The sequence below is a fragment of the Neomonachus schauinslandi genome, chromosome 16 (genome assembly GCF_002201575.2).
Source record: "Neomonachus schauinslandi chromosome 16, ASM220157v2, whole genome shotgun sequence".
Lineage (NCBI taxonomy): Eukaryota > Metazoa > Chordata > Mammalia > Carnivora > Phocidae > Neomonachus > Neomonachus schauinslandi.
In genome coordinates this window covers 11786693-11850849 of record NC_058418.1, presented here as the reverse complement: position 1 = coordinate 11850849, position 64157 = coordinate 11786693, and the positions used below count along the sequence as shown (strand labels likewise).

At 59.3% G+C, this 64157-nt stretch overlaps 5 protein-coding genes across 10 annotated transcripts in view; 1 reads left to right on the top strand and 4 right to left on the bottom strand.

Annotated features, from left to right (window-relative positions):
• Positions 1 to 3648: 3648 nt before the first annotated feature.
• MEGF8 (multiple EGF like domains 8) lies at positions 3649 to 41151 on the bottom strand. The gene is given in 44 exon segments (XM_044921983.1): positions 3649 to 5311; positions 6157 to 6289; positions 6806 to 6936; positions 7029 to 7199; positions 7620 to 7812; positions 8141 to 8300; positions 8432 to 8489; positions 8491 to 8640; positions 12138 to 12352; positions 12454 to 12667; positions 12796 to 12919; positions 14092 to 14323; positions 15383 to 15546; positions 15675 to 15738; positions 15741 to 15815; positions 16275 to 16451; positions 16945 to 17125; positions 17660 to 17867; positions 18448 to 18566; positions 18707 to 18817; positions 18898 to 19145; positions 20573 to 20705; positions 21197 to 21446; positions 21548 to 21758; positions 22046 to 22245; positions 22748 to 22996; positions 23416 to 23529; positions 23606 to 23737; positions 23827 to 23945; positions 24798 to 25034; positions 25477 to 25677; positions 26079 to 26279; positions 29035 to 29198; positions 29282 to 29426; positions 29774 to 29893; positions 30191 to 30345; positions 32795 to 32917; positions 33054 to 33199; positions 33616 to 34031; positions 34576 to 34664; positions 34745 to 34925; positions 35931 to 36137; positions 36467 to 36630; positions 40925 to 41151. Coding segments are annotated over 44 exon segments (8541 nt in total). The 5' UTR covers positions 41112 to 41151; the 3' UTR covers positions 3649 to 4042.
• A 1189-nt stretch (positions 41152 to 42340) lies between these two features.
• On the bottom strand, positions 42341 to 50842 carry TMEM145 (transmembrane protein 145). 2 transcript variants are annotated; one of them, XM_044922248.1, is made up of 15 exons: positions 50660 to 50842; positions 49817 to 49891; positions 49623 to 49700; positions 49450 to 49536; positions 49253 to 49354; positions 49063 to 49147; positions 48879 to 48950; positions 48694 to 48762; positions 48075 to 48155; positions 47913 to 47991; positions 47674 to 47767; positions 46765 to 46937; positions 45834 to 45954; positions 43588 to 43794; positions 42341 to 43099 (listed from the first exon to the last, which is right to left on the bottom strand). In XM_044922248.1, exons 1-15 carry the CDS (start codon positions 50780 to 50782, stop codon positions 42851 to 42853), a joined length of 1695 nt encoding a protein of 564 aa, XP_044778183.1. In that variant the 5' UTR covers positions 50783 to 50842; the 3' UTR covers positions 42341 to 42850. The 2 variants fall into 2 exon arrangements, with proteins under 2 accessions (XP_044778183.1, XP_044778184.1); XM_044922249.1 differs by having other exon boundaries at positions 42341 to 42629; positions 49295 to 49354.
• Positions 50843 to 52493: 1651 nt separating this feature from the next.
• PRR19 (proline rich 19) lies at positions 52494 to 53714 on the bottom strand. Its single transcript, XM_021696655.1, has 2 exons — positions 53112 to 53714; positions 52494 to 53025 (listed from the first exon to the last, which is right to left on the bottom strand). Exons 1-2 carry the CDS (start codon positions 53710 to 53712, stop codon positions 52553 to 52555), a joined length of 1074 nt encoding a protein of 357 aa, XP_021552330.1. The 5' UTR covers positions 53713 to 53714; the 3' UTR covers positions 52494 to 52552.
• A 3373-nt stretch (positions 53715 to 57087) lies between these two features.
• PAFAH1B3 (platelet activating factor acetylhydrolase 1b catalytic subunit 3) lies at positions 57088 to 59411 on the top strand. Its single transcript, XM_021696652.1, has 5 exons — positions 57088 to 57316; positions 57499 to 57588; positions 58195 to 58311; positions 58390 to 58512; positions 59085 to 59411. Exons 1-5 carry the CDS (start codon positions 57239 to 57241, stop codon positions 59370 to 59372), a joined length of 696 nt encoding a protein of 231 aa, XP_021552327.1. The 5' UTR covers positions 57088 to 57238; the 3' UTR covers positions 59373 to 59411.
• Positions 59412 to 60315: 904 nt separating this feature from the next.
• CIC (capicua transcriptional repressor) overlaps positions 60316 to 64157 on the bottom strand; it is a 26560-nt gene continuing 22718 nt past the window's right edge. For 2 of the 5 annotated variants that reach the window (XM_021696644.1, XM_021696643.1), the window contains exons 13-21: positions 63898 to 64019; positions 63625 to 63791; positions 63228 to 63518; positions 62806 to 63128; positions 62270 to 62520; positions 62015 to 62169; positions 61800 to 61931; positions 61393 to 61524; positions 60316 to 61307 (exon numbers count right to left, since the gene is read on the bottom strand). In XM_021696644.1, coding sequence (XP_021552319.1) covers positions 60940 to 61307; positions 61393 to 61524; positions 61800 to 61931; positions 62015 to 62169; positions 62270 to 62520; positions 62806 to 63128; positions 63228 to 63518; positions 63625 to 63791; positions 63898 to 64019 — 1941 coding nt within the window. In that variant the 3' untranslated portion in view covers positions 60316 to 60939. Of the gene's footprint in view, positions 61308 to 61392; positions 61525 to 61799; positions 61932 to 62014; positions 62170 to 62269; positions 62521 to 62805; positions 63129 to 63221; positions 63519 to 63624; positions 63792 to 63897; positions 64020 to 64157 lie in introns of all 5 variants that reach the window. The other 3 variants (XM_044922120.1, XM_044922121.1, XM_044922122.1) reach the window with 3 other exon arrangements.

Sequence of the window (64157 nt, the reverse complement as noted above, 5' to 3'; positions counted from 1 at the left end):
AAATAAATAAATAAATAAATAAATAAATAAATAAATAAATAAATAAAACCTAACTCTAGATTCCCCACCCAAAACCTGCTACTCCCAGGCTCCCCCTCTCAGGAAATAGCAAACCCCATCTTTCCAGCTGCTCAGTCACTTTATTACCCAATGTCCCAACCTATCAACTAGTTTCGTTAGTTCTACTTTCAGAATATATCCAAAACCTCACTTCTCCCTACTCCGCTGCCCCCACCTTGTTCCAGCCACCCTCCTCTTCAGCCTAGACTAATGCAGTGGCTCCTCACTGGGCTCCGTGCCCTAACTCCACATCTTTAGTTTCCTCCCACAGAGAAGCCCTGTGAACACCTGAGTTAGGTCACATCCCTCCTGCCCTCAGAAACTTCTCATGGCTCTTCCTGCATAGAGTTCAAGCCAGAGCCCTCACTGTGGCCCAACAACCTGCACCATCTGCTTCCTGCTTCCTCTGTGCCCTTCTCTCCTCCTTATTCCCTCTGACGAGTCTCGTGGTTGTTTCTCCAATGCTAGCCATGCTCCCACCGCAGGGCCTTTGCACTAGCCGTTCCCCCGACTTGGAATTCTCTTCCCTCACATGTCCCTATGGCTCATTCCTGCACTTCTGCTCACACGCCATCTGAAGAGAAAGGCCTTCCCTTCTACCTTATCTTCCATAGCGAGTACCGACCCCCCCCCTTCCCCTCCTTCATCACCTTGTTTTTCTGGCCATATATCAACATACCACATCATTTGCTTATTTATTATCTGGCTCCCCGCTGGTTTGTCAGCTCCATGAGGGCAGGGACCTCATTCACAGCTGTGTTCCCAGCACCTAGAACAGTGTGGAGCCCATTGCAGGTGGAGAGGAGTGATCACAGGTGGGAGCCATGGACGCAGAAAAGGGACATGATTTTAGAGGTAATTGGGGGAGGGGGCAATGGACAGACAGGCTTGCATCAGAATCTGGGCTGTTAATCTGCCCTGAGTCCTTAGGCAAGGGGCTTAGTTTCCAAATCTGCAAAATGGGGGCACAAACCTGTACCTCTCAGCATTGATGTGGGGGAGAGTAAAAGACACACCAAGCACCCAGCACTCACTACCTGGAATGCTGTAGGCCCTTGGTGAAATCCCCCCCACCCCTTTTCCCGAAATCCTTACGGCATTGATGGCCATACACAGACCCCTGAATCCAGACCTTCAGGCTCCCATGCTCAGGCTTTCTCTCACGCTCCTGGAGCCTCTTGCATTCAGGTATGTGGATAGCAGAGCAAGGTGCCCGCTGAGGGGCTAAGTGGAGGGACAGTGCTATAGGGCATTCGTACAGGAGCATCCGCATGCTATGGACAGCAGCTGGAGAGGGCGGCTCTGCGTCCCAGGGACAGGGTCCAGTCACAGTGCAAATGCTCTGCCCTGGAAGGCAGTCACAGGCTGGTGGCGGGAAAGAGACCTTACCAAAGGTCTGATCAGAACGCAGACGAGTCTTGAAGAACCACCTTAGCTCCTTCCTGGTGGTGCAGGATGACCGCTCCACTGGGACTAGAGACTGGCCTGGGACTCCCCAAGGCAGCACACCCTGCTTCTGGTGAGCTTCCTGGGTGGGAAATTGTGCCTGACCCCTGGCAGAAACTGGGTATTTCAAACACCTGCCCCTAGCGCCGCTCTGTGCTGGGACAGCGCTCAGCTAGGTGGGCTAAGGAAGAACGTGCACGATGCCCCTTTTGCTCTCTCTCTGGCCTCGTCTCCTCCTTATTCCCTTATTCCCGGGGCCTCCCTCCTCAGGGGGTGAGAGGGCCTGGTGGTCAGGCATGTGGATTTGAGTCATGGGGCAGCTGTCCCTGAACAGCTGAATGAGGTCTGTGAACTTCGGTCTTCTCATCTGCACACCGGGATTAGTTACCCCCTCATACGATTGCTGGGCAGGAACGTGGCCAGGAGAGCCGTCTAACATGGGTGCTCAGCACATACAAGTTCACGGTCACGTCGTGGAAGGCAGGTACTACCAACAGCTCATCAAGGCAGAACTCCTGTGTGGGCAGAGTCATCCCTGAAAATCCTGGACGTTGCCCATAAATCTGAAAATACTGATTTTTGTGGACCACACTGCAGACGCAACCACCCCCCCAGTGCACCTCACTTTGGCTAACCACTGGATGAAGCCACCAGCCTTGCCCCTGGGCTGCCTGAACCAGAAGGCATGGTGCTTACCTCTCAGCTGGACTCCCACGCTGCGCAAGGCCAACTGAGGGCGCATTTCCACTGCCCGGGCCATGCTCTTGCTTGCCCTGCGGGCCTGGCAGGTGAAGGCCCCCGAGATGCTCCCCGTTTGGGCCGTGAGAGCCTTCTCGGATTCGAGGAAACTCATCATGTTGGGGCATCTTGGTCTCTCTGCCGCCTCAACTCTTCTGAGGCCAGAATAAAACCCAAGCCTGGGACCAAGGGAGTCTGTTTTACCTCCTGAGACAAACGGGTCTCCCTGAGACAGGGATCTGAGGAAGGGCCAGAGGCCTCTGCGCCCCCACCTCCCCTAGGTCCGTCCTTTCTAGGGACAAACAAGCAGCACCATCCCACCCCTGCATAGGAGAGGCAGGGTGGAGCCAGGCCCAGCCACGCAGCTCCGACGGGCCACCAAGGTAAGCACACCGGTTAGATTTCTCTACACTCGGGTGCTGTTCCGAGAAACAAGCACCCCATCTCCTGCATGCACACGGCGCTCAGACACCGGCCTTCCCCACACTCTTTATTTGCTGCTTCAAGCACTGTCCCTCTTTCAGCCTCATAAACTGAGGGCCCCAGGGAGAAGAGGCGGGGCTCAGCTCCTCAAGGTCCAAACCCGCAGCTGGGGGATGGAGTCTTGCAAAAAGGAGTCCCAAGTTCAAGATGGCTAGGATGGGAGCTGTCCTCAAGGGGGACAGGAGCTCAGAAGTCCAAGGTGGTGGCTGCTACCTCACCGTCCCACCTCTGATGCATAGACCAGAACAGCCAATCCCCTGCACTCGGTTCCTTCCACTGAAATACGCAGAGCGGTCTGTCTCCCTGGTTGGGCCTGACTGAAGAGATGCCTACAGGGCATCTCAGACTGGACTTCTGATCGTCCCCACAAGCCCCAGGCTGCCCCACTGTAATAGACGACCCCGCTGTCCGCCCATAGTTTGAGCTACAAAGTCGAGGTCGTCCTGGATTCCCCTCCCCCGCCCCAACATCCACACACATCCTGCACCTGTCCCTGACCCACCCACTCCCCACCACCACCCTAGTCCAGCCCACTGTCATCTCTTGTCCCCTCCGACCCATTCTCCACACCACAGCTGAGGGACTTCTTGAATAGGTACGTCGGATCCTGTCATTCACCCTCATACAACTATCCCACGGCTTCCCATTGCCCTGAGAATAAAACTCAAAACCCTATCTGGGGCCTGCACGTCCCTGGGTGATGCCACCCCTGCCTGGTCCCCAACCTCACCTCCTCTTTGCACTCGGTCTGGGTCACAATGGCCACCTCTCCGATCCCTCCAATAAAGCACGCTGGTCCCCACCTCTGGGACTTGTCCTTGCAGCTCCCTCCACCTGCGACCCACTTCCCAGCGTTCTCCCCGCGGCCGGTTCTCTCAATCTTTAGGCCCAGCTTCTCCGAGTGCCCAACTTACCCTACCCCGCGGTCCCTCATGGCCACATCCTGTGATCCCTCCTGGCACCTCTCCTTCACAGAAATGATCTCACGTGTGTGTGTGTGTGTGTGCGTGTGTGCGTGCGCATGCGTGCACGCACTGATTGTCTCCCTCCACTTGAACTGAAGCCCCACAAGATCAGGGAACTGGTCTGTCTCGCTTTCTGCTCTGCCCAGTGCCTTCAACAGCGTAGAGTAAGTATTCAATAAATAATTGTTGGCTGCAGAACGGCGAGTGCCCTGGCTGGGGAGCCCCAGGGAAAGGGAGTCGGAGGTCTCTGAGGACACACTGTCTGGGGGGGCCCCCAGGCAGAGGAGCCCCGAGTCCAGGGCGGCATCATCAGGGCACTGTGCTGCTGTGGCTGAGGACCCCACCGTGGGTCAGAGGGACATGCTGGTGAGATTGTCCTGGCTCAACAGTCCCTTCCGGCCTGCGCCAGCCCCGTGCCCACTGCCCCCGGCGCCCCCGCCGCCCCCACAGTACTCGTGCAGTCTGTGTCTCAGCGTGACAAGCGCCGAGCCCAGGCAGGCACCGTTGGGCGCTTGGGGTCCCCCAGGCAGCTGGAGCAGCAGCGTGGCCACCCCAGCCATACCATCTTCGGTGGGCTCGAGGGTGATAGGCCCGGCTCGCAGGCCGGCAGTCGTGGTGGGGATGGCTGGTGGGCAGCAGCCTCCTCCCACGGGTCCCCAGGGCCCGCCGGCCCCGGTCAGCAGCAGGGGTGCCAGGAAGGGTTCGGAACGGCGGAAGGTGGGCGGCGGGAGCCCGGCCGGCTTCCAGGCAGGGGCCGGGGCAGCGGGGTCGGGCGGGAAGCAGACAGTGACCTTGGCAAAAGGGCGGCTGGCCATCTTGGTCATCTCCTGCAGGTGCCGCCGCTGTTCCTGCCGCTGGTCCAGGGCCTGTTTGGCCTTCCAGAGGAGCACACAGAGCGAGAGGAAGAGAAAGAAGCAGGAGAAGAAGACGGAGAAGAAGACAAACAGGTCAATGTGGGCCTGGTCCTGCCGGAAGAAGAGCAGGCCCTGCGAGTCGGCCGAGCCGTTGGCGCCAGGCCCGCTCGGGTCCCCCACGCCCAGCAGGAGCAGGTAGAAGCGGCTGGACTTGAGAGCATGGTGCTCGTGCGGGTAGGTGATGACCAGCCGGTCCCGCACGCCACGAACCACGAGCACTGCCGACGGCTCCGTCACCGTCACGTAAGTGATCAGGCCGCGTGGCCACACTTCCCGCACCCGTGGCTCGGCTGGGGCGCCTGGCCCACTCCCGGACCCCGGTCCCCCTGGGTCCCCGGCCCCCCGGAGTCCGCCGTCAGCAGGGGGTGGGGGAGGCGGCGGGGGTGGAGGGGGCTGGATATGCACAGTGTGGACGCCTGTGTCGGGGGCCACGCGGACCACGAACGTGTCGTAGGAGGTGGAGACATAGAGGTCCACGGCACCGAAGGTCACATCCAGCGTCAGGCGGATGTCCACATTGGTAAACTTGGGCTGCACGCCGAAGAGGACCGTGCGGCCAGGGCCCAGAGCCCGGCGCTTGGGTTCGTGGAAGCAGTTGGTCTGGGACGTGGGGTCGAGGCAGCATTCCTGCTCCACGGAGATGAGGCGGTAGCACTGCTGGCCACCCAGCGGGCTCCCGTGGAATGACTCCCGGCACTTGGCGCACTGCGGGGGGCGGGGGGCGGGGGTGGTCAGGGCTGAGCTCAGTGCCCGGCCACCCTCCAAGTCCTGACATTCTGGATCGACTGGTGAGCAGCCACTGCCCCAGGCTCCCTCAGTCCCCAGCAGCTTCCTGGGGACTGTCCCTCACCCCGACGCAGTGTGGAGGCCCCCAGGACCCCACGCTCCAGCGTTGCTGTCCCACCCTGATGTGGAGGCCTCTGGAACTCTCAGGCGCAGCGATGAAGGGCTCTGTCGAACCTGCCTCTACTCCTCACTACTTGTGTGGCTAAGCTCGCTGAACTTGAGATCCCTCCTCTGTACCCAGGCGGCAAACAGGGCTCGCGCATGGGACTGCCGAAGCTCCAGGCACAGCACAGGGTGGGCCGGCCTCACCTGCCAGCCTTGCTGTTTCTGGACTGCATGAGGTACGTCCCACCTCAGGGCCTTTGCACTGGCTGATCCTCTTGCCTGGATCACTCTCTACTCGCCCACAACCCCCGTGGCTGCTTGTCTGGTATCCCGACTTCTATCAGATCGTTTCTCAAGTGTCACCTTCTCACCGAGGCCCTCCTTGGTCGTCATATCTACCATTCCCACTCCTTTCTCCTCACTGCTCATCATTAACATGCTCTGCATCTAACTTACTCGTTCGTTTGTTGCTGGGCTCCTCCACGGGAATGTAATTTTCCCGAGGACAGAACACCCTGCCCATTTTGGTGCCCACTGCATCCCAGTGCCTCCCATGCAGCCCAGCACACAGTAGGGGCTCAGTAAATATGTGCTGGATGAATGAGTGGCCCTCTCGGGGTGCAGGGCCCTTGGCCTGGAACTCACTTCTCCAGCCGTACCTGGTACCTGTAGCAGTCCCGACGGTCGCTAGGGGAGCTGCCCTGGCACGTGCCCGTCTCCGTATTGTTCTGACACGGGCAGCCTGTCCCGTCCTGCTCGTTACATGTATCTGCATGGCCATTACACTGGCATCTGAGGAAGCGGGGGGAAGACAGGGGTCACAGAGCTCCCCTGGCCCACAGGGGTCCAGGCTCGATGCTGCAGAGGTGAGCTTGAGTCCGAGCTCCAGGCCAGAAGAGGAAACTGAAGCTCACAGGGGGTCAAGCCATTTGCCCAAAGCCAGGGAGCCAGTCAGCGGCAAGGTTAGGACTTGAAGCCAGGTCGGAATGACTCAAGTCTACTGAGCATTCGGGAAGGAAGGGCTGGGGTGGGAGGCCGCCCGAAGGCCTCGCCCCTTGGCAGCTCCCTCTCTGCCCCCCCCCCGTCTCCATGGCGGATGCTCTGTGGTCTGCGTGTCAGCACCGGCCTCTGAGGGAGGGGGTCTCCCACCTGAGCCTGGCTCATGGCCCCCAGCTCGGCCTCAGCCCGGGGCCTCCCTGGGGATGCTGTCCGCTCCTGCCTGAGGGCAGAGAACTGGGGAGAGGGGTGTGGCTCCCAGAGCTATTCGCCGTGGGCAGGGCTAGGGTCCCCGGCCCCCCTGCTTCTCACTTGGTGCACTTCCCGTCCAGGAGGAAGTAGCCGTGCAGACAGCTCTCGCATTTGTCCCCATAGCTGTTATTCTGGCAGTTCACACACACGGCCTCATCTTCACTGGGCCCCTCGGTCACCCAGTTGTCAATCTGGCCAAGGAAAGACGGGGTGATCGCAAAGAGGCGTGGGCCAGCCCCCTCCTCCCCGAGACCCAGGAGTCCTGGCCCGTGGCCTCTCCTACCTCCTCCGGATCCAGTGAGTACTTCTCGGGCTCCTTCCTGGCCATTTCGAGCTCTTTCCTGGAGACGCAGACGTGGCTGTTGCCACGACAGAAGGCGTGGCACGGCCGGCAGGTCCCGCCCCCCACAGCTGAACCCACGAACAGGGGGAGGCACTGCTCACAGTGGCTGCCCTGGAAACCGGGGACGGGGTGGTCAGAGCAGGTAGGGTGGGAGAAGGGGCCCTCTGGGAGCGCTGCGGGAGGGCAGCAGGGGCTCAGGCTCTTGGTTCGGGCCGTCCCAGCCTTGGGGCAGTTTAGCCTCTGCCTTCGCTTGCGCACCTCCGGTGACTCGGGCCGAGGGGGGTGGCGTTCGTGCCCGTCCAGCCCCAAGTGTTGAGCTCAGAAAGCCCTTCCCTGTGCCACCCGGAGTCCTCCTCCACGGGCCCCGCCTCCCTAGTTCAGCACTGACTCTGTCCGCTATTCCGGGGCGGCCCCTCTCTGACACGAATCCAGGCAGTGTCCCCAAAGCCTCCCCCCACCCTGGGGCCTGGCTCCTCCAGGCTTGGAGTGAGGCTCAAGACGCGGGTGCGTCGGAGGCCCCGGGCAGCCCACCTTGGTGTGGTTACGGCATAGCAAGCAGTGGTCGCGGGCCCCCACGCCCGCACACTCGCTGTGGCGGTTGCAGCGACACTCGGTGGAGCAGTTGCGGCCCACGAAGCCGAAGTGGCAGCGGCAGTGGTCGGGTTCCACACACGAGCCGTTCACGCAGCCCTGGGCGCACACGGGGCGGCACAGCCCGGTCACACTGCAGGGGCAGGGGGCGGGGGGCGGTGGAGGGGCAGGGCAGGGCCGGGGTCCTCAGGACTCCGGCCAGCCCACCACCCACTAGACCGCCCTCAACTCGTGGCTCAGCCCTGGTCTGTCCCACGCTCCCCCTCCGGGGTCTAGCCTCCATCTCCCTCAGGGGTAGCCTGCCATCCTCCCTCTTCCCAGCGAGCCCTGCCCCTCCACGCGCTGGCCCTTCACCCCTTCCTGCATGAACGCCACGCCTCACATCTGCGCCGGCCCACGCCTCACCCGTTCCTGCTCCCACAGCCCCCCCCCCCCCAGTCGCCTGGGCCCTGTGTCCTCACTTGTCCATGGTGTAGCCCGCCTTGCAGCTGCACTCGTAACCGTGCGGCCGGTCGTGGCAGTTCTGCGTCTCGTTGCAGTCGTGGTGCCCGTTTGCACACTCGTCCTCAGGGGGGCAGGACAGGAAGGCCCAGGAGGCCCCAGGCCGCCCGCACGTCAGCCCTGGCACAGGGACACGCAGGGCTGCACCGGGTGCCTCTGCAGCAGCCGCCCAGCCACCCGGGCCCCCCTCCGAGACGGCCCCCAGCGTCCCCAGGTTCTCTGTGCCAGACCCACCCCCGAGCGCGGCTCACCGTCCTGGGGACCGCTGAGTCCACCCTCCAGGCAGCGGCCACCCCCATCCTGGCCCCCCCCAGGCACACCAGCCACAGTGGGGGCGCCACAGGCACAGGGCACACTGGGAAGCCTGAGCACAGCCCAGGGAGCAGCTCTCGGGTCCTCGCAGCAGGCGGCCACAGCCTCCAGCCATACATCGCAGGGGCAGGTAGGAGGGGCTCAGACACTGTACAGGGGAGGGGAGATGAGAAATGAGGGGGGGGTGGGCAAGAGAGAGGCAGAGAAAGAGGATCAAACACATTCTGGGTGTCTTCCCAGACCGCACCCCCTCCTCGGAGCTCTCGCCCCTCTCTGGCCACAGCCCATGGGTCAAAGTGGACACCAGCAGGGGTTAATCACATTCTCCCTGTCAAGCATTTGTAACCTGGGAGTTCACAATGGGAGTCAGGCTAGGGGCATCCTTGAAACTGGAAGATTCTGGAGGTGAGGGCTTTGGGGGCTGTTAGGATGAGCAAAACAGAGCAAATGAAGAGAATAGAGGGACAGGGAAAGAGCAGATGCAGAAGGAAGCATCGATGAGGACCACACACCCCAAGCCCACGGTGGGCGGGGTGGTGGGGGAGGAGGGCAGCTTTTCCAGGCCCTGTCGCCAGGCCTGGCTGCACTTTGCACCCTGGGCTCCAAGAGGTACCACTGTGTTGGTGTGACTGGCGGTGTCAGTCTCCCCACCTGGCTTAGCGCGCATGGCTGTTTCTCACAACCAAAGGGGGGCAACAATCCCAGGTTGGGACAGAAACTAGCGACAGGTGCAGGGTTGCAAGCCATTGTCACTTAGGAAAAACGTGCAGCTGGCTGCTGGGGCCGCAGAGTCCTCCCGTGCTGGGCTGGGAAGCGGAGTCTGCGGTCAGGGGCTGCCCAGTAGCTCACACGCCATCACTCAGCACGTCCTGGGACCCAGACAAGGTGCGCAGTCAGGGTCAGACTCTTGGGAACTTTCCGCAGGGTGTCAGAGTATTTTATTTACTGTTCGGGCCTTGAGAAGACAGGGATTAGTCTGGGCTGTCTGACAGCACTCAGCAACCACGCGATCCTGAAACAGACACCCTCCCTGCTGTGGCCGGAGCTCTGGGCCCACAGACGCTTACAGCCAGCAGTGAGCTGAGCCTTGCTGAACTGCTGGAGCTAGGCTCCCAGATGTAAATTTAGTGCGCCCCTTGGCAGATGGTGGGGCAATCTGGGGCAGGGGGAGACCAAGTCCCCAGTCTGCACAGCGTTTGTTTTGCTGTGACCTCTCTAGTGGCCACAGGTGATGCTGCCCAACACCATCAACTGCATCCCCTGCGCTCTTGGAAGAGATATGGGAATGTTAAGTTCCGAGAGCAGGGTTCTAGCTCATCTTGACAGGTACACCTACAACCTAGCGAAGTGCCTGGCACGGGGAAGGGGCTCGACAAAGAACCTGGTGAAGAGAAGCCAGGGAAGGGAGCACTCTGTGCCCGTCCCAGGCTCTGAAGCCAAAGTCATTCAAAAGAACAATGCCCGGGTGTTAAAATAACAGCGGCCCTCAAGCCAACTCCTAACAGGGCTGGTCTGCACATCTGTTCGGTCCAATCTGTGCAGTGGTGGTTGTTAGAAGCCCAAGCCAACGCTCCAGAGCTAGGAGACCGCACAGAAATCCGAAGCTCTGGCAGAAGTGCCCTCCCACCCACACTGTGGCACCGACCCGGCGCTGGAGTCTCCTGCCCCACAGAACAGCACAGAGGGGCTGGGTGAATAGCAAGTGCCTGCCAGGAGGCTCCCTACCATTGCCTTCCAGGCCCGGGAGTGTCCACAGAGACGGACAATGGGCATCTCAATGTTATTTGAGGAGAACCTGTATCACCACAAGGACCCCAGGCTTGGGGATGAGGCCTCAGTGTGCTGGAGACCCACACTGTGGGGGTCACAGAGAACCCCCACGGGGAACACTGCCCACCCTCTGGGTGTGTCCCACAGAGTGGAGGCTGGGAATCCCCCCACTGGGCAGAACTTGGGGCATGACTGAGATTTTACTCAGGAGCAAGCATGGCCCCAGGCTGCAAAGACACTCACCCATTTAATTTCTACCACCTGCCTACGGGATGGTGTGGTGTAACCCAAGAATATATCCTACAGGTGTCCTGGTCTTTCCTGAGTGCTGGAAGGCCTTTTGTTGTTCATAAGAAGCTGATTTCACACCTGAGTTTATGCTAAAGAGGGCATGTAGAGAGAGTGTCACCAGAAAGACCAAGTGGCTAGAGGGTTGGCGCTTGCAGCCCCCCCACGGACTGCGATGGGGATGGAGCTGGGGTCTATAAAAACTCATGAACAAGGAGATTCAGAAAGCTCCCCTGCGGCAAGCATGGCGTGCCCAGAGGGGGCGCGGGAGCTCTGCGCGTTCACCCCATTCCCTGCCCTAATCTTCTCTGCCACCTGGCTCTGTCCGAGTTGTAGCCCCTATAGTAAACTGGTATTCGTGAGTAGTTGTTTCTCCGAGTTCTGTGAGCCATTCTAGCAAATGATCAAACCTGCTTAGGGGGTAGTAGAACCCCTGATTTACAGTTCGTTGGTCAGAAGCACAGGTGGTCTGAGGGCGTGACTGGCCTCGAAATGGGGGCAGGCCTGTGGACTTGAACTTTGTAGGATCTGGCTCTGGTGCTACGTGGGCGGTGTCAGGGGCGACCGGAGTTGTTAGACACTCAGTCGGGGTCCAGAGAACTGGAGAACGGGTTGTTGTTATCGGTCCTATTTTACCAAAGATTCACGTAGGCGCACGCGTTGCGAGATGGCAAGTGGTCACTCGTGGACTGGGTGTTCCACAAGGATGAATGAGAAATGGACATCACTGGGACTCAGAGACCCAGAACTCCGGCCCAATGAACGACACTGCTTCTGGATGTGACGGCAAGAGGTGAATCTTTGTCTCCCCCTGGGGTGGGGTTGGGGGTCGAAGGGCTTATGTCTGCCACTGGGGGCGGCCAAATCATGCTAAGCAGAGGCATCTTTGGACCGGACTCTACGGGGTAAGCAGGAGCCGGACAGTCAAGGGGCGGACTGTCCCTGGTACCCACGTTGCCTGCCCAGACCACACCCACAGAGAGCCATCTCTCCAGCCGGCAGCTGAACCCTGGGCTCCTACCCCTCCCTGGCCATGTCTCACTGGGCCAAGGCTGGACATCTAACCGGTCAGCTGAGTCGAAGTCTGCCCTTGAAAATGTGAGCTAACCCCGGATGATCAAGGCAAGAGAAAGCGGCCGATGGAGACGTGCAGAGAACAGCTGAGATTAGAGACCCCAAGGCCCGAGAAGGACGGAGCCGCGGGACTTCCTACCCCAATTCCGTATAATAAAACCAAGGGGATCTCTGTCTCTTACAACCAGAAGTTCCAAAAGCAGAGAAAGGGACGGAGAAGGCAAGTGCAGAGGTTTGGGAGGGAGAGGCGAGATGGCATTAGCAGTCGCGGGAAGGATGGGGGGGGGGACCATGACCCCGGCTGTGGGGTCCGGAAGGTGGCGGCGTGGCAGGGTTCTAGCAGACGCGACAGGGAGACTCGAGAGGCCAGGGGGGAAGGAGGAGGTGCTAGTGGGGGAGGAGGACAGAGGAAGCACCGTGGAGGGACCAGAGCCAGGGAAACGGAGGAGGAAGTAGGACAGAGGGGCAGGGGCAGGGCGGGGAGGGCCCCCTGAGCACCCCGCCGGATGGTACCTGTTGGAGACTGCTGCTCCAGACACAGTGTTGCCAGCCCCCGTCCGCACCCTTGGAGTCCAGGCAGGAGGTGCAGTTGGGCAGGAGGTGACAGGGAGTGGGGCAGGGGAGCGGGGGTGACGACTCCACCGGCATTGGGGACACGTTCAGTAGAGAGTGGCTGAAGCATGTCCAGTCGTAGGTGGGCTGCACTGAGAGGATGCGGCGGGTCTCCCCTGGGGTCAAGGGCACAGGAATCAGAGCCTGGGCCTGGCCTCGGCCCCCTCCGCTCCACCCCTTCCGGGGGCCCCCAGGCCATCCTAGTGGGGAGCCGCACCTGTCCTCTTGAACTGCCTGGTCCACATGCACTTGCCCTCCCGGGTGCACTGCTCGCAGTCCGCAGCCCCGCACACGGCCTCCGAGCAGTTCCCGGCCCAGAACACCTCTCGCTGGTTGATGCGACAGTCATTCTCCGAGGTGCAGGACCCGTTCCGCCCGATGCAGGCGCCCTCAGGGCAGTTGGTACACCACTTACAGCGGGGGGGGGGGGCCTGCGGGGGGGGGGAAATTGGGCCCCGGGGGGGTCCCCAGGGCCCCGGGCCCCCCCCCCCCCCCGAGCCAGCTCTTCCCACCCAATCCCAGCTGAAGTTCCTGAGACACCCCCCCACCCCCGCTTCACCTCTCCATCTCCAGGCTGCAGGGTCCGGGGGTGGCGGGCCAGGCACTCACTGCAGGTCCGGAGACGTCGACATTCCTCGGGGGAGCGAGGCATGGGGGAGCATGGGGGGGCCCCGCAGCCCAGCCTGGGGAGGCAGGAGGCCTGGCTCAGCACACCCAGCCAGACCCCGTCCCTCCTCCACCCGCCCTTGCCTCTTCCTGGTGCCTCCTGGACATCGTCCTGCGGGCCCCCCGACGTGTATCCTGGACTGGTCTCAGCCCAGGCCTCCCCAACCTGCTCCTCCCCCACCCCACCTGACCATGGTCTCACGTCCCCGTCACTCCAGCCAGAGATACTGGACAATATCCCACACTCCCCTGTCCCTCCAGCCACCAAGGCGTCCCCCACTCTCCACCCCTGCAGCCCTTTGCCCAGTTCAGGCCTCTTCTTCTCCAGCCTCCTCCTCTGCGGCCTCCACCCAGGTCTCCACCCACAGCCTCCCCTCACCGCTGGCTCCTTCCCAACAGCCCCAGGGCTTTCTGCCCAGGCCTGCCCCTGCCCTCCCCTGCTCAAACCTTCCCTGGCTCCCCATCACCCACAGTGGAGGTTCATAATCCCTTACCCAAAGTCCTTGAAGGCACAACTTTCAGAACTTTCCAGATTTTAGAAAAGCAGTGGGTGTACCCACTGTTACATAACACTCCTAGCAGAATCTGGGGGAGCACCCCATAGATCAAACCCTTTACTAATTCAGTAGCAAACACAGTGACCCATTTAATAGGACAAGCCAAGGCCATTAGTAGCCTCATACGGGTTCGGGATAACAATGTAGCCAAAAGAGTTTGTGCTGAACCAAGGACAGCCCTTTCAGCTTCCTGAGATGTCTGGCCTCCCGAACAACAGAAGCCCAGCGCCACAGCCAGGCACTGGGAGCCCTTCCTGAGCTGCCCCCACCACCACTCCAGCCTCACGTTCCCCCAGCATAGACGGTCCCTAAAATACACCGGGCACAGCCCCACTTCCGAACCTTCGCTGGTCTAAATTCTAGTGGTCATTTGGGAGCCAGTTCGGACCCAGCTCCTCCAGGAAACATTCTCGGATGACACCCCAGCCCACAAGCAGGGCTTCTCACTCAAGGGTCCCCCAGCCTGACCCTGCCTGTGATGCAGCGCCCGTTTTCCCATGTGAGCCGGTGTCCTGTTCGGACAGTACCCTCCTGAGCGCCCCCCCGCCCCCCGCAAGCCTGGCCTAGCACAGAACCCCCTTCGGAGGGCACCAGTACCATCCACCCATGCGCCGTTCGGTCACCATGGTTACCTATGGGCCTGGTCCCAGGACAAGCAGGCCCCATGGCACCAGGTGCAGGCCCCAGACTGGTTACAAGCTTCGGGTGAGGGTAGCAGGCGGCAGGGGTCAGGGGGCAGGGTCAGGGCCAGCAGGCGGCCCAGGGCCACTCCCCCGAAGCCCCCTGAGAGGTACAGGCGGCCCCCTACTGCTGCCACAGCATGGGCCACGGACTCCTCCATCGGGGCCCCCACAGAGGCTGGGCCTGGGGAAAGACGGAACATTCAGAGAGAGACTCAGGGACGAGAGCCCCACGAAGAGGCCGGTCAGAGAGGGACGCCGAGCGGAGCGACGGGCTAAGGACGGCAGAGACAGACATGGACAGAGAAGATACGTAAGGCCATATAGGGCAAGAGAAACGACAAGGACAGCAAGACAAAAGAGAGGGAGAGATAAACAGAAAAAGGAAGCAGAAAGAATGGAATAAGGATGGAGACAAAGCTTCTGGAACCAGAGGTGCTGGTCGCACAACCTCCTGAAGGTACCAGGTGTCACTGCATCATTAATTTCACAACGGTTCATTTTCTTATGTGAATTTCGCCTCAGGTTTTTTAAATCCTCCAGGAAGGGGGACGCCTGGGTGGCTCAGTCAGTTAAGCCTCTGCCTTCAGCTCAGGTCATGATCCCAGGGTCCTGGGATTGAGTCCCGCATCGGGCTCCTGGCTCAGTGGGGAGTCTGCTTCTCCCTCTGTCCCTCGCCTACTTGTGCTCTTTCTCTTTCAAATAAATAAATAAATAAAATCTGAAAATTTAAAAATTAAAAAAAAAAATCCTCCAGGAGAAAAAAAAGAGAAAGTCACAGAGTAGCAAACAAGATAAGGGCAAAAGGGAATTAGAGACAGAGAGTAGGAGAGAAAAGCAAAAGGAAAAGGCCCAGAGGCATACACAGTCACACTGGGTAGCGAAACAGAAAGACAAGGTCCAAGCCCCTTTCCGGCCTCCGACCAGCAGACTAGAAAGAAACACCCCCACGTATAATAGTGCTGTCTCTAGAGAGCAGGATCATGGGGGATTTTTGCCTTCTTATTTCACCAATTACATACAATGAATATTATTACTTTTATAATCAGGACAAAAAATAAACTTCTTAGGAAAAGAAAAGGAAGGCAGGCATCTCCATGGGTGTTCAGGTAACAGAGGGGAAAGCAGCTTTGCCGGAGGGCCTGAAGGGGCCTGAGGGAGTCCGGATGAGTGAGCGTCCCAGGACAGGCCAGGGCTCCTGTAGGATGTCCCCAGGGCCCCCTAGGGGGAGCACTGGACTTACGGGTCAGGTCGGGCAGGAGCCAGGTGTTGCAGTTGACCTGGTAGAGCAGAACGTCACTGCTGAACTCATCGGGGTCCGAGCGCCCCCCAAGGACCACCATGGTGTCCCCCAGCAGGGCTGAGGCGTGGAAAAGCCGGGGGCGGGGCTGTTGGGGAGACACCCGCAGGATGGCCGGTCAGAGCCCACACTCCTCCGCTCGCCTCTCATCCCACCCGCCACCCTGCACCCTCCCACACCTCAGCCCCCACCAGTCCTACCCAACCCTAATCTCCCTCAAATCTCAGCTCCTCCGTCCAGGAGACCTCCCTCATTCTTCAGAGCAGCCCCCAGGGCCAGCTCCCTTCCCCGAACTTCCAGAACCCCCATGCCCTGTGCTGTTCCCCAGGAACCTGGCCCAGGCTGCTTGAGATGAATCCCACATTTCTCGTGTGACCTGGCCAGCTTGGCTGGGGGCAACCTGGGGGTGAGGCTCGGGCCTCCCTTACAGTCCGGTCCCCAAAAGGGCTTGGAGATATGTTTGCAGATGGAAAACTCAATCGTCTCTAACCAGCACATCCGGAGTCCATGTACTCCCATCCGCTATCTCCTTTGGCCTTGAAGGCGGGAGGCCCAAGGCGCCTCAGTCCCAGGTTTTACAGATGGGGAGGCTGGGAAGTTGAGGGCCACGCCAAGAGTGGGGCAGAGCTGGGGCAGAACCCAGGCCTCTGACCTCCTCGTCTAGGATGCTTCCCTCCAAGCAAGCGATGAAAGAAAGGGAGATGTGTGGGGTGCCACAGTTGAGTCTAGGGGACTAGAAAGGATGGGACTAGGAGTCCAGGGTTGAGCCAGTCCCTGGGGTGCTGGGTAAGGGGGGACCCCCTCCTTCCTGCCCCCTGGATCTAACTGCGTACACCTCTTTTCCTGACCTTTGCCCCCTGGGAAGGGGCCAGCAGGCTCCAGGTGCGGTCAGGACAGTGCAGGGAGTAGAGCTCAGAGGACGGGGCTGCCAGCTCGACGTGGAAGCGGAAACCCCCAAACACGTAGAGGGAGTCAGTGGCCTCATGGTACACGGCAGAATGACCGTAGAGACCTGGGGGGCACGAGGGAGCAGACGCTGGGGGGAGGGCTGGTGATTAGGAGCGCCCTCCCACCTTCCTGGGCTCCCCTTCTTGGGACCACGCCACCAAGGAGCTCTTGTCAACCCCTCCCTCCCGCTTCGGTTCCAAAGGACCACCTCTAGTGACTCCGGGCAAGAGAAGAGGGGGAGTCAGAGTGACCTGCATGTCCTGGGGGGACAGTGAGCAAAGAATGGAGAAGGGGAATGCCTGAGGGGCTGGAACCCAGGACCTGGGAGAGGAATGCAATGACCCACTGTCACCGGGCAGGAGGTGGGTAGCCTTTCATGGGAAACTGAACTTCTCAAGAGTGGGTCTGCGAATCTGGGTGGGCGTTGGGGGCAAGACAGGACATAACAAGGTCTAAGGGCAGTGACCACTGGGTAACAGCAGTGGATAGAGAGCCTCCACAAAGCCCCGGATGGCCAGGAGTCCAAGGTGCTGTCCCCGACTTATCCCCAGCCCTACCGGTGGGGGGTGTCCCGCTCTGGGCTCCGGACACCCAGGTGCCAGTCACCAGCTGGTACTCGAACAGCTGCTGGTTGAAGCCATTCTCGGGGGAGTACCCGCCCACCAGGAGCAGAGACAGGCCTCGGCGGGCAGTGAGGGTGTGACCAGCCACTGCCGGGAGCTCCACGGTCTGGGGCACCTGGGGGGTAAAGGGCAGAGGTTAGCAGGCAGCTGGAGATTAGGGGTCATCTTCCGGGTAGAAGCAAGACTCAGAACTCTGGACACTCCCCTTGAACCAATAAGGAGGTAGTGAGCTGCCCGGGGCTGGTCAGACCCCAAACTTCCAACTTGCCACGGTCCCAGCAGGTGTGTGCGAGGCCCCTTGCCATTTCTGCCTGCTCAGTGTCACCGATGCGGGTGGGGGCAGCCTGGTGTTCCTCTGGGAAGCCCTGGCCCTTGTGCTCTCACTCTGGCCGTGTGGGGCTGACCGTACCCGCCCACAGTGCACGCGACCCAGCCAAGTGGACAAGACTATCCCACCCACTCGGTCACAGGCTGGCTCGGGACTACAGTGTGACGCATGATGGCTGAGATTCAACTCTGGGACTCGCACTGGAGCCCCGGTGGGGAGTGGGGGGAAGCTGCATCCCCTGGGGGTGAAACGGGCAGGAGGCACTCTGGCCGGCCCTGCTAGACATGGATCATGGGGGCGGGGGAAGGGAGAGGGGCTCACCTTCTCCTGCCGCCACTGCAGGGTGGTGAGGTTGAGGACCCAAAAGTCGCGAGTGACACCCCCAGCTGTGAGTCCCCCCAGAAGGTACATGGCACCACGGCCAGCGGACACGTAGGCAGCCGCGTGGAAGGAGCGGGGTGAGGGGCCCGGGCCCCCATCCTCGGCTCCCGCCAGCATCTGTGTCCACCGCCGCTCGCTCACTGAGTACCTGGCACCAAGGTGCAGAAAAGGAGTCTCACCATACAGGCATCCCAGCATGACCTGGGGTGACCCCCCCTGCACAGTTATCCCCAAATCCCCTAGGGTGCCCCTCCTTTGACAACCATCTTACCATCCCCCCCTGGGGTAGCACCACCCAAATAAGTATCCCAGACCCCGAGGTGAGCCTCCTGTGACAAGTGTCCCAGTAATTTTTGGGTGTCCTTCACCTATAGAGGTTTTTATTGTTGTTTTTAAAATATTTTAATTTATTTATTTGAGAAAGAGAGAGCGCATGAGAGAATCAGAGTGCACGAGCAGGGGGAGGGGCAGAGAGAGAGGGAGAAGCAGACTCCCTGCTGAGCAGGGGACAAGGGGCTCGATCCCAGGACCCCGGGACCATGACCTGAGCCGAAGGGAGACGCTTAACCGACTGAGCCACCCAGGCATCTCTAGAGGGTTTTTTACACCAGTTGTTTGTTTTTTTTTTTAACCCCCGAAGGGACTCTTATGTGACACACATCTCAGCATCCCCTGAGGTCGTGACCTCCTCTCATTCAGGCATCCCACCTCCGGGAGACAGTCCTCACCTGTACAGGTTCCCCAGCAGCCCCTGGGGCAGGCCGAGGCCCCCAAACATCCACAAGGTGGCATCAGGTCCCTCCACCATGGTGTGCCCCAGGCGGTGTAGGAATCGGCTGGCAGTGTCCTGGGGGCGGAGGTGGGGACACGAAGGGTCAGGCTGGGAGTCGGGGCTGAGGGGTGGTCCCAGGAATGCAGGGAGGGGAGAACCATCCAGGAGGCGGGCTGCGTGGCACCTCCGTGGACAGAGTGGCATCCACGACTCACAGCTGAGAGGCGGCTGTCCATGAGGGTCTCCCAGACCAGCTGCCCGCCGTCCAGCTTCGTTGCGCAGTCAGGGCCCCCGAAGCCCTCGGCACAGATGCACACACCGAGGCTCTGGGGAACAGCAGAAGGAGGCTCAGGGGAAGCCAGATCACCACCCCTGTCCCATGTGGCTTGCCCGTCCCCCCATATACCTGGTTACAAGTCCCTGCCCCGCTGTGAGCGTTACAGTTCTCAGGACACAGAGCCATGCGGCAGTGGGGGCCAGCCCAGCCCTGGGGACATCGGCAGAGTCCAGCACCTGCGGCTCCATCCTGGGGCACACACTCCTGGGGGACCGGGCAGCTCCCGGGGCCCCCCGACCCGCAGCGGGCAGAGCCCACTGAAGCATTGAAGCCCCATGACGAGGAGCCATTGGCCTCCCAGTGCAGCACCAGCAGCCCTGTGAGGGGAGAGGGCCAGAGGCTCGTGGCCGGGCGGGGCTCCAGGACATTACTCTACCCCCAGGGTTAGAGAAAATCCGGTGTCACTGGGCAGGGCGACAAGGCACTCCTTATCATTTGTGATCACTCACTGCCATGCTTCACTGTTCTCCTGCACGCTGCACACCCTCCCCCGCATCCAACCCGTCAAATTCCGATCCCAGTCCCATCACTGGCAAGCTCCAAACCCCGCACAGCTCCCTACAGCTCTGACATAAAACCGGGTCTCCTTACAAAATCGATTGGGGGGGGGCAGGGATTAGACATAGGATATGTAAACAGTGCCTCAATAAAATTATGTTAAAGCGGGCGGGTGTGGGGAGCGGCCGTAGGCCCTCTGACCTCAAGGCCTCCCACTGTCCCAGCCCTAAGCACTCCAGCACCGCAGGCCCCCTTCGGGCCTCTCAGGGCCTGGGTACCTGCTGCTCTTCTGGCCTGGAGAAGTCGCCCTCCTCCCTCGCCCACACCGTCCCCTTCACGCCTCCAGTGAAATCTCACCTCGGCAAAGAAGCCCTCCCCAACTCCCCAGACAGGCCAGGTGCCCGCTCCTTCCCACTTCCTCTGCCCCTTGGCAAAGGTGTCACTATTCTGACCACAATTTGTTCAGTGCTGTTTGTACCCCTGCCCCCTGAAGGCAGGGCCTGCGTGCCCTTGCTCCCTGCTGGATCCCCAGCACCCAGCTCAGGCGTGGCTCACTGAAGGTGCTCGGTACACAACGGCTGAGTGAAATGAAATCGAGGCCCCTCGGTTCTAGCTGCTCCCTGGGGAAGGGTTTGGGCTTGTGTGCAATCCCCAGCCGGCCAACTACCCCTCCGCCCTCTCTCTCCCAGCCTTGGAGATCTCGCCGATCTACGACGGTTCAAACTAGGGTCTTTCAACTGCCACAGGTGACAAATTATTTTTAGTGCTACTCGATCAGACAGAGCTGGTTCCCAAACTCTCAGCACTGCCGATGTAACAGGGCCTTGGCTGTGGGGTGTCCGGTGCACTGCAGAATGCAGAACGGCATCTCTGGCCCCCACCCGTGACATGCCAGGGCCACTCAGGACAGAGCCAGAGGGCCCAAGGGGCAAAACCCCCCTGGTGGAGAACCACCAGGCTGAGGAGATGGGCAGGGGGCCTCCACACCAGCCACATTCCGTGTCCCCCAGAGACTTGTCCCACTCGGCCCTGCTCTCCAGAGAGGCCGCTCAGCCAGGGCAAACCTCTCTATCAGCCCCTCAACTGAGGAAACGGAGGCCCAGACGTGACAAGGGATGGCATCAGCTGGCACGTCAGGGGCAGAGTCGGGCTGGGTCTTCAGCCCCCCCACCGGGGGGGAGGGACAGCGTAAGGGGCAAGGGCTACAAAGCCTCGGCCAGGGTCCCACTTTGCCCAGTCCCCGTACCAGACAGGGCCTGCACAGTGAGGGGCCTGTCCCGCCGCTGGCCGCAGAACGCAGCGATGAGGCTGCGGTCCGACTGGACGACACCAGTGTCCAAGAAGCGCGGGAATCCATCAAAGGCCAGGACGTAGCTCAGCTGGAGGCAGAGGATGCAGAGTGAAGGATCAGGGGACGGATGGTAAGGGTGAGAAAGAGGGACGTGGGAGGTCTGGGAGGAGGAGGAGCTCAAGAGGGGAGGGCAATCTGAGCCCGGGAGACTCTGGACAAACTGTGGCCAGCACTCCCCTCCTGTGCGCACAGCAGACATGGCTCATGGATCAGGCACTCTTGCACAGAGCCTCTTTCTCAATACACAGCTCCTGGTGGCCACTACCTACTGGTCGGAGCTGGCACACAAAGTACAAATATTAACCATGCCTGGGCCGGGGAGTGGGGAGCCCAGGAAATAGGAGGTGATCGGGGGAATGAGAGGGTCTGGGGGGCTTCGGAATGAAGGTCTGCGGTCTGAGGAAGAGAGCTTAGGGTTTGAAGGATAAAGGAACAGGAACGTGGGGTCAGGGTCTGTCTGCGGATTCAGATTGGGTTGGGGGAGACACGGGCCTGAACTCTGGCGCCCTGGGTACTCACCGTGCAGGGGGTGCTGCTGTCGGGGGAGAAGGTGAGGGTGAGCGGGGGACAGAGGGTCCCGGGGGCACAGGGCTGTAGCACCTCAGTGGCCGAGACAACCCACACACAGTAGGACAGGCCCGGCCCGGCTCTCGCTGCCCCACCCCCTGGAGGCAGCGGCCCCCCTACCCGGCGTGAGCCCAGCGCCACTGAGGACACGTTGGTGAGGAGGGTGCGGCCCCCACACTCCCGGAAACAGGAGCCACTGGCCCTGGGGAGATGAAGGAGAGAGCAAGAGCGTCAGACCGGGTCCCACCCCGTCCCATCCGGTCCCTAACCCGCCCTGGCCCTCCCGGTGGGACCCTGGCTCACCGGGGGTCCCCGTAGTAGCCAGGGGAGCAGAGCTGGCAGTGGGCACCTTCAGTGTGGTCCTGGCAGAAGCAGAGCCCGCTGAGGTTGTCACAGTGGCCACGGCGCGGGTCCCCGTGCCCGTTGCACTGGCAGGGCCGGCAGCCGCCTGAGCCGGTGGCGTTGCCAAAGCTGCCGGGCCGGCACCGCTCGCAGCGCTCCCCCCACGTCCAGTCTGTGGAGGCCGCGGCAGACAGGACACGGAGTCAGGGCAAGGGCAGGAGGAGCCCCACAACGCTCAGCTGATCCCTGGCCCCACGTAGCTGCTCCAGAGGCAGGTGACCGGGGGAACCCAGACCGGGGAGGCACTGCGAGCCCCCGCCAAAGAGATGGGTGGCACTGAAACCGTGTGGGGTCGGGAGCGGGCCATGGGGCAGGGACCCCTAGCTGGGCGAGGGGACCCAGACGCCCAGGCAGAGGAAGGACACTGGAGCCCCGGGGAGGGTCCCTGAGGCCGCTCACCCTGGCACTCATCACAGAAGCCAGGCCCCCGCCTGCGGCAGTGGCTGTGGAAGTTGCAGCCACAGTCCCGGGAGCAGCGGGGCGCCGGGGGTCCCGGGGCGGGCGTGGGCGGGGGCAGGTCAGACGTCCAGCCCAGGTCACACACACAGGTGAAGTCAGGGGGACCGCTGCACACACCGTGGCCACAGTCTTCCAGGCACCTGAGGGCGTGGCGGGGGTGGGGAAGGGCTGGGCGGGGCCCGGAGCCCCCAAGGCACACCCCCCCTCCCGCCCCAGTCCACCGCCTTGTCTCCACGGCAACGCCATCCCCGGCCACTGCCGGTGCCTCCTCCTGGACTCTGTGGGCGGCCCTGTCTCCAAGGTAACCCCCCCACACGTGGTAATTCCTGTCTCTATGGTAACCACATATCACCACTGGTGATCTGCTCTCTGTGAAAACCCCTTTCAACTGGGTCCTCCTCCGTCTCCATGGCAACACTGAGGACTATGGTCCGCAGTCCAGGGGTGACCCGTCTCCACAGTAACTAGTGTTACCTGGGGACCCTGTCACTCTAACGAGGGCCTACCCTGCAAGGTAAAAACCCCAGGCTCACTGGGGATGCTGGTTCCCGGGAGGCACCCAGCACTGCCACGGCTTCCTCCCTCCATCTCCACGTGCCCCAGCCCCGGGCGACATCTCCATGGAAACCGAGCCCCGCTCACGTGCGGTTGCAGTACGTGATGCCATCGCCCTGGTAGCCTCGCTGGCAATGACACTCGTAGCTGAGGGGTGTGTTCAGGCAGGTTGCCCGCAGGTGGCACCGCGCCAGGCCCAGGCGACACTCATCCACGTCGGGACAGCGGGCATAAGCCCAGCGGGCGGGGAGGGCCACAGACAGCCCCAGGCCCTCCCCCACCCACAGGGAGCAGTTCCCCCCACCCAGCGGCCCCGAGAAGTCCCCCTGGAGGCACCTGGGGGGGGGCGGGAGAGGGAGGAGGGGTGGGAAGGGGGAGATGATAAAGAAACGAGAGACCAAGATGGAAACAGGGAGAGAGGGGCCGATGGGAAAGAGAGAAACGGAAATATGAACACGGAGAAAAGGACACAAGGAGAAATGAAGGAGAGACAGAAACCCAGAGGAGTCAGACCGGAGACACACAGGGAAATGGTGAAGGGAGAGAGAAGGAAAGACGGAAACAGAAAGACAAGAAGCAAAGATGAGGAGAAACCAGTCACAGAGAGCGGGAGAGGGTGGAGATGGAGGAGAGAGGGAAACCGAGAGGGGAGGGGAAGAAACACAGAGAGACAATCCGCCGTTAGAATCAGGGCAGGCGAGAGCCCCCCACCCCGCCCGCCCTCTGGCCTCGCGGCCCCGCGGTCCCGGCCGCACCGGCCCAGCGTGGGGTTGTCCTCATTGCCACACCAGCCGCACTCGTGGCTCTGCAGACACTCGTGGCAGGTCAGGAAGCGGTCACAGCTCCGGCACCGAGGCTCCGAGTGCACGCTGCAGGGCGACAGGCGTGGGTGGGGGTGTCCGCGCCCTCCCCTCTGTGGGCCCCGCCCCGATGCCCAGACCGCACCTGTCGTCCCAGCCGCGGCAGCCCCCGTGCGGGTAGCGGGCCAGGTAGGCCGCGAACAGGAAGCAGGTGTGCGTGGACTGGCACCAGGCACACTGGCTGGAGTTGGCCAGGCAGTCGTCACAGGTCAGGCGCCTGGCGGCGGGGAGCAGGGACAGGGTCAGACCGTGCAGCGGCCCCCACACGCCCCCTACATCCCCTCCCCCTGGGCCCAGGCGGCTCACTGGCTGCAGAGTGGGGGACACTCGTCTGGGCTCTTCAGGGCACCCCGACTCCGGCCCCGCCGGCTGCACGCGGCGTCCCCTTTGCGGCTGGAGCTCTGATGCCACTCGCAGAAGGGGTCCTGGGGAATTAAAGAAGGAGTAAGAGCCCAGATGGCCCTCTACCTTGGGCTCCACAAGTAGCTGCCTCCCTCACCTGCCCCACCCCATAGACCACCCCTCCAAGCCCCCCTCCCTCCCTAGCTGCCTGCCTCTCTAGACTTTCTCCTCCAGCCAATGGAATCCATGGGATCCGCCTTCCCAGCACCCACTCCCTTTTGGGGCAAAAGAACCCCTATGTCTGGTCCGGTTGGGACTGGTGGATCCTTAAGCTCCAGAGGTGGGCAAGGGGCCACACTCTCTACCCCCTAGCCTCGCAGATGGCTCTGAGAGTCAGCACAAGACCCAACCAGAGCCAACGAAACGTGCTTCTAGGACTTCTGTTGAACTGGGGGTGAGAGTGGGGTGGGGACAGAAAGGTGCTCTCTTCCACTTGGGACTTGGGGGGCTGCGTGGGGGGGGGGATGAAAGTCTGGAGCCCTCGTGGCTCCCTTGCCACTCCCAAGGAATGAACCTCCAGGGAAGCGAGGGTATGAGATGGAGGGGGGTGGACGCCTGATCACACGGTCTAAACAACAAGCCTAAAGACCTCTTCCCGGGCTCCAGTGCTGGAGCCCATAAATGTCCCTCTGGTAAAGAGGTACTAAGTTGGGTTTTCTGGCCCTTACAACAGGGAGAGTCCTGACTGCCAGGAGCCCTGCTCCCCACCTGGCTCTCACCTGCAGATCAAGGACAATGGCCCCACCTGTCTCCCCCGACTGCACCCAGGGGACCCCTCGGATGCCCGTGCCAACTCCAGGGGGCCTCCCCCTTTCCCAGTTGCCTGATCCGGCTGCCTTGATCTTGAGACCTCCCCTCTGTGGCTTGGCAGGCACCTGGGTGCAGGCGTGACAGTCGCGGTGTTCCTCACAGAGCGGGCAGAGGGCAGGCACCAGCACCAGCAGGGACCCGCCAGCCCCGTCGGCCCCACAGTGGGCCCCGCCCTGGCGCAGGTGGCAGGTGGCGCTGGTCAGGCACCAGCCGCAGCCCTGGTCGGCCAAGCAGCCCAGGCAGGAGGAGTAGGAGGAGCAAGCTGAAGAGCGGTAGGGCTCCAGGAAGAAGAAGGAGATCTCCTGGGGGAAGGGCTCACGTAAGGGCCGGGGGTCCACGAGCCAAGTCCCAGGGCAGGAGTCGAGGTTGGGGGTAGGGGTCAGGGTTTGGCGCTAGAGACGTGTTTGGAGACAAGGTTAAGAATCCAAGTATGTGGAAAGCCGGGATTTAGGAGGAGCAGACAAAAGGGGATCGGGGCTTGAGAGCATCTAGAGATGAGAGAGCCAAATACAGAGGGCAGAAGTCAGGCCAGAGCAGGAGAAGTCAGAGATGTAGGCAGGGGGTCAGAATGTGAGATCAGGTCAGAGTCTGGGGGTCAAGGTTGGGGTCTGGAGGGCTCAAGGTGAGGCCGAGAGTTCAAGAGTCGGGGGGGGGGGTAGGGAGAGGTCAGGTCAAGAGAGTTAGAATTTGTGGTCTGGGGTTCGGAAAGCTCCGGGCATCTGAGGCCAGGGCCTGGGTACTCACGCTGCCACCTGGCACGCCAGTCCGGTCCCACAGCAGCGTAAGTTCGCTGTGCCCAGGGCCCGCCGAGCCATTGAGCTGGCCCTGGATCTCCACCGCATACTTGTGGCCCCGGCCAGGCAGTGGGAAGAGGCGAGCAGACCCTGGGCGCTGTAGCCGCCTCGTCTCCTTCTCCTGCTGAGCCACCCAGCGCCCCACCTCCTCCTGGGTACGGGTGAAGGACAGACAGGGGCCTCAGAACGTTCCAGCCGCCCCAACCCCTGAAACCTCCAAGAGCCCCAAACCCACCTAGCACTGACCTCTGTCCTGGGAAGAGGAAGAGGGCCTCAGAGTTCCTTAGACCCCAAGAACCTCTGAGAACCCTCAACAACCCCCCCCCCACCACCCACCTCCTCCTCAGGGGGAGTTTGACTTGGTAACTCAGACCCTCCCCACCTTCTTCAAAATTCCCCCCCAATTCCATTCATAACTGAAAACCCCAGGACCCTCCCTCCACTAAGGATCTATCCCGTGCCTCTGATTTCTCCCCAGTCCTCCCCCCACACCATACACCCCAGCCGCCACATTTATAACTAACAGCCCCCTGTGTGTTCAGGCACCCTCACCATGTTCTCCGTGTCAGGGCCCCGGGCCATCCGGGCTAGGACATGTAGACGCTGGGCCCGGGCCCACACAGCTACATCCTCAGCCCCCGCCCCTCCGGGCCCTCCAGGCAGTAGTGGGTGGATGAAGCCACGGTAGACCAGGGACACATCGGTCTCCGGGCTGGGCGTCAGAGTGATGGTCGTACTGCGGACAATCAAGACCTGGGCAAGCCACGGAGAAGGGTATGCGTGAGCGCTTCTGTGCATGGCCCCACAGTGGCCCCACCCCTCAGGCAAACACCAGAGCTAGAAAAGATCAGGTACCCCAACCTCCTTCCCTCTTTCATCAAACGAGCACCGAGGCCAGGGGCACTCTGCATTGGGACTCCAACAATAGACAGCAGGGTGCCGGTCCCCACTCAGCACCTCTCTCATGAAACTCCAGGACCCCAGACCTTTTGGGAACTTCTTCTCTGACATCCCACCCTTCCACTTTCCACCGAAGCCTTAAGAGTCCACACTTTTTAAGAAAGTCCCTGAACTACAGGGTTCGGAGAAATTTCCAAGTTAGTGAACACAGCCCCGTGCCAGCAGGGGTCACATCCCAGCTCTTCGGGGACAGAGCTCCTTTGCTCACGACCCTTCTGGACCACACCCTATGTAACGTGTTCTCGGTTATATAATAAACCAATACACGAGTTTAAAGAAAAAAAACAGGGAGTCCAGATCCAACATTCAAAGTGACAGACATGCTACATGATTTATTAGCGTGTGTTTTGTAATTGCAAAAGAATGGAATAACCCAAGTATTCGTCAACGGGAGACTACCTAAATAAACTATAGCACCACGGCCCTAGAATCTAAATGGAATATTACAAAACTATTAAAAAAAAAAAAAAAAAGAGGGTATTTCCTAAGTTCTAAGAAGCTTGCTAGGATATATTAAGAAATAAAAGTGGCAGTGTAGTGTGACTGGAATATTACTTTTTGTGCAAGAAAGAAAATAATTAAATGTCACATTTACATGTGTGTGAATGGGTAGACCTGCAAGGATACGTAAGAAATCCCAATTGAGGGGCGCCTGGGTGGCTTAGTCGTTAAGCGTCTGCCTTTGGCTCAGGTCATGGTCCCAGGGTCCTGGGATCGAGCCCCACATCGGGCTCCCTGCTCCATGGGAAGCCTGCTTCTCCCTCTCCCACTCCCCCTGCTTGTGTTCCCTCTCTTACTGTGTCTCTCTCTGTCAAATAAATAAAATCTTAAAAAAAAAAAAAAAAGAAATCCCAATTGATCTTCTGGGAAGAGTTAGGGTGGCGCCGAATGGGGGGGCGGTGCTGGGACAGCTTCCCACACTGAGAGGGCTTCCCACACTTGCTCCCCACTGAGCAAGGAGCCTGATGTGGGACTCAACCCCTGCTTGTGTTCCCTCTCTCGCTGTCTCTGTCAAATAAAGAAATAAAATCTTTTTTTTTTTTTTAAGATTTTATTTATTTGACAGAGAGAGACACAGGGGAAGTGGGAGAGGGAGAAGCAGGCTTCCCACCAAGCAGGGAGCCCAATGTGGGGATCGATCCCAGGACCCTGAGATCACGACCTGAGCCAAAGGCAGACGCTCAAACGACTGAGCCACCGAGGTGCCCCAATAAATAAAATCTTTAAAAAAAAAAAATCAAAATCAATAAGAAGCCACTGTGGAAAACAGTTTGGTGATTCTTCGATAAGTTAAATATTCAATCACCGTATGACCCAGCAATTCCACTCCTAGATATATACCCAAAGAGAGTTGAAAATAGGTGTTTGTTGCAATATATACACATTTCAAATCATCACCTTATATACTTGAAACTAACATATTATTGTATGTCAATAATGCCTCAATCGAAAAAAAAAAGAAAAAATTTTTTTTAAAGATTTTTTATTTATTTATTTGAGAGAGAGAGAATGAGAGAGAGCACATGAGAAGGGTTAGGGTCAGAGGGAGAAGCAGACTCCCCGCCGAGCAGGGAGCCCGATGCGGGACTCGATCCGGGGACTCCAGGATCATGACCTGAGCCAAAGGCAGTCGCTTAACCAACTGAGCCACCCAGGCGCCCAAGAAAATATTTTTTAAAAGAAAATAGGTACTCAAACAGCGGCTTATACAGGGAATGCTCATGGCTGCACTATTCACGATAGCCAGTAAGTATCAACACCCTGAATGTCCATCCTCTGATGAACGGATGTGGCACGGCCATACAAGAGAATATTGCTCAGCCATAAAAAGGAATGAAGTTCTAAGACGTGCTACAACATGGATGGACCTTGAAAACATTACTCTAGGTGAAAAAAGCTGCACACAAAATACAACATATAGGATTCCATTTATATGACATACCCAGAATTGGCAAATCCAGAGTTAGCAGATTGCCAACCACTAACCACTAAAAGGTTAGTGGTTGCCAGGGGCCAAAGGGAGAGGGGGAACAGAGAGGGATTACTTAATGGATCTGGAGTGTCTTTCTGGAACTAGGTGGTACTCTGGAACTAGGTAGTGGTGGTTGTGCAATAATCTGGAACTAGGTGGTGATGGTTGTGCAATGTTGTAAACGTGCTTCACATCTCTGATGGTAAATTTTACATGATGTGTGTTTTAGCACAATTTAAAAAAATCTTTAGAGGTCGGGCGCCTGGGTGGCTCAGTTGGTTGAGCGACTGCCTTCGGCTCAGGTCATGATCCTGGAGTCCCGGGATCGAGTCCCGCATCGGGCTCCCTGCTCAGCAGGGAGTTTGCTTCTCCCGCTGACCCTCCCCCCCCCCCCCATGTGCTCTCTCTCTCTCTCTCTCTCAGATAAAATTTAAAAAAAAAAATCTTTAGAGGTCAATAAGTAAACTCAGACTCTTGACTGTAAAGGCTTATTAGGCAACCACAAGAGTGGTATAGAACCATTTGAAAAATGAAAACCCTGGGACCACACACCAGGCCCCATCCCCTGGCTCCCACCTTGTCGGGCTGGGAGGCATTGGGCGGCTGCTGGAAAGTGAGCAGGTGCAGGCCAGGCAGGAAGCTCTGGGTGACGCAGGCCTCCAGGGATGTGACAAAGACAGGCGCAGGCCCCCACCAGCCCACGGTGCCCGAGATCTGCTCCCCTCGGCAGCGGGCCTGCTCTGTGAGGACAGGAGGGTGGGGGGAAGAGAGGTCAGCGCGGGGTGCTGCGCTGCCCCCTCCCACACCGCCCCTGCACACTCACCAGGCCGGGGGAGGCAGCTCTCATTATGCACACACCAGCCCAGGGTGCCGGGCCCCCGGGGAGGAGCTGTGGGGCTGCTGAAGGCCAGGCAGGCCTGGCAGTCACCCAGAAGGCGGCCCAGTCCCAGGCAGCTGGCAGCTGGACACTGCAGGGAGGGGAAGGGACAGAGGTTACTGTCCACAGGGGCGCAACGGACCTGGGAAATGCTGTAGATTCGGGAGTCACAGGGTGGAAAGTGTCAGGAAATCGGAGAAGGGAACTGAAAGCCAGTTGGAATGAGGAAGATCAAGAGGACAGGAGCCAGGGGGTCTGGGGACAGGGTTGTAAGTTCAAAAGGATCGGGAGGGGTCAGAGGTTCAGAGGGGTCAGCGGGCAGGAGAGCCAATCTTCGGTGTGAAAACAAGTCTCCCAAGTGGGAGGAGGTCCTTCTCTACTTAGTTTCGACAGAGGGAGACATGTGCTAGGAGACAGAGCGCTAGGACAGTCACTCACGGCACCAGAGGGAGTCCCAGGAGGTGGCGCGGCTTGGCAGGCTCCCTGACACCAACTGCATTCGGGGTCTCGCGAGCAGACGCTATGGTCGGTGTACATGGAGCAATAGTCTAAGTGGTACTGCAGGGAGATGGGGGGGGCGGTCCTCAGACCTGGAGCCTGTTCCCTCATGCCCACCACTTTATGATCCCAGGGACCCTCAACTGCTCGACACCTTAAGGACCCCTATCCACTCTGCCCTCAGCCCCAGGGACCTCCAGTCCTCCCCGCTTGAACCTAGGGACCAACTGCCCTCCCCTCATATCCCTAGGGACCCCCAGTCCTTCCCCCAGGGACCCGCCCCAACTTGCTCCCGCCTCCATGGGAACCATGCTACCTCCTCCCCAGCCACCCTCTCCCTATCACCCCAGTGCTCACGTCCGGAGCAGGCGCCTGGAACACAAAGGGAGGCACCTTGTAGGCCATCAAGTCCCCACGGGGTCGGCCACTGTACCCCCCAGCCACCAACAGGACACTGCCACCAAGCACAGCCGCCACATGTGAGTATCGGCCACTGGGAGGCGCTGCTCGGCCTAGGAGAATACAGACACCCCCCAACCCAAGGACATGAGACTCCAATGAGTCTCCCCTCCTATGCTCACGACTCCCTTGCCCAGAGGCCTATCCTGACTCTCCTATGCCTCAAGTCCAGCCTCCTACTTCCTGCTTCAACTGAACGCACCCAAGGAAACCCTCCTAGCCTGCCTGGCCCTGCACTTGCCAGAGCTCCCACACCACTGCCCGAACCACCTTTAAAAGACAGAGCACGGGGGTGCCTGGGTGGCTCAGTCGTTAAGCGTCTGCCTTCGGCTCAGGTCATGATCCCGGGGTCCTGGGATCGAGCCCCACGTCAGGCTCCCTGCTCCGCGGGAAGCCTGCTTCTCCCTCTCCCACTCCCCCTGCTTGTGTTCCTGCTCTCTCTGTCTCTGTCGAATAAATAAATAAATAAATCTTAAAAAAAAAAAAAGACAGAGCATGATGGGGCGCCTGGGTGGCTCAGTTGGTTAAGCGTCTGCCTTCAGCTCGGGTCATGATCCCGGAGTCCTGGGATCGAGCCCCACATCGGGCTCTCTGATCAGCAGGGCGCCTGCTTCTCCCTCTGCCCCCCACCCTGCTCGTGCTCTCTCTCTCTCTCAAATAAACAAATAAAATCTTAAAAAAAAAAAAAAAGAGCATGATCTTCGGGGTGAGAAAAACCTGGCTTTGATTCCTAGGTTTACCATTTACTTGGGTTCTGAGTAGTTGTGTGGCCTTGGGAAAGAGACTCAACTTCTCTGAATCTTGGTTTCCTCCTCAATAAATGGACCATCTTCCTGCCCTCGGGGAGCCATGAGGCAGGCCGCCTGGCTCTCACCTGGTTTTGTCTGTACACCAGCCTCCCTTCTGGGGACAGCCTCTGATTTTCCTCTGGAACTCCACCCTCTCCCACTACAGTCCACAGGCTCAAGCTGAGCTGAGCCCAGACCTGTCAGGTCAGTGACTCGTTCAGGAACAGGACCCGATTCCTATGATTTTTGGGAAAAAGGCATGTGCTTCCTCCCTCTGGGCATTTTAAAGGGGTAGGATATAGGCCCAGGGCTGCTGGTGACCATTTGCAAAAGACAAATCTGCCACAGACTAAAGCGAACTTGAATGAGAACTAGCTGATGCCATCATGTGAGCGCCCACACCTGGGCCAGCCTGAAGCCAGTTGTCACTCAAGTGAGCCAAGAACTCGGTTTTGTGGGGCACCTGGGTGGCTCAGTCGTTAAGCATCTGCCTTCGGCTCAGGTCATGGTCCCAGGATCCTGGGATCGAGCCCCGCATTGGGCTCCCTGCTCGGCGGGAAGCCTGCTTCTCCCTCTCCCTCTCCCCCTGTTTGTGTTCCCTCTCTTGCTGTGTCTCTCTCTGTCAAATAAATAAATAAAATCTTGGAAAAAAAAAAAAAGAACTCGGTTTCGCTCAAGCTGGTTGGGTTGGATCCTGTCGCCCAGAACCAAGAGTACTGACTGATGGGTAAGTGCTCAGTGACTGGTGACCCCTCACCCTCTTACCGCCCCATATGCTCTGTAAGCACATGGGACTTGGCCTGGGGACTCACAAACTACAGAGGAAGAGGCCTCCAGAAACCTCACACTCTGGCCTAAAGGAGAAATAGGGACAGGCAGAAGAGCCTCAAATGCCAGGCCAAGGCTTTATGCCTGATGGTCAAACAGGGTTCCATGGGGAACCCTTCGCCCAGCCTACCCCTTAAATGTCAATGTCCCTTCCTTATGCCTGTTCTCTGTCTTCGCTCTTCTGTCCAGTGGGGCGGGGAGAAGAGATGGGCCTCCTGGAAGTCCACAGCCCCCTGAAATGATAGGCCCAGTTTGTGTGTACCAGTGTCTTTCTGAGCAGAGGGCCCGTGGCTTCCTTCTGATTCTCCAAGCAGTCTGACTTAATGAGTTTGAAAGGTTTCTCCACACTGCCATCCAGGCAAGCCCTCGGTCCCTGGGGCAGGATGCTGACACTATCAAAAAGTCAACATACTGAGCCCTTGGCTAGGAGGTCTTCATTCTTTGCACCATCTCAATCGACTCTCACAACAGCCCAGTGGTTTAAGTATTACTGTCATCCCCGTTTTACAGACGGGCAAGTTGAGGCACAGAGAGATTAAACAATATTTTTGTACAGATGGTTGCTTGGGGCCTGGCCATCCTGGTTCTGCCACTTGCCCACTCTATGACCCTGAAAAGGTCACATGTAGGTCGTTCCCTGGGGCATCTGGAAACTGGCAAAATCTGGACTGGAGCCTAGACCAGGGCTGCTGGACCTGCCTCCCATCTCCATGGCAACAGCGACCCCGCCCTGCCTCCCCGCACAGGCTCACCTCTGGAGGCCAGCTCTAACAGGACATCTGGCTCACCCTATGAGGACCAACGTGGCTCCTGCCTAAAGCCCAGATTCACTGTCAGGGAAGTGTGACTCTCAGGAGCCTCTCAGGAAAACAGAGGGGCCACTCACCCTCAGGGGTTCCTGGGGGGGCAAGCTCAGCCCCCGATACCCACTGATGGCAGCCGAGGTGGTAGAAGAAAAGACCATCTTCATAGCACTTTTCCTCCTGGTAATGGGTGTGCACGTTGCCCCCTGGAAAGGAGGAAAGGGGCACAGCTGGCAAGCCTGGCAGAGGTGGGGACACCCAGGCAGGGAGCCTCAGCTCAGTGTGGGCCTGGGGCCCTAGAAGGCAGGCAGGCAGGCAGGCGGGATCAGGGAGCCTCCTCACCATAGACCACCATGTAGTTGCCCAGGACACTGGCTGTGTGGAAGGCTCTCTCCCGTGGGCCCTGAAGCCCATCCCGGCCTTTCAGGGTGGTCCACACGCGCCGATCCACGTGGAAGAGGTCGGTGGAGTTCACCCGCACAGAAAACCTATCGGGAGGGGCAGAGGAGGGGCTCAGGGCAGGAAAGGCTTCTCTCCTTCCTCTGGGCTCTCAAGAGTCGTGTGATCAGTCAGGGTGAGGCCGGCGTGATGGGGTTTATGTCCCCACCTGCCTCCCAGTGGCTCATCCCTGGGTTCCATGCATCATCTAGCCAGGGCTGGCCATCAAGCAGGGTGTGGCTGAGTAGACAGACAGGCGAGAGCGCATGGGAAGTAAGTGGCCAAGAGAGTGAAGGAAAGGTTAGAGAGTCAGTGAGTGGATGAGCAAATAAGAGAACGAATGAACTAGTGAATGACCTAAGGAAGGAGGGCGGATGACTGCAGAAGTCCATCAGTGGACGAAGACCACTAAAGACTGAAGACCCAGGGGCCTGGGCCACGCTTGGCCCTGCAGGAGATCACTCACCGGGCAGTGGAGGGCCGGTGTCCACCGTGAACCAGCAGGGTGCGTGAGGGTGCATGGAACACCATGGAGTGGCCGGTGGCGGCAGGGGGTCGCCCACCTGCTGGAATCACCTGCTCCCAGTAGCCTCCGCTGGAGCCATCGAGGCGGAAACGGAAGAGGCCGGAGGAGAAGAGGTCGTGCTGGGTGCGGCCGCCAGACACATAGAGCCAGACGTCGTCCACCAGGGCGGCCGCGTGACCTGCCAGGCCTGGTGGCCCCGAGGAACCCGAGGCAGGTGGCGCAAGGAGCTCCCAGTGGCCCCCGCCCAGCGGGCTGAAGGCCCACACATCGCTGGTGAGGGAGCCATCGGCCAGCTCGCCACCCATGATCACCAGGGAGCCGGCCCAGGCCACAGCCACGTGGGAGTGCCGGGCAGCCTGTGGGTAAGAGACAGGGAGACAGGATGGTGACACAGAGTGACATGAAAGCCAGCCAGAGAGAGACACGGAGAAAGCCAGACAGAGATACACGAAGAAAAAAAGGAAGACAGACCCAGCAAGACAAACACAGGCGAAAAAAAAAAAAATAAAAAAAAAAAAAAAAAAAGGAGGCGGAGGAGGCAGGGGGGCAGGGATAGGGGAGGTGGCAGAGAAAAGCAGAGGGAGAGACAGACAGCCCGGAGGGGAGACACAGAGACCAAGAGAGAGCAGAAGACCAACAGGCAGAGACAAAAATGGAGAGAGAAACCAAGAGAAAGGGACAGGAGATCCACAGAAGGATAAGATGCAAAAATGGAGATAGAGGAAGCAAAAAGAAAATCAGAGGTAGAAAAGCAGCACCAGGAGGAGGAGGTGGGCCCATATCAAGCGGCAGGGCTGGGGGCGTACGGGGTGGTAGGGTCGCTCCAGGGGGCCCTGGCTGGGTCTGCCGGAGTGGACAGGCGCCTCTGAGCAGTGCGGGGGCGTTGGGGAGGATTCGTACCGGGGTAGGACTCAGGTCCCAGCGCTCCCAGGTGTTGGCAGAGAAGTTGTATAGGACCAGGTCCCCCAGGGCGCTGTTGAGGTCCTGGCCTGTGGAGGGACAGATGGCTCAAGCCCTGGCCACAAACTGCCAAGCCACCAGACCCCAGACGCACACCCCATCGGCTCACCTCCAAAAACGGCCAGTAGCCCCGGCGGGGACAGGAAGGCACCGGCCGCCCCGATCCGGGCCGAGAAGGCAGGGTCCCCGGCACTCACATTGTGCCACCAGCCGGCCCCCTGGTTCTCCCACAGGTGCAGGTCACAGGCGTGTCCCAGGAAGCCAGGCTCACAGCGGCACGGTCCCAGGGGCTGGAGGGGGACAGGCACACAAAGGTAGGGATGGAGAGAGAAAAAAAAGAGAGAAAGGGGGAGGAGAGATGAAGCCAGAGTGAGACACACAGGGCAGAAAGGGAGAAGGAAAAAGATGGATGGGAAAGGAGAGATGGAATAACAGCCAGGAAGGACACAGGCCAACAGACGAAGGAAGAAAGGGACACAGAGACACAACCAGAGAGAAGCAGAGAGGTAGAAAAAAGCAAACAGCTAGGGTGTCTGGGTGGCTCAGTTGGTTAAGCGACTGCCTTCAGCTCAGGTCGTGATCCCAGGGTCCTGGGATCGAGCCCCGCATCGGGCTCCCTGCTCCGCGGGAAGCCTGCTTCTCCCTCTCCCACTCCCCCTGCTTGTGTTCCCTCTCTCGCTGTGTCTCTCTCTGTCAAATAAAGAAATAAAATCTTTAAAAAAAAAAAAAGAAAAGAAAAGAAAAAAGCAGACAGCCCAACCAAAAAAGGGAAAGACAGAAGGGCCCGGAGAGGAAAACGAGGACAGACAGCAAGAGAGGTCGGAGGAGAAGGACAGCGGTGAGGGCAAGGTCAGCCTGGGCCGGACGACCTCAGCCTGGGGAGGTGAAGGCAGGAGGGCTCAAGACGTGACCCAGTCCCGAAGCTGGATGTGCGGGGCTGAGGCCCAAGGTCAGTGGTCAGCAGTCCGAAGTCAGGGCCAGACAAAGCGGCTGGGTGGGAGGATGGAGTCGGGCCGGCAAGCGGAAGGCAGGTGGGTTTACAGGCCAGATGCAGGCGAGAGGCAGGAGGGGAGTGGGCTCAGGCAGAGGAGGGGCCGCAGATGAAGGTGGGGTGGGGCTGGAGGGCAGGCGGGGGCAGGGTCTGGGAGGAGAGGGGAGTGTCACTGTGGGTGACAGGGTGACAGCAGGGTCCCGGGCGGGAGTGGGGCAGGGGCAGATGGAGCGGTAGCTGTGGTCACAGACCGGGGGGGGGGGGGGGAGACACAGGGACATGACACAGCTGGGGACAGGCTCACCGAGGCGCAGGTGCCATGGCTGCCGCAGTAGGTGGGACACTCCTGCAGGCTGCAGTCGGGGCCCCCCCAGCCACGCTCGCAGGCGCACTCCCCGGGGGCCCGGCACTGCCCGTGGCTGCCGCAGCCCCCGGGGCACAGGGAGAAGCGGAAGGACGCGTTGAAGCCCAGCAGGTTGTAGTTGGCATCGCTGAAGAGGTGCAGCAGCATCTGCAGGCATGAGATGGGCGCGGCTCCGGGGACTCGGGGGACTGGACTGGGAGGGTGGGCAGCTGCTGTCCCCACCCCACCCTGGGCGTCCCCACCTCCTTTCTTGGTCTCTCTCCACCCTTCTTTGTCCTTGTATCTTTCCATCAGTCAGACGTGAAGTCTCTCCTTCAGTCTCTCTGCCCCGCCCCCTCTTTCGTTTCCTTCTGTGTATCGACGCCCCCCCACTCCTCCAAACTCCACCTGGACCTCCAGCCAGAGCCCCACAGTCTATCCCCGCACACCTGGCCCCCCAACAGCCCAGCTCCCCCCCACAGTCCGGCCCCACCAACCTTGCCTGAGGAGGCCTCGATGGGTGCAGGCCGAGTGCTCCCACTCAGACTGGCAAGCAGGGGCCCTCGGGGAGAGTCCCCATCATACACGAACAGGTAGTCGTAAGTGCACTCCGTGTCCAGGAAAAGGAAGTCCAGCAGGATCCGGTGCTGGGGGCTTGGGGCTGGGCAGCGAGAGCAGGGGGGCTGGGCTCAGATGTGGACCCTCTCCCTGTGCCTCCACGTACCTCACCCCAAAATACCAAGGCCTGCCTGGTGATGTGGGAGGCCCAAACATGAGTCAGACCCGAGCCCTGCCTTCGAGGGGCCCCTGGTCTCAATGGCCCAGGGAGGTCAGAGCTGTGACAGCCAGAGGGACAGGGCCAGAGAAGGAATTACAGTGTCAGCCCTGGAAAGGACTCCTGAGACCAGGCTGAACACCTCCCACCATTCAGATGGGAAAGCTGAAGTGCCCCAGAAAGGACCCCACCCCAGGGATCACACAGAGCTGTTCTCCTTTTTTCCTGAGCCTCAGACATTAAGCCTGAGGGGCAGGGTCCAGACCTGAGCAGAGAAGCATACTCCCAGACGGAAAAGGGCCTCTGGGACGGTCACCTGTTGCAGGCTGATCAGAGCTCCAAGGGAGGAGGCCAGTTTCTTCCCCCGGAATGGGCCAAACCTTGGAGTACCACAGCTCCTCTTGCCCCCCACCCCCACCCCAAGGCTCAGTTTATTGTAGTAGCTAAAGGCACAGACTTGAGCCAGACTGCCTGGGCTGACATCTTGGCTCTGCCATTTACTAGCTACTAGCCGTGTGGCCTTGGGCATGTCCCCTAACCTCTCTGGATCTGCTTCTTCATCTGGAAAGTGGAGTTATAACGGTACTAAGGTGGATTCAAACTTCTTGGCCACTCCTCCCATCGAGAGGTGAGGGCTGGTTCCTTGCCCCTTGTATCAGGGAAGACCCTCAGAAAGACTAGCATGACCCATACAAGCCAGCAACGCAGACATTCTGGCCCCTGCACAGCTAGATCAGAGAAGCCTCACAGCTTCTACCTGGACATCATAGAATGCTCCTTCTCAGAACACAGCTGTCAAGCTATGAAAAGCCAAAGCCACATGGCGGGGGCCACGTGTCGGCGTCCCAGCTGACAGCCCCAGCTGAGCTTCCAGCCCACGGCCAGCAGCAACCGCCAGCCCCGTTAGGGAGCTTTCGCGGACGTCTGGCTCAGGTGAGTGTTCAGATGACTGCAGGCCCAGCTGATATCCAGCTACGACCACGGGAGAGGCCCAGCCCTCCTCCGTAACCCTCATCCCACATCTCACACTAGGGGCTCGGAAACTAGACCTGGGTTCCAGCTCTGCTCCTGACCTGCTGGGGGACCCTGGGCCAGCCCCTTCCCCCATGCCCCTCAGCACGCTCCCCTGCATACTGGGAATGGCAGGGAGCCATGGAGGGCTTTTTTTTTTTTTTTTTTAGATTTTATAACCTTCATTCCTCTGCACCAGGATCATCTGTGTCTGGGTCTGTCTCCTCTGCAGCCAAGGAGGCCCACAGGGCAGGGTCTAGGCCTAACTCATCTTGGGGTCCCTCCCTGACATTAACCAGCACAGGGCCTGGCACTGAGCAAGGAATGAAGAAATGCACAAAAGAAAGAATACTGAAGTTGGCAGCCTTCCCTCGGGCTCTGGCCAGAGCCCCTGAGAACATCACACAGACCCCAAACCATGGTCTGGGGAAGGAAGAAGAACCATTTCGCCAGACCAGGCAACAACACCTCCCAGAATCTTGCCAGCCTCAACCAAAATATAAAGCTCAGTTCCCAGAATCACAACAAGTACATCTTTGTCAAGGGCATGCTGGAAGCCAGCTCACCATCTGCTTTCCCCAAGTTCCTCCCTAAGTTCAAGATCTCCTGCTTCCACCCAACAGAGGCTCAACGCCCATGCCCTTCTGGACAGGGATCCAACCCCAAAACTCCCTGCTTTTCATTTTCTTTTTAAATATTTATTTATTTATTTGCGAGAGAGAGAGAGAAAGAGAGAGCGCATGGGGGTGGGGAGAGTGTGGGGGGAGGGGCACAGGGAGAGGGAGAGAGAAACCCAAGTAGATGCCACGCTGAACTGAGCGAGGAGCCTGACTCGGGGCTCGATCTCACAACTCTGAGATCACAACCTGAGCCGAAACCAAGAGTCGGACGCTTAACCAGCTGTGCCACCCAGGCACCCCAACCCCCGGTTTCCAAAAGCAGAATGCCTTTTTATTCATGAGGATGTTATCAGGATTGGTTACAATAAAGTGTGGATGTGGTACAAAAGGAAGTAGGTCAGCTGCTTATTTTTTAAAACATGGGGGAACGTGTTTGTTCTCAAAGGTAATAAGCATTGGGAAGCATGGGAGATCAAGGAGGATCTGGAAGTCACCTAGACTCCTCCCTATCCCAACATCCAGCCAGGTGGTCCCCAAATCTCACTGGTGAAACTTCCCAAACACCTCTCAGTGCTCTCAGCCCTCTCTACCTCCTCCTCTCCAGCAAGACTAGCACACCAAGTCTCCAGGCCACCCCCCACAATCATTCTGTGGCTCCCCATCAATGCCAAGAGAAAAAGCCAAGTTGCTCAGCATGACATTCAAGGCCTTTCTTCCCCTGCTTGTGGCGCCCTCCGCACCTCTCAGCCAGCAGTCCAATCAGACCAGAAAAACCTAGACATGGCTCCTGAGACACACCAGCCTCTCTTTTATCTTCATAGAAGCTGTTCCTTTTTCTCACCCAGCAAACTCCTACGCATGCTTCAGAACCCTATTACAATGGCCCCTCCTATGTGACCCCCAGTATTCTTTCATCCCCCTCTGCCCATCTACCCAACCCCTCTACCTCCTTCTAGACATAGCCTGAGCATACTGTAGAATGAACGTCTGCATCCAGCCTTACCATCCCCAACAAGGCTGGGCTCTTTAAGGCCAGAGAATGATGTATACATCAAACGCATACCCATACTTCCCATTCTATGCTTACCTACACCCTCAGACAGGAATGGCCCCCAAGCTGGGGACAGACACACTCATCCCCAAGAAACATGCTTCATCCATACACCATACAATAGCCACAGAGACCTAAAACTTAAGTCAGGATCATGTCCTTCCCTGTTCAAAACCCTCCCACACTCCCCAGTGTCCTCAGATAAAGACCAAGGTCTGCAGCCTGTAAAGGGAGACCATGCCTGATCTGGGACATCACGCCTCTGGCCTTTGCCCAGAACCTCCTCTGGGGGACTCCTACCACTCCCTGGACACCAGCTCCTACGTCCGCTACAGAGAAGCCTTCCTGGACTTCTCCAGGCACTGCCTTGGGACTTCTCTTCCACCTCCTTAGTGCCCTCAGGATACAGGTCAAAATCAGTCCTCCACCCTCTGGTTCACTGTTTGTCTTCTTGTATTCTGTGTCCTCAAAAGCATCATCCCTCCTGCTGCCAGGCCTTTGCATGGGCTATTCTCCTGGCCTGGGGGGCCCTTCTGTTCCCTCTTTCACATGCCTTTGGTCTTAGCTCCAGGCCAGGCTAAATCAGACGTCTTCTGGGCTTCCCACTCCTTGGGGGTGGGTTTGCTTCCCCCACTGGACTAGGAGCCCATAAGGGTAAGGATGGGGCCTTTGCATAGGCTGTTCCCTCTGGAATGCTCTTACTCTTCCTCCCGGTTAATTGCCATTGGTCCTTTGGGTCTCAGCTCAGACATCTCCTCCCCCATGAAGCCCTCTCTCTTCTCCCAGCCCCCAGGCCAGGTACTTCCTCTGGCTCCCACAGGCCCCTGGGGTTCCTCCATCACAGTCCCAACCACTCTAGGTTGTCACTCTCTATTCATGTGTTTGTCTTCCCCACTGGATTCTAAGCCCCAAGTCATCATGGATTGCTAGGGTTGCCTTGGTCTCTGTTATGTCTCAGTAACAAATATAATGTCTGGCACATGAATGACTGAAAAAAATGCCTTTATTGAATTACTTTAAAAATAACAACAGTATAATCCTAATACCATTTACCGTGTACATACTATGTGCCAGGCATGTTAAATGGTGTTCTCATTGAATTCCAACAACCCTATGAGGTCAATACTAGTATGAACCCTACTTGGGAGGAGAGGGAGCTGGACCTCAGAGAAAAGAAGCTGCCTGCCCAAATCACAAAGCTAGTGAGAAGTGGAACCCAAATTTGAAGCAGGTGGTTGGGCTCAGAGCCTGAGTTGCTAACAATCATTCAGAGTATCTCTCATTGATGCTCTTGGCTTGTAATTGTCCATCTGGGCCTGGGTGCAACTCCCCCACCAGACTTCAAGGACTTCCAGGACAGGGCCCAGGTTGGCTGCATTTCAGAGCAAAGGGCCTGGACCAGAACCGGGGTGTGGGAATTCGGTGAGTGGGATTAATGAGTGCCCAAATGAATGAATCAGCGAATGGGTGGGTGTGTGATCCACGCGGCCCCACTCACCCTCGATGAGCCACTCGCAATTGCCATTGACGCTGTAGTTGCCCGCACCATCCGTCACGAAGCCCGGCGCCTCCCGCAGCACTTGCCGCTGCCCCTTGCAGTCCCCTGCCTGGGCCCCAGGTATCAGAGGCCCCAGCAGGGCCAAAGATAGAGCCAGCGCCACGGCCAGAGCCAGGCCCAGGGCCATCGCCGCCTCCCGCACTCTTACAGACGGGACAGGCCTTAAAGACCGGGAGAGGACCCTCCACGCGGCGTGAGGCCCTGCAAATGTGACCTCTATAGACGGGACATGGCCTTGTAGACCAGGGAGGTCCAGGAGTTGCAGACCCTACGAAGCGAACCGCCGCTGTAGACGGGCTCTGGAAGCCGCGGAGTAGGTCCTACAGACCCATGGAAGGACCCGTAAATGGGGTCGTTATAGACGAGGCCGACCCCTAGGGACCGTGGGAGTCCCTTATAGTCACGGGCCCCCATAGGCTAGCTGACCCCATAAACGGTGTCCAGCAGTTATAAAGGCGGGCCGCTGCAGGCCAAAACGGACCTTATATACGGGTGGATCCCCAGGGGGCGAAGGGCTCTACAGCCCGGCGGGGGCCTCCATAGAGGGTGCGGGTCGTGCCGGGCCAAGCCCGGAAGATCCGAGAGAGACCCCTCCAGCCAGGGGCGGGGCGCGAGCGGGTGTCGGGGGCGGAGCCCGTCTTCAGGGGCTTGGGCCTGGACCCCATAGACGCACTCCCTTGCTCACCCACCCGCGCCTCCCTCCGGAGCCGGATGGGCCAGATCAGAGAGACGAGGGGACGCTCGGGCCAGAGCGGCCTGGGAAGACCCGCCGGGAGAACGAGGGGGCGGGGGCCGAGCGGCCGCTGTGGGAGGAAAGATGGAGAGGAGGCGAGAAGTCGCAGAGCAGCTGGTCAGAGCGGCCCTGGGAGGACTGCGGAGCATCCAACCCCACCCCTCCACAGAGGGAGACTTCCGGAAACTTCCCCGCCCATTTGTTCCCAGACGCGTGCGCAGCAGTGACCTCCTTGGCTTGCGAAGAGAGAATTACACATGCGCAGTGCTAAAATCGTAACCCAGACTCGGGGTACAGGTGGTTGAGCAAAGTTTATGCCACTGGAGGGCGCCTCTAGCCCTGACTGGAGAAGAGACGGTAAAAAATAAAGGAGCGGTGCAGTAAGAGGGTTCTGTTGGATGATTTAGATGTTCAGTGCCCCCAGATTCCGGGCCAGTATGAAGGCCAGGTTATGCAGGCCCCTCCCCAAATGCCATTTCACAGGTGGACACACTGAGGTCCAGAGCCTGGAATGGTTCATGCTCCGCCCCGCCTCTGAGCACCATCAAGATGTAAAGAGGCCATTTTATAGATAAAAACTCAACGAATCCGCTTTATTTTGGCAAGAAGGGAAAAAAGTCTTTCTGCCGGGGACCTGAGGGAAGACCCCCGGATGGAGATAGGGGTGGGCAGAGCTCGGGTCCGAGGTCACAGAGATCCAAGGGAAGGTTTCAGAGTCGAGACCAGATTCACAATATCCGTCCCAGGAGCAATGGCTCGGGGTCGCGGAGTCCTGGAGAGTCACGGGCAGGGTCCCGGCGATCGTCCCTGGTGTTCCGGGGTCCGGCGGGATCAGAGGTCTCGGAGGGGGCCAGGGGGCCGTAGGTCTCGGAACAGCGGGAGCCCAGAATCCGGCGCCGCTCGGGGCAGGGGCTGAGGGAGGGGACGGGGAGAGCGGCTCCCGCGGGACCGTTTGGCACAAAAGTCGGGGGAAGGGGGCGGAGCGGGACAGTACGCACCCCTACCTGGGCGCGCGGGGTGGGGAGGGTCGGGAAGGCCTGGGATGGCAGAGCCCTGGGGCCGGGATAGAGCGGGGATCCGGAGCCCGGCCGGGGCCCGGCGCGCGGCCCAAGGGGCGGGGTGGGCAAGGGTGCTCAGACCGGGGGTGCGGTGCCCCCGGCCGTGTGCATGCTGAAGTATTCGGTGAAGCCGGTGTGCGGCGCCGCCGTCTGGGGCACGAGCGGCTGATAGGGCGGCGTCGGGCCATCCCAGCTCGGGTCGGCCGCCTTGGGGAACCGAGCGGGAAGGGGCGGGGAGGCCGCGCCCGGCTCGGCCATGGTCACCACGCGGCCCCTCGGGGCCACCGCCGCCGCCACCGCCGTCTCCTCCACCTGCTTCCCGGCCTGGGAGGGGGGTCAGGGTCAGAGGCCATCCGGGACCCACGGGGGGCAGATGCGGCCCCGAAGGCCCGTCCCCCTCCCCGCAAAGGAGCCCTCCTCCCGAGGTGCGGGCGCAGGTGTCAATCAGGGAAGGACCGGGTGGCCGGGCGCCTGGGCAGCGGGGCCAGGTACTCAAGGGGCGGCGTCGGAGCGCGCGGGGCGAACTCCGGCGGCGGCCGGGGAGTGGGTGGAGAGCCGCGGAAGGCTGGTGGCGGGGGCACGGCGCGTGGCGTCTGCGGGGGCGTGCGCAACAGCGCCAGGACCCAATCCGGCAGGGTGGGCGCGGGCGCCGGGGGTAGGTCGCGGCGTGGTGTTGGGGCTCGGGGCATGCGAAAGGCGGGGGGTGGGCTCAGGCGCCTGGGAGAGGGGGGCGGCGGCGGGGCCGGGAGCGGGGTCAGGTACTCCAGGGGCGGCGCCAGCAGCTCCTCGTGCGCCGGGGGCGCGGGGCTTACGGAGGAGGCGGGCGGGGGGATGGAGAAGAGCTCCGTGAAGTTGGGCACCGAGTCGCTGATGAACGTCACGTTCCCATAGACGTGCTGCGGGAAGGCCTTGTCCGTGGATTGGCTCCCTCCGGGGCCCGGGACCCCGGCCGAGGCGATCTGCGACGTGCGCACGTGGTACGGGAAGTTCTTGTTGGCTGCCGAAGGGCGTGTCATGATCTGGGGCGAGAGGCCAGGTGCTGGTTGGAGAAGCGCTGTCCAGGCCTCAGGCCGTCTCCATAAACATGGGGTCCTAAGGATCCCCCTTCACTTGACATCCCCCACGATTCCCTGCGGCCCGTCAGCCTGGATTAGGCACCTACCCTGGGCTCTCACGGTGCCCTGAGCTCCCACCTTTTTCTTCCGTCGACCACTCTGCGATACTTCCTCCATCAGAGCCCTGATCACTGACTTATCGCAGATTGGTTAAGTGTCAGCATCCTTCCCTGTCCAGTATGACAGCCACTAACCATATGGAGCTATTTACATTTAAATTAATCAAAGGTAAATGAAAATGTTTGTCTTCAGTCACACTAGCCACATTGAAGTGCTCAGTAACCACATGTGGATAGTAGCTATTGTATTGGACAGCACAGAGTATAGAATATTTTCATAAACACAGAAAGGTCAATTGGACAACACCGGATAGATTCTAAAATGTTAGCACCATGAAGGTAGGAATTTGTTCAGTTCCCTGCTGAATCCCCAGTACCGTCTAGAACAGTACCTGCCTCATAAGCACTCGATAAATATTGGTCGAATGTAGAGATGTGTCCCCAGTTAGTCTAGTAAGTAATGAGGGCCGGGACTAGGTGTGACTCTAGCGTTGCACATGGGAGCCCAGCATGACCCCCCACTAAGGTTGTGCTCAACAGGAGACAAGGAGCTGGGGAATGCCAGAGGTGGAGCTGTGCTCACGTAACTGAGCATTTTTAGGAAAGAAACTGGCTGAAGGTGAAATATAGCTAAAAGGGCACTGCATTTCCGTGTTCAGGACCGCACCCCACCTCTCGCCCCACAGCTCATTGAGTATGGGATCTGGGTCACGATGATAAAACTCCCTCAGACTCACTGGGGAAAAGGGATTGCAGGGCCTCCTTGGAAAGATGAGGAGAGGGTAGAAATGCAAACCCCTGGTGCAGAGCTTGGCACATGATGGTTCCCAGCATTTCTCCTCTTTCTGCCCCTTTCTGACTTCCTACAGAGTTTCAAGAAGGGCTGTGCTGGGATGGTGAGTCTGGAACTAAGTCAGGCTCTGGGGTGGAAGATGGGGGACCCGGCCACCTGTGACTGAGTACATTCCCCACCCAGAGCACATTGTGGACCCCTGGGGTCAGGCAAGACCTGGGACCCTCATCAATGCCTATATCCAGGTCTGGCTCCCTCTCATGGTCTGCTGGAGAAGGACTGGGCTCAAAGTCCCTGCCCTAATACCAAAGGCCATGGAGCCCTGGCAGGTCACCTCCCCCATCTGGGCCTTTCTGTAGAGTGGGTTCAACAACCATTATCCATCCTGTCCTGGGGCTGCTCTGACAATTAAACAAGGTATATGAACATATAGATACATGAACTGTCACCCAGAAGGCCAGATAGGATATAAATCAGGGGCGAAGAAGAGGTTGGTGCTGATAGCCTCTTGATATCATTCAGATCCAGGTCCCCTGGGACCCCAGCCTGGCCCACCCCACCTGCTTCTTCCTGGACAATGGCCTGTGATGGCAGATGGGAGAACGTGTTGGGGAAGGGTGGAGTAGTGACCAAGGGGCTTGGGAAAGGCAGGGGGATAGAGAAGAGAAATGTGAGAGTCTGGGGACACAGGGTCCGGAATGGGAATGGGAGGGGGTGAAAGAAAGACGGTGGGGTTCTTGGGCGCCCGAATGGCTCAGATGGTACAGCATGCGGCTTCTTGATCACAGTATCATGAGTTCGAGCCTCACATTGAGCGTAGAGTTTATTTAAGGGAAGGGGGGGGGTTGGGTTGGGGAAGAGGCCAGGACAAGATGGGAGCGAGGAGTAAAAGAGGGTGGACTGTGGGCAGGGGGGAGGGGGGTGGACGACACAGGAGAGCAGCCTGCAGGAACCCAGCAGGCTCTCAATGTCTGTTGGATGACTAAAGGGATGAAGTGAAGGAAATGGATGGAGAGCTCAGAACAGAAGGTTCAGCCTCACGCATCCTCCGCCCATCAGGCTCCCACCCCCACCTGGATGCCCTTCCTCACCAGGAACACGCCATGGGCATACAAATGGATCCCCAGCTGGATGCCATTGACAATCTTCTCCCGGGCCCACTTGGGGATCCCGAAGTTGGCAATCAGGGCCATCACAGGAACCGCAAAGAACCTGAAGGGGAGGTACTGGGTCAGTAGAGACACTGCCCCTGCCCTCGTCCCCACCCCATGGCCCCAGCTCCCCTGCCATGCACACACACATGGGGCCCAGGTGGGTCCCAAACTGGAGAGAAGCCAGTGTGACCTTCAGAAGCCAGAGGTTAAAAGGGGGGCAGGAATCCCACTGGCCTGGGAAATTCTGGAAGGCAAAGACTAGGCTGAATTTAACTCAGTTCCACCCCACCCCAAATCCTGGCACCTGATAGGAAATCAAAAGATGTTTGGTGAATGAATTAACACAGGACAATAACAATTAAGGACTTACTGCATCTCATGTATATAAACTCATTAACTCTCACAATGACGCTACGAAACAAGTGCAATTTCCATCCCCATTAAACAGGTAAGGACACTGAGGCCGACAGAAGTTAATTTTTGCGTGAGGTCACACAGCTTACAAGCTTTAGAACTGGGATCTGAACCCAGGCAGTCAGGCTTAGAATCTGCCTGCTGTACTGCTAAGTTACGTTGAACGATAAAAAATTACAACTAGCTTTTATTGAACACTTACTATGTGCCTTACATATTGCCTGACGCATGCTGAAGAGAATCCTTTCTTTATGGGTAGGCAACCTGAGGCACTCTTTTTTTTTTTTTTTCTTTTTTTAATTTGGGAAAGTGATTTTTTCCAGGTCACAAAGTGAGTCAGTGGCAGACTCTGGGACAGTTGCCTGACTGAGGAGGGCCTGAGAAATGGATAGCCGTTTCCGGGAAGCCCCAGGACCAGGAGACAGGGACACGTTGGGGGCCCAGCACATCTCACCAGAGGGTGTAGGCAGCAAAGAAGGGCACGTAGAAAGGCTGCTTCTCCGGGAAGTGGCGCAAGGAGATGAGTACAGCGTAGCAGAACCACACGTAAGCTGCTACCTGCAGCCCAATGAGCCCATAGCCCGCCGGCGACTCGTACGTGTACAGTACCTGGCCCGGGTCAAAGAACTGGACGCAAGGGAGAGGGTTCGTCATAGCTCTGACCCCCTGCCCACCACACAGGGACCCCAGACCCCACCCCTGGGCACCCAGGGGGCAGAGGTACTTGGTCAGGACAGAAGCAGCTGGAGAGCACAAAACGGAAACAGAAGCACGTAGAGAAAGAGAATACATTCACTACCAGGGGCCCAACATGGGGCGAGACACCTGCCATGCGTAAGCTTTTCCATTTGCCTCAACTCAGTGAGTTAGGTCTTATTATCACCTCACTTCACGGAGGGGGAAACTGAGGCTAAGAGGGACACCTTTTGGCCAAAGTCAAAGCCAAGGTGATATAAAGCCTTAGAGGAGCCTCCCTGGGATAAGTAAAACCCTCCTACTTTTCCAGAAGAGGAAACAGGCTTAGAGGGGGCGGGCATCACCCAAGGTCAGCTAGCTGGGGAGTGGGAGAGCCAGAGTAGAATCCAGGTCTGCGGGACTCCTGAACTCTCAGTCATGACATTGAGCATAAATGTGACAGACAGTGAGAGACAGAGGGAGGAGGAAGGCTCCTCAGAGATGGTGAAGAGGGGAGGCATGCACTCAGAGAGACAGATGGGCAGGCAGAAATCGCAGAGTGGGAGCGAGCGAGCCAGCAAGAGTGCGATGTGAAGAAGGGCTGGCAGACAGGTGGAGGAGGTGGCCAAAAGCCTTGGGGGGGGGGTGGCAGGGAGACAAGGCCTGGGCAGTGGCGGGTGGCACTCACCTCGGCCTCATAGATGAGCAGCACCACGTGGGTAAGGGTGTACAGGGTCATGTAGACAGACAACTTCACGGAACCTGAGTGGCTGATGCGGCCCCTGGCGGCCGGCCATGAGGGGAGACAGCAGGGGTGGGGGCTGTCAGGGAGAAGCGGGCAGCCACCCCCCAGATCCACCCGAGTGCCCTGTTCCCTAGCCCAGCCACATCTCTCCCCAGCACTCCCTCCCGCCCCAGCCTGGGCACCGTGTCACCGTGAATCCCTTCCCCAGAAGGATGAGCATCAGCAGGAAGATGAGGAAGCTGGAGGAGAAGAGCAGCTTGGCTGCGAGAAGGGAGGAGAGGGTGTCTCAGACACAGGGCTCGCAGCGAGCCCGGGCACCCTTCCCCGGCCCACTTCATTCTCACCCAAGATCTTCAGACTCCTGTTGCCAATGCCATCAGTGGCGTACTGGCCCCAGTAGATGCAGAAAAACAGGAGGCTCAGGACTGAGGGGAGAATGGGCAGAGGGAGGAAAGGACAGAAACCGGCTTTGCGGCATCACTGTTCCCTAGCACTATGATCCAGATGGCCAGAACTCCTCCTTCATCCCCATCAGGACTCTAGACCATTTCTTCCCACTGATGTCCTAGGAGACTCTGGAGTCTAGGCTCCAGCCTCTCCTCTCCAGGACCCAGATGTCCAGGCCCACAGCCACCTCCTCCCTCAGGCCCCCAGCCCCTCTTCCCTCGGACCCAGGAATCCAGGCCCCCAGCCCCCTCCTCCCTCAGACCCAGGAGTCCAGGCCTCCAGCCCCCTCCTCCCTCAGATCCAGGAATCCAGGCCCCCAGCCCCTCCTCCCTCAGATCCAGAAGTCCAGGCCCCCCCGAGCCCCTCCTGCCTCAGACCCAGGAATCCAGGCCCCCAGCCTCTCCTCCCTCAGAACCAGGAGTCCAGGCCCCCAGCCCCTCTTCCCTCAGACCCAGGTGTCTGGACCCTAGGCCCCTCCTCTGACAGAACTCAAAGTTGGGCTACTCTAAACCTCACCCTCCACTCCTGCTGCAGCCATGAACATTTTATAAGTTGTGTGGAGCAACTGACGTCCTTTCAGCAAATCTAGAAGACGGGTAGGGGAAGGGGATTCACAGACAGGAAGGGAGAGTAGCTCACCTCCCCCAATCCTGCTCCCCATAACTCCTAACCCGACCACTACCACCATGTGCTGGACTCACATCCAAAGTAACAGGAGAGGAAGAAGATGAGGATGAAGATGAGAAGGAAAGTCACATCTGTCTCCAGGATCCCTGACGATTTGGTAGAAGGAGGAAATGTTTCAGTCAGGCTGGGGGTTCCTCAGCAGGCACCCCACTCTAGAGTCCCACAAAGATCCTGGCTTCTGGGTCCCCATATACTCACCGAACTCATCAGCCGAGAAATGCCGTGTCCAGAAGGACTTGCCGTTGGTGAGGACCATCTCGTACTCCAGCTGCAGCCCATCTCCCTGTGGAGAGTGTGGCGGCCTAAGGGGGGAGGGGGGCCTGGGCAGGCAGGGGATCAGCAGGAAGGCAAGGAGGGGAAGGCCCGGGTGGCCGTCCCAGCCCCTTACCCCACACTTGCTGAGTGCGATGTACCACCACCTTTCGCGCACAGAGCGGAAGCTTCGGCCGCTGGAGCAGCTCAGGTAACGGGTTCCCTCCTCTGACACTACCTGGGGAGAAACAAGAAGAAGGCTGAAGCCTGTCTGTGCAGCCCCCAGGTCCTTGGCCTTCAGCACCTTCTCACTCCCCCAGACTGGGCCCATACCTGACAGCCTGACCAGGCGTACTGGGTGGTGAGGTTGATGACCTGGTTGTTCTCGGGCCTGATCACTGACTCCTTGGCCAGGCAGTCCTGGGGAAGGCAGGGACATGGTCACCCCCTGGCCAGCCTCGACCTTCCCCCCCTCTCCCCCCATACACCCTCCTCACAGCCTTCACCTTGTCCCCTGCCTTGTACACAGCTGGCCACTGGGATGGGTCGTCGAAATAGAGGAGGATGTTCTGACAGCACTTGGCCTGCAAACCCAGAGATTTTGAAGTTTGGGGGAGTGCAGAGAGCTGGGGTGGTCCTTGCCTTGGGAGGCCAAGGGAGTATCCAGCCTCTGCATGGAGACTAGTTAAGGAAGGCTCACCTCAGGGTATCGGAAACGGAAGTCCAGTCGGCCATAATCCGAAAGAAAGCAAAATCTCGTCAGGAACAGCCAGTCCTGAAAAAGGGGCCCAGTCCTGCTGAGTCCTTTGAGAACTCTCCTGGACTCCACGGGCCCCCAACTTTCCTTCCCTACCCTTGGGTACCTGGTTTCCCAAGAAGCATAAGAGGACCAAGTTACAACCCAAATTCTTCTGTGATCCCTTCGCTTTGGGTCCAGGATTCTTGCCTCAGAAGCCCCCCCACCCCCCAAGTTTCTTCTCCCCTCAAACACTTGTCCCATTTTCCGAGTGCCCTGAGAAAGATCCTGGAGGGCCAGATACCCACCCAGGCCACGTTCAGTCCCAGACACAATCTGACTGCCACCCCCATGGGTTATCCACACACATGCCCCCCAGGCGGGTCCCAGAGACCATCTCGTGCTGGGGCCCTCTTCCGCCCCTGAGCAGGAGCGCGAACTCAAGGCTTTCGGCAGAGTGAAAAGTGCTGTCCCTTCAGCACCACCTCGGCGTCCCCCACCCCCCCCAACCCCCACCCCAAACTCCGACTCTCCCAACCGGGCCCTCCTCCCCGCCCAGCTCTGACCTCAATGTCCCTCCTACAACCCCCAAGTCTCTTGTCGACCCCACAGCCCCTCTCAGCCTCAACACTGACCCAATCCCCCCACCCCCATAACCCCAGCCCCATTGCCCCCCCGCCCCGTCCCCCGCGGCTCCCAGGGACCTCCAGGGAAGGGCGGCAGGGGGCGGGGCGGCACCCTCCTCCCTCCCTTCCCTCGGGTCCCCGGGGGCCCGGCGGGTGGCAGGGGAGGGCCCAGCGCGCTCACCTCCTTGGAGCTGAGGTTGCCCCGCACGTACTTGGCCCGGGCGCGGGGGGGCAGTGGCAGGAGCAGGAGCAGCAGCGGCGGCAGCAGCAGGAGGCGCAGAGCGGGCGCTCGCGGGGGCTCCATTCCGCCCGCTACCGGCCCCGGCCCCGGCCTCAGCTCCGCTCCGACTCCCGCTCCGGCCCGGCGACGGCGGCGAGAGCGCGCGGGCCGGCCAGCGCGCGCCCCCGATTAAAGGGGCCGCCGGCCGCCGCGCTCCCCGCCCCCTCCTCCAGGATGGCCTGGCCTGCCGCCTTCCCAATCGGTGTGAGAGAGGACGCCTCTCCACCCCGCCCCAAACTAAGTCCTCCCCTCTGGCTTCCCGTGTCCTACACTGAACTCCCATTCCAAGCCGTGCCGCCTCCTCCAGACTGCCCTCTCGGGATGACCCCCCAAACCACAGACCCCAGCTCTGTCCTGACCTCCCCCGAATTTAGACCCAAACTGCTCTTTCATTGCTCATCCCCGCCTCGCATGACAGCCATCCCCAGCTGTGTCCACCCGAGATCCTGTGGACTCTGTGAAGTGCCCACAGAGACACAGAGGCGGGAGAGGGCAAACCACTTGTTCTGGGTCACAAAACACGGAGATGGCACAACCCTGGGCCACAACCACTCCACTCCATTGCCTGACCCTGTCCAGTCACTGCTCACTGGGGTGTGAAACGGGCTTGCTGCCTCTCAGAAGAGGTGGTGTTGTGAGAAGTCCACAGCAGACTGAAATCAACTACCTGGGTTCAAAACCCAACATTGCCACTTTCTCATTAGACCTCAGCCAAGTCCTGTAATCTCCCAGTTCAGTCCCCTACCAGCTGGTTCCAACCTTACGGTTTCCCAGTGGGCAATGAGGATCCCTGGAAAGGCTTTAGAGAGTAGCGTCCAAGTCCCTCAGCTTCATTTTCCTGATCAGATTCCAACAAACATTTCTAGCTTCATTCCTCCCTCTCCTCTGCAAAAAATGTGTTGCTCCTCAAAATATCATTTTAAAAAACTTTCTAAGCCAGGGGCCAAGCAGGAAACATAAGTGCATGAAACATTTCAGTGTGAGAGAGTGTGAGCCCCGTGAAAAGGCGGCCTCTGCTACTTGGCTTGAGCCAGTTGTTGCCAGAAGGGATAGTAGGTCTGCTGCCAGATCTTTTCTTTCTTTCTTTCTTTTTTTTTCCAGAGAAGCCAGAAATGTGTTCGGCTTTTTGTTTTGTTTTGTTTTGCTTTTGTTTTAAAGCAAACTGATTTGTAATAGTAGGCAATTAATTCAAAAATGTAAAATATATCTTGGGCCGAAGTAAAAAGTCTGTGGGGCAGCTTCAGGCCTCATCTGCCACTCCTGTCGTGATCCTGCAAACACAGTTCCTGTGCCCGCCGGACCAGGAGCCCATCAAGGGCAGGGCCTGGACATGATTCACTCTAGGTCCCAGGACAGCCTAGGGATATGGACTATATGCACATACTGTCCCACAGAACAGCATTTCTAGGATTGCCTGAGATGGTTCTTTTCTGCCTCTACTAGTACGTTTTTACTAATCTTAAAATGTGTAAAGGTCTACGTCTGCTCCTTTCTGAATAACTCCCTCATCACCAGGGCAGGATCATCACTCCCTCCTTGCACTACCGGCACATAGTTGGCTTCAGTGGGTGAACGTGTGGGACTGACTAAAGCCCCAGGTTTCCCCAGCCCCCTGGCACCTCAAACCCCAGGAAGGTGACAAGTGACAGTATCTTCCCCTCCCTCTTGGACCCAAAACTCAGAACAAAGCAAAGCTGCTGTCCTGGGTCAGCCACTCACTGAAAATCAAGAGGACCATGTAGAAGATACTTTATTGAGGAGATTAGGAGTACCCCCAGCCCAGCCTCAGCCCCCTCAGTACAATCTCATGGGTGGAAAGGACCAGGCCTCTGGACTGCTCTGGGCCACCACCCAGGAGAGACTGGGCAGTGGGGCAGGGGGGCTGGGGCTCCAGTCCAGGGCAGAGGTTCTGGGCAACAAGGGTGCTGGTGGCTGAGGCACGGGCTGTTGGGGCCCGACCCCCCAGGGCCGCGGAGGGGGCGGTGTGGCTACCAGCCAGATGCTTTTCAGCAGGTCAAAGGCTGTTGGGGGGCCCCAGGCTGCCCCGGATGGCGAAGGCAGCAAGGGCAAGGGGGGTGGCCAGGGACCTTTTGGCGGTGCCAGGCTCACCCCGTGCACCATGGGAGTGCTGGAGGTGTGAGGCATGGCAAAGGTGAGCTCCTTTGTCCTCTGTTGCCTCCTCTGCCTCCCCTCCCCTGGGGCCGGCTCAGGGCTGTTGATCCAGGAGGGTGTCATGCTTCGGCTTTCAGGGCCCCCAGGCTTGGTCCCTGGCACAAAGGAAAAAAGCATGGGGGACAGCTGAACCAGAGCAGACAAGGAGAAAGGGAGTACAGGGAGCAGGAGGTAGGCTCACCTGGTAAGGGTGGCTGGCAGCCACGGAGCACCACCGTGAGGTCGGGCACACAGCCATGGCAGGCCTGTAAGGTGCCCACAATGGCATCCCTGGCTTCTTGCACTAGGTTCCTCCTGGGGAAGGCCTGTGGCAGAATCAGCTGGCACTGCAGCTCCTCCAGCAGCTGCCCCAAGCCAGGGAGCTCTGGGGGACTGGGTGGGCCTGGGCCGGAGCCTCTAGGCACCTGATTCTCCTTGCCCCTTGACTGCGGGGCTGGTTCTTGGGCCCGCCTTGGGCTCGGGGAGGGTTTGGTGGGCAGTGAAGGGGTGCCTGGTTCCAGGGACTCACAGCTAAGCAGCCGTGCCACATCCAGAGATTTCACCTCATGGTTGAAGAGACCCCGGTGCTCCCGGCTCAGCCGGCCCTGGGTTATGACCACAAGCTTGGAAGCAGTAGGGGCCACAGAGGGATCCTGACTGGTCACAGGAGGATCCTGACAGGTCAGTGGCCGGCGGCTGCCCATCAGGGCCTCGTTGCGCTCCCGCCTGGTCTTCCGACGGCGGACACGACCAGGTTTCTCAGGCCGCTGGAAAGGCTGGGGGGCTGGCCCTCGGGGGTCCATAGTGTACTGGAAGAGAAAGCTAGGATGGTTAACTGTATGCAGGTAAGTCAGGGACTAAGAGTGAATGGTGAGAAGAGGAGATGGTTTGGGGTGAGGTGGATATACTATTTACAGAGACGAGATGGGAGTAAGGTAGTGGGGAGGGAGCGACTGGCAAAGGCTTGGTCAGGGAAGGAGTCATAGGGGTCGGGTGGGGTCAAGGGAGTCATGATCAATGGGAAGATTTGTCAGGGAATAAACAAAAGGCTACAGGGTACAGGGTCGTGAGGAAACAGCTAGAAGATGGGGGGGTGGGGACGGGATCATGAGACCACAGGGATCTGGTGAACCAGAAAGGGATTGTGGACAGAGGAGAAATCCAGGCATAGAGGAGGTATTGGAGAATGCAGAAAGAGAGGGCAGAGGGAGAAAGGCAGGAGAGAAACGGCAGAAAAGAAGTTGGAGAGGCTGAGAAGACCTCGGGAAAGCAGAAAGGGCGACGGCGGAGCTACCAGGAACTGGGGCCTAGTCACGGGAGCGAGGTGGCCTAGGGTAGGAGACCAGGCAAGGGTGGGCAGTTGAGGTTACAGAGGGGGGGTACGGTTGGTGGGGGCAGGGCGTGGAGCACCTCACCTTCTCCTGGACCAACGAACCCCGCCGCACACCCACCCCACGTGTCTGTGGGGTGCAGTGCCTTCTTTTCCGCGGTAACCCTAGCTCACGACGGACCGAGGTCTCTTCCGGGCCTCACGCTAGGCCTCCTGCGCACAATGCGCATGCGTGTGTCTCTCCCACGCCCTTCGGCTTCCTGCTCCCGTGAGGCGGGCACGAGGCACAGACTGCCGGTTATAGTCCCGCCCATTCCAGCCTTACTTTCAGAAACCTCTCTCATTTGTCCTTAGACCCCTCCCATCCACCAATTGGCTGTGAGGCACACTGGGGCCCGCCCCCTTCCTGAATGCTGATTGGTTTAGATGTCTAATAGCGGACTTTCTCTCCGGAAGGTGCGATGAGACGAGGCACAAGGGGGAAAAGGGCCACCATAGTCTCCGTTTGCAGCCGGTCCCCAGACAATCAGTGTAGAGTCGTCATTCAGAAGTTGGATCTGGTGTTAAGACTACCCTGGTTCAAATGCCCAAACTGGCATGTTTTAGTTGTGTGACCTTGGACAAGTGTGTAACTGCTGAGACCCTCAGTTTCCTAATTTGTAAAATGGAGTTGGTAGTAGTACGTCCTTCATGTGGTGGCTGTAAGTATGAAATGAGCCAATATACCTAACCTGAAACAGCGCTTGATTTGAATGAGATGAATGCCTCAAAGCTGTTTCTCGCTAAGCTTTGCTTCCAGAAGTGCTTCTCTACCTTTTCCAATTGATCTATCTACACTCAGTCCCTCAGACTTTTTTTTTTTAAGATGTATTTATCTGTTTGAGAGAGAGCTAGCATGAGCAAGGGGAGGGGCAGGAGAGGGAGAGAGAATCCTCAAGCAGGCTCCCTGCTGAGTGCGGAGCCCGATGTAGGGCTTGATCCCAGGATCCTGAGAGCATGACCTGAGCTGAAATCAAGAGTCGGCAGCTTAACCGACTGAGCCACCCAGGCGCCGTGCCCCCTCCTCAACCTTTAAAATCGAGCTATGGCCAGAGTATTCCCCATGCCCTAATAAGAGATATATATAAAGATTTTTATTTATTTATTTATTTGACAGAGAGACAGCGAGAGAGGGAACACAAGCAGGGGGAGTGGGAGAGGGAGAAGCAGACTCCCCGCTGAACAGGGAGCCTGATGCGGGGCTCCATCCCAGGACCCTGGGATCATGACCTGAGCCGAAAGCAGATGTTTAACGACTGAGTCACCCAGGCACCCCCCCCCCAATAAGCTATATTCCCTGTGTAATACTGCTTACCCAGTCTTCTTGATTTTTCAAAGCCTAACTCAAATACTACTGGGAAACCCCTCACCCTCAGAGTCCTTCTCTTCCTCCTCCTTCTCTACTTCTCTTAATCACAGCCTCGATCCTTCCAGCTCTGTGTCTGTCTGATCTGTCTTCCCCAACACGCTGGGACAAGGCCAGGATCTGACCCATACATTTAATATTCATTCAAGTTCTTGTGAGCAGCGATGGTACTTGGTACTATGAGTCAGGCCCTGTTCCAGGCCAGTGGATGGAGGCAAAACATTAACATGATAAATAAGACTATCTCAGTATCAACCTACCCAGAAAGAATGAATAGACGGGCAGGTGTCATCTGGGAGTAGAGCTTCAGGAATATAACCAGGAAGTTTAGGGGGTAGAGGACCCCGCCCCTGCCGCCACCTAGTCCCTGAGAACAGGAAGAGCTGGGAAGACTTGAGATTTCAGATTAATATGGGGTGTTGGGGGGGGCGACCTTAGGTGGCCTTGGCTATGGATGTAGGTTTCAGAGCCCAGACACACCTGTGGGTTTGGCGGGGGAATGGAGGCCACGGATCTGCAAGATGAGCTGGGCGGGAGGGGCGCCAGGCTGGACCTAGGCCTTGAAGCATCTCGAGTTTCCTTTCTCTTTCTGCACCTTCTGCTGCCCTCTTTGCAGCTGCCTGTGATGTATGTAATGCAAAGCTATGTAGTTTAGATCTTATGCCACAAACACTGGTGCTTTTGAGAGGGGGGCTGGGGTGGGGGCACGAGCAGGTAAGCTCACTGAAGTCCTGGTGCTGCCTTAGCCTGAGGCTTACAACTGAGGCTCTATTTTTCACATTTTGCCATCTTCCTTTTTTCTCCCCACGTCAGTAGAAAATGGGAGCGTCCCCTCCTAGCCAGGTGCGTGCGAGCCACCCCCTCAAGGGATCCAGGAATGGACTCCTCCACTCACTCCCGTCCCCCCCCACCACGTGAATGAGACACACACACAGCTGGCGATCACACACACACACACACACACACACACACACACACCTGGTGAACCCGTTCCTCCACTCACTCCTCTCCCCCCACCACGTGAATGAGACACACACACAGCTGGTGATCACACACACACACACACACACACAACCTGGTGATCCCGTCCGCACATTTCTCGCAAATGGTTTCTCCCCTACCAGAAAAGGCTCTAGATTCCCCTCCCCCACTCTCTGCCTTTCAGGTAGTTCGCCCCTCCCCCTGACACCGATGTGGTCGTTTCTCCCTCCCCCACGGGTGCTGGATGGTCTCGCCTCCCCGTCCCCAGGTGCCCCAGTGCGCTAGCGGCCGCCGCCCGAGAGAGAGAGAGAGAGAGAGAGAGAGAGAGAGAGAGAGAGAGAGGCCCGGGCGGGAAGCCCGGCTGGACGAGTCCACTGCGCGGCCGCCGCGGGGGAAGCATGTGTTCCCGATTCCGTCTCCCCTTCTAAGTGAAGGTTTCCGCTCCTGCAGAGGAGGCGGCGCCCGGGATCGGCCGTCTTCCCCGCTGGAGTGCGGGCGTCGGGACCGTCCATTGTTGCCGGGAAGGGAGGGGTGGGCGTGGCGGAGCCACCTCCTTGGCCAACTCTCCCGGGTCGGCCTCGCTCGCCCATCCTGCAGGAGCTGCGGCGCCAAGATGAGCAGAGAGGAGAACCCAGCCAGCAAGCCCACGCCGGTGCAGGACGTGCAGGGCGACGGACGCTGGATGTCCCTGGTGAGCGACCCGGCCCGCGATACTCGGGAGTCCGGGAGGGGCCTCAGGAGAGCAGCTGTGTGGCGCCGCTCTCTGTACGCGATTAGGAAACCGGGCAGTCGGGGCGGTGCTGCCTAAGGAAGCGGAGCGGGGCGGGCCCAGGAGCGCGCGTGCCATTCACTGCCCCTTGTACGTCCCCAAAGCACCATCGGTTCGTGGCCGACAGCAAAGATAAGGAACCCGAAGTGGTCTTCATCGGGGACTCCTTGGTCCAGCTAATGCACCAGTGCGAGGTGAGGCCCGTCCCCGTCCCCCTGCCCCACCCGGGCCTCTGCCCTCACTGACACACCTGGATCAGACCCCAGCCCAGACAGAGTATGAGGTTCCCCGAAGTAGCCTCAGGCAGCACCCCCACGTAAGGGGCAACATTGTACTGAGAAGGAACTGTGTGACCAATCTTTGTCAGATTGAGGCTTTCTTGCGAGATTGCCTGAGGTGAGACTCTATTGTTTGCTTCAGGGAGTGCACAGCCCTAGTGAATGGCCAAAGCTGCAGTGTTTGCACGAAGTGAAAGTCAGCTGTAATAGCTCTCCACAAAGGGGGCGCAATTATGTTATCTTTCCACTGAGTGAGGTCAAACCGTAAATAGAGGCTTTCATCAGCTGTAAGGCTAGTGGTTCAATGCGTGACTCAAGCCCAGTGGGTTTCCATAAAGTGAGTCTTGCTTCTGTGGGGCTCCGGGAAAGGGAGACTATACTAGGTTTGCATAAAGTGAGGTTTTGACCAGACTCCTTCCATGAGGCAGGGCTCTTCCGTGCTGACATTTGGTGCACGCTCGGACAGAGGGCCATGGTCCCTGCTGCCAACGCCCCTGTGCCCACACCACTTCTCGTCTACAGATCTGGCGGGAGCTCTTCTCTCCTCTGCACGCACTTAACTTTGGCATTGGCAACGATAGCACGCAACATGTGCTTTGGCGGCTGGAGAATGGAGAGCTGGAACACATCCGGCCCAAGGTGAGCGGAGCTTGGGTGGGCAGCGAAAGCACCCTAGGCCTACCCCTTTACCACTGCTTCCCGCCTCTCTTTCCACAGATCGTGGTGGTCTGGGTGGGTACCAACAACCACGGGCACACAGCGGAGCAAGTGACTGGTGGCATCCAGGCCATTGTGCAACTGGTGAACCAACGGCAGCCCCAGGCCCGGGTCGTGGTGCTGGTGAGATGGTGGGGAGGTCAGGGAGGAAAGAATGGCGGTGGTCCGGGACCCCCTCAGGTGCAGCTGCAGCTGGTTCTGGGCAGCATGGCAGCAGAGAAGTGGCTTTCAGGCAAAAGCTCACATTGAGGCTTGCTACACACCCAGCGGCTGTAGTTAAGGTCACGTTCAGGGACCAGTTAGCCTCTTTTGCCCAAGAAACTGTTGAAGGTTCTGGGGGTGTTGCAAAACTCAAAACAATTAGCCAGAAGTCGTCAGGCATTCCCAGGGTGAATCCAGGCTCCATCACTTCGGGCCAGAACCTTTCCTCCTCAGAAAGAGGGATTGACCCTTTGTCACGCTGTTGACGTTTTTAGGATTGATACTTGGCAAGGCGCTGGCACCCAGAAGGTTCTTGCTGAACTGGGGTCTCAGACACGGTATCGGGAATCATCCTGCCAATCTCCCCGCTTTCCCATCCCTAGTGTATTCCACAGCTGGGGACTCCGTGGTGAGGGTGAACGGTTTGGCCCAGAGCACAGGATACCCAGATGCGGGTAGGATGTCTCCTCACAACTCTTGGTGCCCTTCCTCAGGGCCTGCTTCCGAGGGGCCAGCACCCTAACCCACTTCGTGAGAAAAACCGACGGGTGAACGAGCTGGTCCGGGCAGCACTGGCTGGCCACCCACGGGCCCACTTCCTGGATGCTGACCCCGGCTTTGTGCACTCAGACGGTACCATAAGTCACCATGACATGTACGATTACCTGCATCTGAGCCGCCTGGGCTACACACCTGTCTGTCGGGCCCTGCACTCCCTGCTTCTGCGTCTGCTGGCCCAAGACCAGGGCCAGGGGGTCCCCCTGCCAGAGGCTGCACCCTAAGCATCCTCCTTCCCCGACATTAAATTCTCGTTCCTCAGTCTCCCGTTTTTTGCTTTATGGCCCAGCCCTTCTGGGTCCCTCCACCTCAACTTTGACCTCTGCGACCCTGACGCTCTGGGGGTGTCCTGTTTCTGCCCGAAGCAGGCATCCGCCGATCCATCAAGGCACTCTGGTTCTTGCACAACCTGGCAGGTTTCTACCATCGGGAACGCTGCACGCAGGCACTGCCCATCGGTAACACACTCGGCGAAACCAGTTTGCCAACGCTACCCTAGACGGTCGAGGTTAAGTAAGAATTCTGGGAACATAAGTGACCCAGCAGTCAAAGCCCGTCCAAAGCTGCCCTCCCCATTTTGCTGCAGATCTTCCCCTGGCTGGAACTTCTGGTGCTCTGGTCTTAGCTTAGATGCCACTTCCTGCAGAAGCTTCCTGACCCTCCCATCCCAAGCAGCCTTCCCTCCACACAGGCCACGGTCCTCAGGCTGGCCATGAGGGATGTGACCCTGGAGAAGCTCCAGTGGGCCTGGCTGCAGTGCTGGCTCAGGCCATGTGGGGGCAGCAGGAATCACTGAGAACAGCACTGTCCCTTGCCTCGCACCACCGAGGCTCAGACCTCTCAGGTCCAGCTGGAACTTCGAGGGTGAACTGTCCTTCTTGTAGCACCTCACCTGACCCCTTCCCCAAACGCCCTCCTGTTGGATGGCTGTGAAGGAGAGTAGGCATAGTGAGCCCCAAGCACCAGGGCTGGAGAGAGGCTGCTCGGTCCACGGTGAGTCCGGGTCCTCGGCCCGCAGTGTTGGGAGGGTGGGTCCTGGAATTGCTCCCCGCAGTGAGGTGGGGGGGGGGGAGCATATAGCTAGCGTATAGCTCCTTGCCTATCTGGGGACAGGACCAGCACACCCACACCCCTTCTCCCTCTAGAGTGGGCAGCCACACAGGTGTGTTAAACAGCTTTAATTTCGGTCATTTCGGCTTCTCGGCACAGTAAGAAATATTGCACATGATCAACATGTTTTGTTCTGGGGACGGGGACAAGGGTAGGGGGAATCACCTTCTTAGAAAGTACAACCCAAGTTGGGAGGGCAGAGGGGGTGGGGAGAGAACCCTCCCCATGCCTGTGGCAAAGTGCAGGAGCCCCCACCCCAAACTAACCTGAGTCCAGCCCCTCTGGGGAAAAAAGGGGTGCATGAACTCCCCCCTACTCCACAGGCACCTCCCTGTGGCCCAAGGCCCGCACTACCCTCCAGCTTATAGCCCTCACATGAGCCATTTTGCATAAAGTACAAGTGAAAAGGTCTGAAGGTAACACACTCCAGGTTATATACAGGGGCTCGGTGGAGGGAGACTGTGCCCCTGCTTCCCCTCAGCTGCCCCCCATCACAGGGAGAAAGCTGTGGGGGGAGGGGAGATAGACAAGAGGAGCAGGCCTCATTCCGCCCCAAACTAGAAAGGACGAAATGGCTTTTAGTGGGGAGGACGTAACCATCCTGCCCCCCCATTCCTGCCACCTACATACTGTCCATGTCCTGAGGGGGGTACTGTGGGTCCTGGGATCTTCTCGGACCCCTCACCTGCCTGTGGCAGCTGGGGAGGGGCCGGGGGGTGGGGGGGAGGGCTGGGGGGGGCCCTCCCAGCCAGGCTGTCCGGGACCCGGCTCTGGAGGTGGGGGCAGTGGCGGGGCAGCCGGAGCTGTGCCAGAGTCCGAGCCAGGTGAGGTGGGGTCAGGGCCCCCAGCAGGGCTGGGAGTGGGGACAGGGGCAGCAGCAGTGCCAGTGGGGGGCGGTCCGGGGAGGGGGGCCTCTGCTCCAGGGGGCTGCTCCGTGGGAGTGGCCGCCTGCATGATCTTCTGGCGCACCTCGCGGATCTTCAACTGCAGACAGACCTTGGAGGGGAAGATGTCTGCGTAGCGGGCCTGGAAGGCTGCCGTGGCCTGGGCTGGGGACAGAAGGATGAGAGGAGGGTGAGAGGAGCAGGCAGGTCCTCTCCAAGTGCCCCCCCGAAGACGCTGAGCTAGGTTCACCTGATGGGAAAAAGCCATGGTCCTGGAAGAGCTGCATGACCAGGGCCCGGCGCTGGTCCAGGGTGCGCCGCAGTGAGGAGTATGGCACCTTCTCGTACTCCAGCTCCCCAAGCACGTCCTCGGCTTCCGTACCTGGGAGCAGCGCAGGCGCCACGGTCAAGGGGCCTGCAGCCTGCTCCCACCCCCGCCCCCAACCCCCGCCTGAAGCGTCCACCCAGCCCTCGCCGAATTCTATTCCACAGCAGAGTTCCGAGAGGGCACCCGTCTCCGGACCCTGTCGGGCTCCAGACCCCACCCTCCCATCCCTGACCTGCCATCCCACCTCTCATCTGTAACCCTGCTCCCGAGACCCCACCCTTCTTGCAGGTCCCGGGTCCCCACAGCTCCGCCTGCCTCGGCGCTGGCACCTGTGCGGTCAAAGGTGAAGATATCCCCCTCGCACTTGGCACTCTTAGGGGTGTTGGGCTCGGAGCTGCAACTGGAGCGTCTCCTCATCTTGCGCTTGGGCGAGGTGGGGTCCTCGGGGGCTGAGTCCAGGTCTGGTCCAACAAAAGCAAGCAGGCTCAGCGGAGGCGGCCCCAGTCTGTCCCCTGCCTTCCCCGGGTGCCCCACACTTCCCTACCGGTGGAGTTCTTCCTCTTCTTGCGGTAGGAGCCCAGGATGGCCCGGGGTGAGGTGGCCAGAGACTGCAGGGTCGGTGAGGGCAGCACCTCCTCAGGCCGGAACTCGGGCAGCTCGGCAAAGCGCTCTTCGAAGTCCACCTCCGACAGGACCCTGCTGGAGAGCCGGCAGGGTCACCTCCCCCGTCCCGGACTGCAGCTGCCCCCCTCTCCTGCCAGCCCCACACACGCTGCCGCGGACCCCAGCCCATGCTCACTTGTCCACAGAGTCAAAGGTCTTCTTCAGGGGCGGGGGCCGCACCTTCACCTTCTTGCCGGTACCAGCAGCCTCCTTGCGCTCAGGGGTGTCCCCAGCTGCCCTCCCGCTGCTGCCCTCGCTGCCGCCGCCGCCGCCCGGGGCCGGGGCTGGAGCTGGTGCTGGGCTGGGAGGGGTGGGAGGCTCCCCCCGGCTCTCCAGACCCAGCCCAGGGACTCGCCAGTCTGAAGACGAGCTGGGGAATTTGCTGGCCTGGGGTAGGGATGGCAGGGAGACGGAGGACACTGGGTTCAGACTCACTGGTGCAAAACCCAGAACAACAAAGAGATGGATGCTGACTGCCCCAGATGTAGAGTCTTGGAGAAGACCCGGTCATACAGACAAGCAAAAGGGACAGAAGAACCTCCCCCCCACCCCCACAAACAAGGAACAGGTCAGACAGGTGTGCAGGGAAAAGGGATGGAGCAGAAAAGCAGACGGTGGACTGACACATAGAGCCAGGCAGCAACGGGACCGCCGGGCCTGCTGTGCACTCACCATGGCCTCAGGGCCCTTGGTGCTTGTTCGCTCCTCAGCAGGTGGGGGCTGCGGGGGGCTGCTCCGGGCTGTGGGAGCCCAGGTCTCTGGGGGCGGTGGAGGGGCCGGTGTCGTAGGCTGCCCCTCAAGCTCAGACTCGGGGGTAGGGGGCTCCCGGGCTGGGCCAGGCTCCAAGGGCTGCCGGGCTGCAGGGCCTGACCGCCCAGGGGCACCTGCCTCAAACGAACCCACGGGAATGCTGGCGATGGCCGCCTTCACTTTCTGGGGGGCCTTGGGGGTGGGCCGCTGGGCCTTGGGGGCCACTAAGCTGTAGGTCATGGAGCCTGTTGGTGGAGAGAAGAGCATTTGCTGAGCCAGGCCTGTCTGGAGCCCTTCTCCTGGGTCTCCCAACTCACCCCACCCTGGGATGGCCCAACACCCACCTGTGGCATTAGGGAAAGGGCTGGTGGGGGCCGGAGTGGCAGTGGCAGGAGCTGGTGGGCCCTTGGGCAGGATGGTGGCAGCAGGTGGGGTGGTGCTAGTGGCCACGGTGTAGACCAGGCCTGGGGGCGCCTGGGATGGCTGGGCCAGGGGTGCTGAGGAAGTGGGTGCAGGGCTGCCAGGGTAAAACGCCGTGATGACGGGACCTCCGGGGGCCGTGCAGGTGGGCGGCAGCTGGGGACTGGGCACGGGTGACACGCCCACCTGGCCAGGAGCCAGCAGCGGGGCTTGGCCTGCAGGGATGGAGACAGAGGAAGAGAGGCAGGAGCCCCAATTAGGGCCTGGGCCACCTCTGCACCACCCTGGGTCCCCAGCTCTGCCTGCCACACTGCCCCTCACCTGAAAGCAGGGGCTGCACAAAGGCGGGTCCGCTGGGCCCCAGTGAGGTGAAGCCTAGGGCTACCGAGCTCGTGGGCCCATACGAGGTGACTGTTCCAGCCTGGCTGGACGTAGGGCTGGTGCCCAGGGGCAACGCGTGCCCACCCGCCGACTGCACGTAGGTGATTCTGCCGCAGGGAGAGGAAGGGGGGAGGAGTGAGGTGAGCTGCCCACCGCCCCACCCCCAGGCCCTTCTCTGGGCTGGCCTCCAGGTGTGGGCTCAGCTACCATTACCTGGTGGAGGAGGGTAGCAGGACCTTCTGAGGCTGCGAGGTGGGTCCGGAGAGCGTGGCTGGGCTGAGGGGCGGCACCAGGCCGCTGGGTGTGCTCACGGGCACCGGAGTCAGCTGGATGATCTGTGGGCAAGGGCACCCACAGGCTGGGGTGAGCTAGGGACTCCGGCTGGAGCAGGGGCAGACCCAGACCTAGGAAGGTGGGTCTCAGCGAAGACAGGGAACACAAAATTTGGAATCAAGACAGAACAAAACAAAGAA

Excerpts from the sequence above, each read along its gene's own strand:
- TMEM145 (XM_044922248.1), bottom strand. The coding sequence starts at position 50,782 with ATGGAGCCCCCGCGAGCGCCCGCTCTGCGCCTCCTGCTGCTGCCGCCG. Across the intron at positions 49,148-49,252 it reads TCGCACTCAGCAAGTGTGGG|GGAGATGGGCTGCAGCTGGA; the intron begins GTAAGGGGCTGG and ends CACTCTCCACAG. Across the intron at positions 48,763-48,878 it reads CCTCTCCTGTTACTTTGGAT|ATTTGCTGAAAGGACGTCAG; the intron begins GTGAGTCCAGCA and ends CCCGTCTTCTAG.
- PRR19 (XM_021696655.1), bottom strand. The coding sequence starts at position 53,712 with ATGGACCCCCGAGGGCCAGCCCCCCAGCCTTTCCAGCGGCCTGAGAAA. Across the intron at positions 53,026-53,111 it reads CTGCCAGCCACCCTTACCAG|GGACCAAGCCTGGGGGCCCT; the intron begins GTGAGCCTACCT and ends CCTTTGTGCCAG.
- PAFAH1B3 (XM_021696652.1), top strand. The coding sequence starts at position 57,239 with ATGAGCAGAGAGGAGAACCCAGCCAGCAAGCCCACGCCGGTGCAGGAC. Across the intron at positions 58,312-58,389 it reads TGGAACACATCCGGCCCAAG|ATCGTGGTGGTCTGGGTGGG; the intron begins GTGAGCGGAGCT and ends CTCTTTCCACAG. Across the intron at positions 58,513-59,084 it reads AGGCCCGGGTCGTGGTGCTG|GGCCTGCTTCCGAGGGGCCA; the intron begins GTGAGATGGTGG and ends GCCCTTCCTCAG.